Genomic DNA, 72,089 nt, shown 5'->3' on the forward strand with positions numbered 1-72,089 from the left:
CCTTTATACATCATATTTTCCATGCCTATGTGATAAAAATAATAATAATAATAAATTTCCAGTCTTTTCCTTTTCTATTCTTTGTTTTTCTATTCTTTTCTTCTTCTCTATTCTCAAATGATAAACAAACTATTTCTTATATTAGAAAATAGGGTTTTGTTAACATCATCCATCATTTTCAATTTGTTCATATTTCAAGTATGATCAATAATTATATTTATTAAAGGGTAATTTACACATACCACCCCTGAGGTTTGACGAAAGGATAATTTTACCCTTTAGTTTTGAAAAATTTTGCATACCACCTGAGGTCTGCAAACGGTAACAAATACACCCATTCCGTCAGTTCATGACTAAAAGCGTTAAAAATATGCTATGAACTGACGAAATTGCCCTTACAAAAAGAAAAAAAAAATAAAAAAACAAACCTGCAACTCGTCCCCAAAATCGATTAGGGAAGAAGAGTTGCAGGTATGGAACACCATGGGAACCAAGACTGTGGCACGACGAGTGAAGGATCCGGAGCGATTTGGAGCAGAGTCTACCTAGTCTTCTCGTTTTTTTATCTATTATGGTTCAGGATCAAAGCAACCAGAAACAATAATAATAGAGAAGAAGAAGAAGAAGAACAAGTGAGAGGACGAATTACAGTGTGTTTCATGGTATCGGTGGTCACTAAATCTGAGTTATCACCTCGGAAATACACAGGTAAACAATCGGAGAAGAGGCTTCTGTTCACATTCCGTTCAACAATCAAATCACGACCATCTACCTTCCTCCAAACCCTAGAAACCCTGACTCTAGGGTTGCACACTAACTGCGCCGCTTCTGTTTCTTCTATTAATTCTCATCCCTATTCATTAATAGCATCTCTCACATGATCCTTGCCCAAATCATAAGGTGGATGACTCCTACCTTTGGCAAAGCTCATAACCTGATTAAAAATTATTTGGTTACTAGAAAAAAATCCTAATTCACTTCTCTTTGGCCTTTTTCAACTTTTGATTCTCTGTGTGTTTTTATTTTAATTGAATCCCATTACAGGTATATATGCAAAAGCAAAGGAATGTGCAGAGGTTACTTCGGATGAGAACTTTGCAATCGAACTTGGATACTTTACAATATCTGTGGATATGTCAATCAAAATCAGACCAAGCTTTATAGGATTAATCTTCCCTAAGATTGGATCCTTCGACCAGGATTTGAGCTTAAATCATCGATCCATTTCAAAAGTGTAAAGACAAAGGGTGAAATAGGGCTGCTTTGTGAAAGGCTCTTGGAACTTCTAGAAACAGCTGGGAGACATCCATAAAGGAAACATACATTCTTCAATCCAGCTCCTCAATTTGATCCTGGATTCTTCGGTTGCCATGCCACTGTCTTGGTTTCTAGGTGTTCCCCATACCTGCAACTCATCTTCCCCAAAACGATTTGGGGAAGATGAGTTGCAGGGTTTTTTTTTTTTTTTGTTTTTTGTTTTCTTACAAGGGCAATTTTGTCAGTTTACTTTAAATTTTTAACGTTGTTAGTCATGAACTGACGGAATGGGCTTATTTGTTATCGTTTGCAAACCTCAGGGGGGTACGCCGAATTTTCCAAAACTGGGGGGTAAAATTATTCTTTCGTCAAACCTCAGGGGTGGTATGTGTAAATTACCCTTTATTAAATTAATGATTATGTTATTAATTAATCCAATTGATGCATGGATTAGTAGTATTTGAGTGAAAGGTACTGGTTTCTATTTGATTGTTTCGATTTCTTATTCGGTTTAGAACCACGATTTTACGGTGTAAATCAAAATCGAACTGAGAAGAGAACCAATAAAACCAAAACAGAATTATTTTTCTACGATGCGATTCGATTCGATCATCAACAATCGGTTCCGGTTCCTGTCCCCTTCTGACACACTTAAGAATATGGCACAAGGAATATCATGATACGATCACGTATCAATTTCAAGTATCTTCCACGTGGGGGAGGGGGGAGGGGGGAGTCCTCGTATTAGGGAAATTCCAAGTATCTCTCCCACGTGGGGAGGGGGGAGGGGGAAGTCCTCGTATTAGGGAAATTCCAATGTGGATCACGTTTGTTATTCAAGAGTCGTCCTTTATTGGATTACAATCCAACTCGATAATTTACGATAGAATGTAAATAATAGAAGATAACTCTAACAATCGGACGCAAGTGATCAAAGATAACCCAAAGACAAGTACTTAATTACCCTACCCAACTAACTAAAAGACGAACTCAAATAACAAAAGATTACCATGATACGATATAACCATGATACCTGATTATGATTTGTAGGTAAAGTTTTAAAGATTCCTATTTTTATTACCTATTTTTTTCCGGTAATAATCTTAAAGTGAAAATAGATATCTATACTTGGTGGTGTTTCCTACGTCTTCTCATAAAGCACCTTGAGATGACGTCTCTACCCCTGTGTAGATAGTCAAATGTGAATAGGTACTCAATCACGTTTGGAAAAGGTCATTGGAGAGGATTTCTCTTCAATGTCATTGGAGTGGATCTTTGGATTCCATTTGAATGGCTGTGAACCATTCCCGAACGTAAGCCCAACTCCAATATGGATAATATGGATAGTAGAGATGAGAGAGACCCGACTGTGTTGGGACACTATCCTATCCTAGATAAGAATGTTACCAATCTTAATAATACAAGTTACAGATTAACTTAAACAAGTGCACAGCTTCACAGTTTTCGTTGATATCATATGTAAGGAGTTTGATATCACATGGATATCTGATGTGAGGATAACGATCCGGTTGATAAAGAGGGAGAGATGAAGTGATGTATCCTGAAACTAGACGTGTTTCTCTCTCTCTCTCTCTCCTCCCCCACCCGCTAATCCGCTATAAATAGTGTTCTTCCCCTCTCGTTTCTCTCACCACTCCTCTCTTTCTCTCCTGTTTACTTTTTTTTTATAGTCTTCCGGCGTTATGATGGCGAATCTCACAGCTTTAGTATCTTTTTTTGTTTTGTTCCTCTTCACTCTTACATCTGCTTTTGAAATTTCCAGCAGTAATGCTTCTTCTGCAACTAGGAATTACACTCACGTATGTGACCCTCAAAGGTTTGCAGATCAAGGGTTGGACATGTCAGCCTTCCTTTTCTGTGATAAATTGGTTCCATATGAAATCAGAGCCAAAGATTTGATCGATAGGATGACATTGGCAGAGAAAGTGAAGCAAATGGGAGATAATTCAACTGGGGTTTTCAGACTTGGACTTCCCCCTTACGAGTGGTGGTCTGAGATCCTTCATGGAGTTGCAACTACAGGGTTTGGTACTAAATTCACTAAAGAAGTTCCTGGTGCCACAAGTTTCCCTACAGTTATTCTCACTGCTGCCACCTTCAATGAATCTCTATGGAAGCTTATAGGCCAGGTAGCCGTCGTAACATATATATATATATAACTTAGAGAATTAATTAATTATTAATGTTGTTATAATTGAGTATCAATTAATTATTAATTACAGGTTTCATCGACGGAGGCCAGAGCTATGTATAATCTTGGAACTGCTGGATTGACCTTTTGGAGCCCAAACATTAATGTGGTTAGGGACCCTAGATGGGGAAGAACCTTGGAAACCCCTGGTGAAGATCCGTTCGTAATTGGAACTTATTCTATTAATTTCGTTCGAGGGTTGCAGGATATTGAGGGATTTGTTGATGTACCTAATCCAAACTCAAGGCCTCTTAAGATTGGTGGATGTTGCAAGCATTACACTGCTTATGATATTGATAAGTGGTATGAAGTTGATCGCCATTCTTATGATGCTAAGGTACGGTATAATTAATTAGTTAATTAATGCACAAAATTAATAATTAAGTTTTTAAGAATTTGATATAATAATTCATTTATTTATTAATTATATATGTTGGTTTTTTGAAGGTTGCTGAGAGAGATATGGTAGAGACATTTAATCGTCCCTTTGAGATGTGTATTCGAGAAGGAGATGTTGTTAGTGTTATGTGTTCTTTTAACAATGTCAATGGTATCCCAGCTTGCAGTGACCCAAAACTCTTGAGAGAGACTATTAGAGGAGAATGGGGTCTTAATGGGTAATAAATATATTGCTTTTTAATTATTACTACTCACATTAATTTTTTTCCCTTTTTTAATTGGGTCCCTTCTCCTTTCACATTTATTATTGCTAATTGCTCACATTGGGGTTTTTTTTTTTCTTTTTTTCTTCTTCTTTTAAACATTTGTGGCTTACAGCTACATTGTATCTGATTGCTATTCAATGGATGTAATAGTTCGTAACCAAACATGGCTAGGTGATTCAAATGAAGATGTTATTGCACAATCACTCAACGCAGGTATTGTTGGATGTGCATGTCTCTATCAAATTGATTAATAAAGTGTTTAATACTTATTGATTTATAAAATATTAATTAATGGGTTTACCACAAATGGTTGTCTTTTTTTTTGTTTATTTAATAATTTATTCAATCTTAATATTTAAGACTCATAGTTGGTGATTGGGGCCTGTCTTTAAGATTAGGTATTTTTACTTGAGTCAAGACAAACTCGACGAGTTTAGTCATTTTTAAAAAAATCATAAAGCCAATTCACTTAAAACTTGAGTTAAGTATAAAAGTAAATCCGTATTATAAAACAATAAGAAACCCTCAACTCTTCGACTCCCTTCTCTTGTTCAATGGTATAAATTCAAGACGAGTCGAGTCAAACGACCTTGTTTTCCAATTATGATTTCAGTTTGGTTTCAAAAAATGTCCACAACTAGTTGGCAAATGCTTACTTAATCCTTAATTTTCTGTTTATTTAATTATTAATTTGCCTGTAAATTCAGGTTTGGATTTGGAATGTGGATGGTACTTCCAAGATTATGGTGAGAATGCGACGATGATTGGGAGAATCAAAGAAGGAGACATTGATAGGGCTTTGAAGAACAACTATGTTGTGCTCATGAGACTTGGATTCTTTGATGGAATCCCTTCTCTGGAATCTCTTGGAAAGAAGGATATTTGCTCTGATGAACACATTGAGTTAGCTGCTGATGCTGCCAGGCAAGGAATTGTTATGCTTAAGAATGACAATCAAACTTTGCCTTTGAGTTCTTCCACAGTTAAGAACATTGCAGTGGTAGGACCTAATGGTAATGTCACTGTTACCATGATTGGAAACTATGCAGGTATTAGACTCTCTCTCTCTCTCTCTCTCTGATAGTTTCGAAATCAAATGCTGATATATAATAATTTGATTTTATCTTATTAATTAGGTATTCCATGCAAGTACACTTCTCCTAAAGATGGATTCTCTAAATATGGAAATGTGACTTTTGTAAAATCATGTGGAGATGGAACTGCATGTACAGAGACAGATGACTTTCGTGCAGCTGTGGAGGCAGCAAATAATGCAGATGCTACCATCATTGTTGCTGGCTTGGATTTAGGGTTTGAGAGAGAGGAATTTGATAGAGATGATCTCAAACTTCCAGGTCAACAAACTGATTTAATCAATCAGGTCTCCAATGCTGTTAAGGGTCGACCAGTCATTCTTGTTGTCATGTCTGGAGGTTGTATTGATATTTCTTTTGCTAAGAATAACCCTAAAATCCAAAGCATTCTTTGGGTTGGTTATCCTGGTGAGGAAGGTGGTCGTGCTATTGCTGATGTTGTCTTTGGAAACCACAATCCAGGTAATTATATTAACCCTTAATTATTGCCTTATTTTGATGGCTAATTGATGATTATTTCTATTTAATTCTTTTTTTTCCTTACGTGTTTGATAGGTGGAAAGTTGCCAGTTACATGGTACACTAATGACTACACAGACAAGTTGCCCATGAATTCCATGTCCCTAAGGCCAGTTCCTGAATTTGGGTACCCTGGAAGGACTTATAAGTTCTTCAAAGGTGAAACCCTTTATCCTTTTGGATATGGTCTTAGCTACACCCAATTTCAATACTCAATGGTATCTTCTGGTAAAGCACTTCACCTGAAACTTGGAAGACTCCAACATTGCCGTGATCTCGCTTACGAGGACGGTGCCGCTAGGCCTCCTTGCCCAGCAGTTGTGGTTGATGACATCAATTGTGGGAAAGAGTTGGAATTTGAGGTTGATGTTCAAGTTCAAAATGTGGGAAAGATGGATGGATCTGAAGTTGTCATCGTCTATTCAAAGCCTCCGGAAGGTATCATGGAAACTCATATCAAACAGGTTATTGGGTTCCAAAAGGTGTTCTTGAAAGCTGGGGAGAGCAAGACCTTGAAGTTTACATTTAATGGGTGCAAGAGCTTGATGCTGGTGGACAAGACAGCTTATAGGGTTTTGCCATCCGGTGAGCACATGATTGTGGTCGGAGATGAAGAGCTCTTTTTACCAGTTCAACTCAATATTGAATCTAATCAAAACTAGATGGCTACTTAGAAAGATTATTTAGGTTATTAGCATTATCTTTTGTCTGTGTTCTCTTTCCTTCTTTTTTTTTTTTTTTTTCCCTTAATTCTCTCTCAAACACCAGCAGTAGTTAGGGTTAGGGATACGGGGTCAGTTTGTTAAGATGCTTAATTAGTAAACATGTAGTAAACTTTTACTTTTTACAATTATATATAATTCAGGTTTCTATTTAAATTTGCATATTTTGTTGGTTAATTAATTTTAAATTGTATATGTTCTCCTTATCATGTTGTTATGTATATGCCAAAAGCTCCAGATCTAATGGAAAAGCAACAAGCCCGAATCTGGACTGACTGATTAGTAAATAGTCCAGTATTGGGCCTAGACCAATTATTATTAGGCATTTCAGGTGCTTGGTTCTAGTCTAATATATGGGCACCTAACCAGGACCGACTGTTTATTGCTTGATTAATTTGTTTATGAACTGTTTATAGTTTGTTTATAGCCAAATTAGCTCAATCAACTCATTTAATGACAGATTAGCCTGATCAACTTAACTCTGATTACACATCGATTAACCATCCGACTCAATATAAATGTCTCCCCATGCCTAGCCTATGAGACCTGATTAATTAAACGATTCGGTAATATGGTGTAGGGCCTTAAATTGGTGGGGACCGATAAGGCTTGACCAAGACCAACCGGCTAACATTCCTACCTGTTAGGTGGCAAAACAGAACCTTGAACATCCAAGGCTATATATACAGGAAGAGTACACAGTAGTGGTCAGAGTATTGTTGATATGGCATGCATGCATGCATGCATGCCAATACGTAAAATGATATTTGATTGAGTTAGACTAAACAATTTTCCACTTGGATATTCTAGACCATGATCTCTCCATTAAATTGTCATAATAGCCATATCATCTATCCTCGTGGCAAAAGAAATAGTTGGTGTGTAATGGATAGATCCTAGCTACTAAGGTGTGTTGAAACAGTATTAGGTATCAACAACTGTCGCAACGGTCCGAAAAGGGTCATGTGTTTCAATCACTTGAATTGGGTTCTTATTATAGAGGATTATAACTGTATCCACAGTTGATACGGATTCGGATACCATGCACTTAAAAATAAGGGAAGCAGTTTTCTATACGGGAGTGTGGCCTACACCAGCACTCCTATGTGTCTATCTCTTTCCTCCTTAAAATAAGGGGGTAGAGGTGTCTTTTCACGAAGGGAGGAGAGAGATAGACTCATGGGAGTGCTGGCGTAGGCCTCACTCCCGGACAGAGAACTTTTTCCCTAAAAATAATTACAAATTAATACTTTACCAAAAAAATAATAATAATAATAATTACAAATAATTTAAAGCGAGTTCAGATATAAGTTAAAAGGGTTATATTCTTGATCGTGAATCCTGATCTGATCAGAATGGGAGGTTTGACTTGTTGGCAAATCAATGATTGATAAAAGAGCATCTACTCGACTCGGCTTTACTGAGTTTGTTGTTTAAGAAAATGTGGCTTCAATCGGATGGATATTCTTCTGTCACATCTTCTTGGCAATTCAATCTATAGAGTCCAACTCCTATACTTAAAATAGCTCTTAAGAGTCATCTAATTTACCTATCTGTTTTATAATGTTATTACACTTGAAATAATTAAATTATAAGAAAAAGAAGTGCACGCTGTCAGAGCATGGAAGGAGGAATTGGAATCAGATCGGTATCAGCCGATTCTTGGCCGATCCTGGTCAGGAAATCTGTATCAGTATTTGGATCGGTTACCAATCTGGATCAGTCGATCCATTCCGATCCGATTTGGTTAATTTTTTTTCAAAAAAGTACACAAAGATCCGAACTTATACTGGCTGATAATAATTGATATGGGTACAATATAGGTTGATCTTGAATCTTAAAACCATGATAGCAGTTGATCCCAAAAAATAAGTACGTTTTCCCAACTCCAATCCAATCCAAGGCCAATACAAGCTGATCCAAGTCGGTATCAACCAGATCAGTACCGTGTCCAATACTGATCACTGTGTCGGAGTGTAGATTTGAGCGTATGCACTCTCATATTGAGAAGTGGGGGGGGGGATCCACACTTTCTAATATTCTGACACGTGTGGATCCCATGTGGATGATACCATTTTTGGCATGTAGTATACAGATAGTTCCTCACACTGATGTCGTGGGGAACCTTCTTGTTAATTTAAAAATGGGAGAGGGTTCTTTGAGCAAGTGGAGGAACAGATCTTACATGAAATGGTTTCATAAATAGCAGGGCAGCGAGGTTATTCATGTGACAAAGAGATGTAGAGAGAGATGGAAACATATATATCCATTGTTGTTCACCCCATAGTTGCAAAACTAGGTCGAGACTTGTTCTCTTAAAAACCTAGTTGCTCGAACGAGTTACACTTTGTCAAAGAGAGTCAAGTTCTAATTGAATTTGGAGAAAATTACTTGGACACCCCAACAATTTGATTGAAAGAACCTTTGGCCATGGCGAGACTTCTGCTACTGCACCTGCAATTTGCGAATTTCAAAAATTGAAAGAACATAACACACCGATCTATCAACCAAAAGAATTAAGGAGCAAAAGTAAAGAGAAAAAAAAAACAGAACAGTGGGGGAGGGAGCAAAATAACCCTAATAACCCTACCCGAGATGGAAATAAAAGATCGAAGCGCAACACTGGTTGCAGATCAACCGAGAGATTGTTGAAAATAAATATCAATTGTCAAAAGCAAAGTGAAGAAATTGAGTTAATTTAATAGAGGAAGATTGGAGCAGAAAACAAACAAACTAAGGTTTTTGAATTGCCAGCGAAACAAGGAAACCGTGTCGCTCCCAACTCTCTCCCTCCCTTCCTTCCCCAAATAACCCAAAATATAATAGAGAGCGAAGAACTAAACTAACAGACCGCCTGACGGATGGTCATCACCGGTGTCGGACAGCACTGCGGCTGACCACAGGAATGGCCAGCAGAAGTGCAACACTGAGGGCTGGGTTTTGTATTTTCAGTTTCAGGTTTTTCCTGCGTTTTTATGGTTTACGGTTAGGGGTGAGGGTAAAATGGATATTTTCATTTAAGCACTAACAACAGACTAACACTGTCAGGTTTCAAGGGGTGTCAAGTAATTGTTTGAAAAGCTGGGGATAGTAAGAAAACGGGAATAGTCTAAGGGGTGTCCAAGTAATTTTCTCTTAAATTTATTTTGGGAAAAAAAAACTCTGTCCTCGAGTGTGGCCTACGTCAACACTCCCATGAGTCTGTCTCTCTCCCTTTATATGAAAAGACACCTCTACCCCCCCCCCCCTCCTCCCCCTTCCCCTTTGTTTTGAGGAGGAAAGATAGACACTTGGAAACTAATTTTCTTTTCTTTTCAAACCACTGTTGTCTTAGAAAATCTCAAGTTTCTTTTGGCAACCCACTATGCTCTCCAATTGTCTAGACTGTAGAAAGTTTTTTATGCATTACTGCACAATCCCCAATGTGTTGGTGATTGAACACTACTCTATAGGATTATGACATATCATAACCCACACCCCAAATTTACTATCAAACTATTTACACCTTAATTTACAAATTTTACACCTACTTTCTGTCATTGATTGAAATACCATGCATGGTTTAAGGTCATGCATTGCACGTGCCATAAAAAAGATTCTTTTTGAATTTGAACAACAAAGTGGGAAGGTGATGTACAAGGTTGTGGACAATTACTTAACCACTTAGGGATTTTCATATTTAAAGTTCAAAAAAAGGAGTGGAAGTTGTTGAAACTACCCACAACCAAGGTACTAAAATTAGGAACTCGACCCTAGGAAAAATCGAGATCTCGATCGAGTTGGTGCATTTTATTTTTCAACTCGAAATCTGGTTTCGGTGGGTTTTAGACCTAGTTTGGATCTGAAACTTGGTACTCAAGTTATTTTAGGCCATTTAAACACATTAGTACTATTAGTTATGCAAAAACAAAATCCAAATGGGAGTTTCACTTTGTATTTGTATTTCAATTTACTTAAGATATTATTTATAAATAAGCAAATACCCCCTTATTTGAATCCAATAAAAATAGTTAAAAAAATCAAATTCCAAAAGAAAAAAAAGTCAGCCCCTTAGTTCTAGAACTAAAACTGGATTTTTGACGATAGGTACAATTTTCAACTTTCTAATGTTGGGGTTTTTCTCAAATCTAAAAATTTCATAAATCTTAATGTGGTAAAACAATGCTAAAAGCAAAAGTGTGGTACAATATTCATTTGTTTTGATGTCAAAAAAAAAATAAAAAATAAAAAAAATCATTCAGAGCGATTTTGACAACATTCGTGCACACCAAATTAAGTTTGACCGATACATAACTCTTTCAATATAATTCAGATTTAAGCAATCTTGGACTTGTTCATGCTAATTTGTATATTTAAGATTTCAATCTAATGAATCTTATGGGGCCTGACTAGTCAACACAAGGTGTGATCCTAAGGCTAATGTTTTAATCAGATTTCAGACCTAAGATTAATGTTTTAATCAAATTTCAGAGGCTGATCTAATGGCTCTCATTGAAGCAGTGTTCAAAATCTGTAGTACACCAGTGGGGCGTCAGAAGATGTCATAATAGATTCCTTTTTAAGCCTTTCTATAGATCGGAATTTATGACATAGGTTTTGGAGGCCTTAAAGCTCGATTTTAGAGTCCCCCTCCCCCTCCATAATTTTGCGAGATCTCGTGTTGTCAGAATCCCCATTATAGCTTTCTATGCACAAATATTAATTAAAGATTTCTTCAAATAGAAGGTAATTTGGTCAAAGGAATGATTGGGCTCCACAGGTCGGCTCAAGATTCCAAATGAACTCGGATCAGGTCCAAGGACGGTACATGTCATTAGACCTGATCCGGACTCATTTCAAGGGGGTGGGAGAGAGACAGATTGAGGCTGGGCACAACACCTTACCCAACACAATCTGATCCTTTAGTTAAAAAAAAGGGGTAAATTTCACGGACACCCCCTTTAAGTATTCAATATGTCACGGGCATATCATATTTGGTCAAAATATCAACCTTCCCCCCTGACGTTAAGTAGGGTTACCACTCAGAGTTGAATGTCCATTTTACCCCCTTAGTTATTTAAATAAAAAACCCTAATTCCATCTTAAATAAAAAGCCCTAATTCCATCATCTTCCCTATTCTGCCAAATACCACCGTCTTCTTTTTAGGAAAATGAAACCCAAAAATGTTCATTCTTTCTTTCGTTTTTCTAAAATAAAATTAAGGATCCTAAAAGTTTTTCTTATTTTTTGTACCGAGCTAGCTCATTGTACATCAAGATCGATGGCATAAACATCAAATAGCTGAAACGATAGAGCGATTATTTATCCAAAGAACGAATGCAATTATACACAACTTAAAGATTCTTTTGTAGCGAAAAAACTACAGGAACTTTGTAGATTAACAATACATACCATTGAAGCTAGAGTCCTCAGTTTAGATTTTATCTAGTAAAACAGCAACAAGAAGAAGTAGAAAGTGAGAGAGAGAGAGAGAGAGAGAGAGAGAGAGAGAGAGATTGTGATTGGAAATATACAGGGGAACTGTGAAGTGGAATCTGAATTTATCTATTACAAGTTACAATAAATGATTTGGGAATCAGCTTCAGAAAAGGAACTTTCAACCAAAAAGCTTCGAGTGGAAATGCAACAAATAGAATTATTGGAATACGCATAGATTTGTAGAAAATTTGTATACACTCTATTTGAGCAGCACTTTTTAAAGTTCAAGGAAGAACCAGAAAAAGAAGATCCAGACAGGATCAACCAAAAATCGTGGAAAAGCTTCGAAGATAAAAACAAATCAACTTGAAATTTTTGAGACTGCGAAAATAGAAGTAGAATGCTCGCAACTCTGAGAATCCTACTTCCTACCTTCAGCGACCGAAAAATCTACCAGAGTAAATTAAATATCGAGATCCTTGGTTACAAAACTCAGATCAAAACCATCCGAAGTGGCTAGAAAATGAACGGAACCATAGAAACCGAGCTTCGAATACTCTGAAAAATGACTTCTCTTCTCTCTGTGTCTCGTTTTCTCAGACACCCTTCCGCAAAATCGAAGCAAAAATGGTGCCTTGCAGAGCCCCTTCCCTGTTCTTGCTTCTTCCGCCTCCAGACCATGGAAGACGATGAAGAGAATGATTGGTCTTTGGGGTTTAACCCTTAAGGGTATTATGGGAAGTTCACCCTATGGTAAGGGTAATTTCATCATTATAAAATAATTAACAGGCATTTAACTGCACAGACCTAACCTAGTGAACTAAGTTGAAATATAATCATAAAATAAGGACAATCTTTGATATTTTTTCAAAGTTAAAGATGTCCATTACATATTGAATACTTACAGGGGGTGTCCATGAAATTTACCCCAAAAAAAAACCTCTCACTTGTTAATAAGTATGATTCCATAATCCCCTCCATCCACTTGGGAATTTTACCAAAAATAATGCTAACTTCCAATTCATGTTAGTCGTCAAATAAATGATCCCTATCCCTTAACTCTACTTAAGGCAATGCTCATGCCACCTCAGTCCAATGCATGTCATTTATGCCTTCATTTAGATTTTAGTTCAAATTATGATCCCAATCCCTCTTATAGGGTGGGGGATCGCTGCTAGGCTGCGTGACCCTTTTACCAATATGGGAGCCAATGAAAGCGTGCACGGAACATGAACAAGAGTAGGAATTTTACATTTCACAGGGGTGGAGCGATCATTTTACCACCTCCTATTTTTGGGCACAGGTGCCACATAGGCTTGGTAGGGATCTTTGTTCCATGTATATCATCATCATGATCAAGCCCCTAATATTTTAGCATATCAATAAGCAGTGATCACATGCATTGAATACCCTTTTTGTCCATTACGAAATTTTCAACTACCTAATCTCCCGTTCTATGTAGGAAAATTGAACTAGCCCCACCACCAGAAGGTGGGGTCCCCATAGAGGGAGGGGACAAGGGGGAATAATAGGTTGTCAAGCATCCGATGGGAAAGGGTCAAACAAGTGACCTCTCCCAGGACTTAGGCCAGCACTCAACTGCGATTCACAGCCACCAACACGACAAGAGGCGCTCTCTACTCAATGACACTTAGACTACCCACATCATGTTATACTTGTAGAGTGGCTATCTTCTAACCTTTATGTATTTGTGGGCTTTTCAAAAGCCCAATTTCTTGTAATCCATGCTATAAAGAGAAACCCACCATTCATATATCAGATTTGTTTGTGACAGATATAATTTTGGCTGGTTAATCCATGAAGGCACCAACCACTCAAAATTTTATGAAGATGTTATTACCTTGATAAGATGCATATGAAATATTAGTAGGTGGTTACTATGGACATGCATTTGGTATGAGCAAATTCTAACCCAAAATCATCATGCAGGCATGATATTTGTTTTTATAAAACTCATTGCCCTTAAATATTTACAAGACATTATTTTTTTCCAGTTTTTCTTTCTTCATCGGGAAGAGAATTAATTATGATGATGAAACTCCAAATGATAAGAGTAAGACATTGGAGCAAACCAATTATAGGAATTTATTTAGTAAGTGTATATTTTCAATAAGACCTTTTAGATTACTTATTTTCTAAAATCACTCAATGTCATCTTATTCTTTCTTTTTTTTTTTTTTTTTTTTTTCAGTGTAGCATTAAAAGTGGAAATTTCAAAAGAATCTGACGTAAGAGTGAAGAAGAACAAAACAAAAAAAGATACTAAAGCTGCTGTGAGATTCGCCATCATGAGGCCGGAAGACTTCAAAAAAGTAAACAAACAAGAGAGAAAGAGAGGAGAGTGGTGGGAAAGAAGAGGGGAAGGAACAGTATTTATAACGAACGGGTGGGGGAGGAGACCGGAGAGAAAGGGGTCCATTTCTCCCACTGTGATCTTATCCAGGAAAGTCCAGTTTCACTTCATCTCTTCTTTCTCTCAGTAGTGTCCCAACACAGTCGGGTTTCTCATCGATCTCTACTATCCATATTGATATGCATAAAAATGATGACTCACCTATAATATAATTGGTTGACACGTAGCGTGAGGTTGGGTCAAAGTAGAGTCCAGATATTTCTACTTAACTCCGTTTTCCCTATTTATTTTTTTCTTTTTTCTATTTTTCTTTTTCGGTCTCTCACCGTTTTTTAGGAATCCATGATACGTGATTGAGTTCAAAACTTCAAATAGGTAATTAAGATTATGGAAAAAGAAAAGATCTCGGTCTTGTAGCTAGGTAGTGTATATTCCACGCAGCCAATCTCATGGTCATCGGATTAGAATCATGCATGTATTAATGACCATTGATTTAATTTAAGTATTAAAAAAATACTTGATTGAATTTAATAAGATTCTTATTCTTATTTAAATATTAATTAGACAGGATCACGGTTTATATTTACCAAAATAAAACGATTAACAACCGATTAATGCTGGCTAACAATTCTATCCTTTAAAACAAGTGTGAAGAGAGAATTGTGGAAGGTAATTACAATCTACAAGGAAACTATACTAAACAATCAATCAATTAATGCTTTTGCCAACAATTCTATCTTTTAAAACAAGTGTGAAGAGAAAATTGTGGAAGGTAATTACAATCTACAAGGAAACTATATTATACAATCAACCGATTAATGCTTTTGCCAACAATTCTATCCTTTAAAACAAGTGTGAAGAGAGAATTGCATGTGGAAGGTAATTACAATCTACAAGGAAACTAACTATACAATCAATCGATTAATTACTTATGTCAATTAGGGGATTCTTTCTTGAGGCAATCTCCTTTGAGTCGATTTGCTCAATCTCCTAATTAGGTACCCCAACTGTAGGGAACGTGTGATGTTTATCTCTTATAGTCCGAAACAGCCAAACAGGGGAAGAGAGGGAAGAGGGCTGAAGGAAGAAACTTGTCCCTTCCAATGATGAAAAGAAGAGAGAAAGGGATTCAAATTCAGATTCGGATTCGGTGAGAGAATCTGACTTATCTTGACTACCTATTTCATAGCAAATCAGATTGAATGGATTCCTAAGGCTAAACAGGAGAAGTAGATGAAAGCATTACACCCCTGGTTACGTCTTGAAGAATTAAGGAGACGATGGAATGGAATGGTGAATAAGAGAAGTGCATGAGACAAACACTTGTGACATTGTAATTATTAAGGCCTAAGTGGTTGTTTCAGAGGATAATTGTGTGCAGAATCAATCGGTTCTCTTTGTGAGTAATTGAGGTCCAAGTGGTTGCAATTAATTGATTCAAAATAAGAGAGGGAGATAGGCACATAAATTAATCAGTATGTCATTACAGTTTTTGTCTCATTATGTTTTTTTTTTTTTTTTTTTCTTCTTTTCTTGGCTTTCAAACATAGCCTCAGTTCCCAACTATTGTTCAGATCATAATTAGTAAATTCGGGAACCGCATTAAAACGGTTACAGATACATACAGTAATTAAACAGACCAGAAGACAATAATACTTTTAAAAAATCCAGCGTAATAAAATGTGCATGGCAATGATATGGTACGTGTTTAATACATGTTTAATACGACTATTCTGTAAGCAAAAATACAGACATATATTCACTATATAATAGACATATACACCATTCTATAAATATATTAATAATGCATCATAAAGTTATCAAAAACAAGAATTTCATTGAACTAAACATATATATATATATATATATATATATATATATATATATATATATTTGATAAGGTCATTTATTAGATAACGTGAAAGCTCATGGTTGAAGATTACATAACTTCAGTAACCATGGATTGGAAGTAGGTCATGCTATCGTACACGTCACCGATAGGGCTCTCTTGCCAGATAGTCAACCAAGCTGTTAGTCTCTCTTGAAATAAAAAGAAAGCTACAGGTTTCAAAACAAAAGGAAAGATTCAAAACAAGAGGAAAGATAGATAATATCTTCCAAAACAGGTCTCAAGTTAAGTGGTGAAGATGTTAAACCACCATGAAGATAATTGATGACGCTTCTATTAACTGACTCCAAGTGAACTCGATCAAAACCCTCTAAAAGCTACCAATATTGATGTTCTTATTGCCATAGCTAGCCTCCCCAACTGCAAAATCATTGAAAATTGTAGGAATAGATACAGCATGAAGAGGTTTCCCCTGACAATCACAACATATAAAACCAAGTCCACCAGATGTTGAGTTTGATGGTAAACTAGCATCACAATTGATCTTCACCACACCTAAAGGAGGGGCGATCCAAGATAGCAGGTTGTTGGAAAAATCAGATATGGAACCCGATTGGATACTTGTAGTAGGTTGAGCATTATAAAACTCATTGTAAGCCGGTACATAGGCTTGAATAACCTCTTCAGGAGTTCAACTCCATCACCAAAACACTACATCATTCCTTGCTTGCAAATAAAAGTGCAGTGAAAAATCAACGATCTCCTTGTCATCTTATCATGTAGTGAGAAGGATCCCAATGTTGAATCCACCAGTGCAAAGAAGGGTCATCTCGAGGTGTTATAACAATACCAAGTGCACTTCCAATCCAAATCGCCCGATTAAATGAAGAAACCATCTACTGGTATATTTTGGCTTCGAAGTGCATCTAATGTTGCAACACCTGAGGCACAAGCTCTCCACAAAAATCTTTGAATCTTCTGGAAGGTCTTGGAATTTCAGATGTCTAAACAATCTCAAACCTCTTAATCAACTCCCTTCTTCTCTTATTGCAAAAGGATTTTCTACCACTTCATTATTACCCATTCCAAAAACAATCTCAAACTCTTTAAGAACTCGATTTCATTCTCACTTTATCCAATGCCTCTATATCTCCAAGTGTCGTAAGGAATCTCAAACTCTGAATGTTGGACTTTCATATATATTAGTCAACCTCTATCTGGTCTCATTACAATTTTCTCACTTTAAACAACTATCTTCTCTTCTCTAACCTAGAAATCCAGACTATAGCCAGGGCCGGCCCTCTAGATCTGAGGCCGGCTCAGGTTCAAGTAAGAGAACATTCTCGTATGCCCCTAAATCTACCTGGTGGAATCTACTTTATGGATTCCATCAGGTCGGCTCAAGGACATACAAGTGTTAGAAAAACAACGCCCCAAATGGCGATTTTACAAAAGAAAAACAAAGAGAAAGAGAAGAACAAACACACAAGACAAGATTTACGTGGTTCGTCCCCAAAATGAAAGGTTACATCAACGGCCAAGTGATAGAACGAGTCCACTATTTCTGTGAAGTAAATACAAACTTCCACTCTCACATCTCTCAAAGAGATAACAACATTATATAAGAAAACCCTAACCCAGAAAGTACAAAACTGTCCCTAAAAACCCACCCGATCCGGTTCAGAGCTGAACCAACATAGGGCGAATTCGGATTCCTTATGACAACCAGTATCATTACGCTTCCACCACCACCAATAACAGAATCGTTATCCTCTCCTGTTATAGCACGGTGCTGTTACACATCATGCGGCGCTGCAGAGGTCATGCGGTGCTGCAGAAGTCATGCGGCACAACGGACCCCACATGGTGCACATCGCCTCTGCAGCCGCCGCACGATGTGTTACAACACCGTGCTGTAATAGGAGAGGATAAAAATGCCAACTAACATGATGCACGGATTCAGATTCCTTATGACATAATTCACATCTTGACAACATCTGGATGCCTTTAAGGAAAAATAAGTCATCCACCGGAAGCTTCCCATACATCAAACGCCAACCGATAGATAAAAGTCTAGATAGAAGATTATTGTTCCAAATAATAGGAGCCCACAACACCTTAAGGTTCTTCACATAAAGCTCATCCCAAGCAGATTTGACAGTAAAAAGCCCTTTGGTAGATAAACTCCAAAAGTGAATTTCTTCAGAGTCCTGGGACGGGAGCTTAATCTTCCTTTCAGCCGAAAATGTATTACTTAGGAAAACTGAAGAAACCAAGGGGAAATGCCATTGACAGTCGAAATAAAATCAGCGACTTCAGTATTCCTCTGTCGAAAGAGGGACGAATCAAGGCTTGATGATTCAACAATAGATAGCTCACTCAGCCATTTATCATTCCAAAAATTGATCTTCTCTCCATTATCCACTACCTACCTCTCCTTCTTAACAATAAAGGACCAGACCTTTTCACACCTTGCCAGATTGAAGAAGACTTGTAACTCATTCTAAAAGACGCCAAAACTATTAAGAAATCTGGCACGGAAAAAATCTACTCATAGTATTGTCATTCTGCAAGGCTAACTTACACCGTAAGACTTTGTTCACATTAAGAAGGTGCCAAATGCCTAAACCTTTTGTAGATTTGGTCCTACACACCATCCCATTTAACAATCACCGATTTACCAAATTCCACAGTTCCAAACCAGATGAAATTTCTCACCTATTTCTTTGTAACCTTCACCAGAGATGCCGGCCATCAATACATAGAAAAGTGATGGATTCGAATCCTAGGGATTACAGATCTAACTGGCTCCACTCTGCCTGCAAGGGAAAGAAGCTTTCTTTTCCATTCCAACATTCGACTCTTGAATTTATCAATCAATACTCACATTTAAGAATTGGTACTATATACTCACTTTCTTTCTAAATAGCTAACTGTTGTTTATTTTCCTTTTATTTTTTTCCCTTTAAAGTGATTAGAAGCCTTCAGTTCAAAAGGGTTATGGTGGACCCTGTGGACAACGAAAAATAGAGCATGATTGCAATAGCTTCTTTAGTGGATCTTGATAAAGAACATTTTAAGCTTTGTTTGGACATTTAAATGCCAAATTGATTTTCAGAATCCTAGAGTTTGAAGGACTGTCATGGTTTGATTTCCTTTGTTTTCCGCCAATTGATGACCCAAAAATTGTAGAGTCAAAAATTTGTCCGGCCTCCTCTTAACTGAAAGAAAATCCGACGAAGGACTTTAAGAATCTGTTCTAGGCATCATAGAGGGGGAGGTTATAAGCATCTACATCTTAAAATTTTCGACCGAATAAAGAAAAAACAGAGTGGACTTGTGACCATAGAATACAAGCTCTAATCAAAATCAATAACATTATTTACATATAACTGAGACACAAAATACATGAACTGTGTTCATACATACTATGCTTCTTATCAACTGTTAATAAACTTACTTAGCCATTTAAGATCTTATCCAAATCAATTAAATTACAGGTTTGAGTAATTACATTATAAGAAAAGATGACATCAAGCAACATAGTTACGATCAATCCAAAAAATAAAACAGAAATCCAAGCTCCAACTTTTGAACCGTCTATTAATCACTATCTTCTGAAGTACTGCAATTTTTTAGCATGTAGTAAACCTCCACATCCTGCAAGAAAAATACCTCATTAGCATTTCTTGCAAGTGTTGCAACAACAGCAATACAGCCCCAGATAAAACCACAGTCAATATTGATTTTTATGAAGCTCTGTTGAAGATTAAATCTTGATTAAATAATCCACAATAAGAAAGAGAAAAATGACAATGTTAGGATTGTTTGTTCAAGCTTATTTATGTTCTTTAGCAATAGTTAAGTTACATCCATCAAAATATGGGTCTCTATACTTTTATAATTCATTGCGTGAAAAGTTACAGGTGCAATATATCTGGAGAAAGTTTTGAGGCTAGATCAAAGATATTACTTTAGATCCACAAACCAATGCTCATTAGACTCCATGGTTGAGTGACACAAAACTGTCAATGGCTAGTACAAATACTTAGCTTGACCCTTTACCTAAAGCCAAAAAAAATTACATTTTGGCCGGGAAAAAAAGAAGGGTAATTTCCACGGACCTCCCCTAAAGAATGGCCAAATACCAGGCACCTCCCCTGACGCTTGAATTTGGACTCCCGTGCCCCCTGCTGTTAACGGTGTCAAATAAAAAGTTGAAATGACCATATTACCCTTGTATATAAAATAAAAGAGAATACATTCTCTTCTGCTAACAAAGAGAACTTGTTAGCAGAGAGCTCGAGTGAAGAAGGGGGAGGGAGAAGGCAAAATCTAGAAATTCTTCACGCCATTGATGAAGATGAAGCTTCATATGCTGAAACCAAAGCTCGAAGAAGAAATCTGAAGCGCCAATGGACCTGCAACTCACTCTGTTTTGGACCTAGAAAAACCCTAGTGTGAAAACCTGATAATTCATTATCCTCGGACCTGCAAATCAGTCTATTTTTGACCTGCAACTCCAAGCAAGTATAATAGGTAACTCATTCATGATCATTCCCTATGCTTTATTACTGTAAACCCATAATCCAATTGTTTCCCTCTCGTCTCTCTTCTCTCTGATATCGATGCCCTATCTGATTAGGAATTTGGAACAAGCCCCCTATCCATTTCAGAGAGCAGTGCTTGCTCAACTCCAGTTCTCCAATGGCTACTCTTCTCTCCCTCTCGTTGCCTTCACCAACCAGAGTTTCTATCCTCCATCGCTTCTCTTCACTATTCAAGGTAAGAATACCATTTATTCCAAACTCTTCAAATTTCCAATCCCCATAACAATATTACGGTTGTTCTTCTTTACAGGGTAATCCAACTATCCAAGTAGCCTTAAAACAAGCTCATCTCAGATTCGAACACTCAAATTCCAAATAATAAAAGGAGAGAAGGAAGATCAGTAGTAGTTCTCACCTGGGCTTCTTCTTCTACATCTGCTGCTACTGAAGTAGCTTCTGATGTTCGATTTCGGCTGGACAATCTTGGGCCACAGCCTGGCTCAAGAAAGAAGGATAAGAGGAAAGGGAGGGGTCATCCTGCAGGTCAAGGGGGCAGTTGTGGGTTCGAGATGAGAGGTCAGAAATTGAGGTCTGGCTCTAGTATTCACAAAGGTTTCGAGGGTGGACAGATGCCCCTTTACCAGCGTATCCCAAAACTCAGAGGCATTGGTGGAGGTAATCTTGGTGGGCTTTGATTTTTGTTCTTTTTTATAAATTCTTTATCCAGTGAATGAGCTCGTCGGTCGTCAGGAAGTAGCTGCAGGTTTCTGCTTCAGTGATGGTGAATGAGCTCGAGTAACGAAGGAGCTTAAAACACTTTATTTAAGGGTAGTTTCATCCATTAAGTTGCTTATGTCACCATTTTAACATTTATACTAGAGAGTGGTATTAGAGGTCTGACACCGTTAACAGCAGGGGGTGCGGGAGTCCAAATTCAAGTGTCAGGGGAGGTGCCTGGTATTTGGCCATTCCTTCAGGGGAGGTCCATTGAAATTACCCAGAAAGGAATTTCTTCTAGGCAGCTGCTTTGTGATGCAAAGTGGGATATTGGTCCACCTAGAAGAACACTAATAAATACTTGGAGAAAAGTTCTCTGTGGGGAAGTGTACCGTCCATGTCTAGACATAGTGTGGGGCGAAATGTCTGCCCCGCCCCCTATGAAAGCCGGAAATTTTGCCCCTAAGATGCCTTTGCGCCCCCCTCTCATTGGCCCCCGCATGCACGCAGGGGCCATGCTCCCCCCACGAAGAACGGTCTCCCTAAATACATATACACAGACCAAAACTTTTTTCGTTGTTGTATTGGACAAATGCTATTTCCTTATGAATGGGAATTCAATCCCCACTTTTTAGACCAAAAATAAATAAATAAAAGGGACTTGTCATGACCACATTTGATTGCCTGCGTCATTAGATTTTGAGGAGGGTGAGTAAAGTTGGAAAAAATGATTTTCCATCTATGGACTTCACACGATAAAATAAATGTACAATCGTTTCATTTTTCATGACCCAATTGATAATTAAACTAAAGAAGAAGGCTTTATGGATAAACATACCCATCGATTCTCATCTAATTCATCATCATTGTCGTCGTCGTTGTCATCATTGTAGTCATCGTCATCATAAAATCTGACCTGTTGGATGGTTCCACTTAAGTATATGAATTCTTTTTTGTGTTAAGATAATTAAAAAAAAAAAACCAAAAACAGTTTATAAGACAATGATCTTACCTTCATAAAATGTGATCATGATGAGGAACAAGAAATAAAAGAAATTAAATGTCTTGTTTAGGGATGTACATGATTCTATATGTATAGTAGACAAGCAAGAAAAGGTGAAAGAATATATTAAGAATTCAATAATTACCTTGACTCTTTCTTGTAGGTGCAACTTTTCATCAGTATGGTCATCCCACTCCAAAGCATTGAACCATTTTTCTCCTACATGAATTTCCCTCAGTTCTGTTGCGGTCGTTTGTGGACACACAGGGGGCAGCCTTTTCAATTTGGGGCATTCCCCAACTGTCAATGTTTCCAACAAAGGCCAGTAAGAATAATAATCATGGTTGTGTAACACCCCTTTGCTCACCACTGTCGAGAGATTTGGCAGTGTGTATAACCATAGATTCCTTAGTCGAGGAAACAGTACTGCCTTGCACATGATGGCCTCCTTTTCTATATCATGATCATCGTTCACAATTATTATTTCCTCTAGATCAGAGCAATCAGCAATTGCCAATTCTTCTAGTTGTAGGAAACAACCTTGGGCCAAACTCATTGCTGGTAGGATGTGCTTCAAGCCATTACAAGATTTGATGAGTAGTTGCCTTAGGTTGCCAAAAATGGGAGGACTAGTTGGCCGTAATCTTGATGATGAGCTTTTTATTTGTGCAATATTAATCTCATTATCTTCTCCCTTCATTAATAATGAGATTATTTGCACCATTTTAGGACATTTCTCAATCTCAAGCAGCCTTAGTTGTTGAAGCCTCTGAGCCATGGCTAGTGAGAACATGAAATCCAATTCATCCAAGTGTTCTACGTGTATCTTCTCTAGGTTCGGGAGGCTTAAAGGAGAAACAACGCCCTCCCATATGGTCCTTAAAAGAGGAAGTCCTCGTAGATCCAATCGATTTAATTTTGACAATATTGGCGTAGCCTGCTCATGATGCCCTTCTTCTTCTTCGTCAAGTAGTAGTATTAGTCCCTTGGAGTTAAATACCTCAGTCGCCCCATTACAATCCAATACCTCAAGTTCTTCTAAATTTGGTAGCTTTGCCAGCAGATCAGAGGGTATTATACTTATTAGATCGGAACAATTTCTCAAATATAAGAATCTTAAGTTGCTGAAGAAGAAGCATTCTCCTCCTCTTGTTGGAACTGGAAGAGACCCATATTGGCAGATTGCCTTCAATCTTGGTAGGGACCACAAGTATAGCTCTTCCAAACTGCAAATCATTGCGATTTGCAGAACCTCTTGATGATGATGATGATCTTCTGCCTAATCAACAACATTAGTACTCAAAAGATATTCCACATAACCACAATCCTTAACAAAGAGAATCCGCAAGTTATTCAAAGCCCTTGCTCCTGCTCCTGAATCTGCACCAATTAGGCTGCTTAGACCGTACTTAAGACCACGACACTCTTGGAGCTGTAGCCCTTCTGTTCGTTCCAACAAAAAGATGATCCACCTCATCCAATCGGAAAGTGAATTAGGTATGATGGCTCCAGAAAAGACCACCCATCTGGCGCATGCCTTGACTTCATGTTGCACATACTTCCAATCCTTAATTCCAACAATTACTTCAAAGGATGTCAGGTTTTCCCAGTGAAATGGGATATTATTATTATTATTCTTTGCACACAAACATTTGATATTCGATGCCCTTATTTTTAGTTTAGTCAAAGCAGACAAAGATCCAACCTCGTATAAGCAACAATTCTTACTTCTTATTCTGTCGTCTTCTTCTATCTCCCACTCATGAAAGCTCTTCTTAAGATCAAGTTCTTCCAAGAGAGACAGCCTCATTAGAGTATTCGGGGCAATAATCAAGTTCTGATTATTTGACAAATCCAACAACTTCAGATTTGTGAGCTCTCCTATTTCTTCTGGCAGTAATTGTAATCCACTGCATCGAGGTAGGTGAAGTATTTCGAGGTTCTTCAACTTCCCAAGCAACGATACATCAAAAGTCCCCTGATTTCCACTAATACGCAACGCTCGAAGGTTCGTCAAGCAAGACAACGAAGATGGTATTGAAACATAAAATGTGTTGATCAGATCTAGAGTCTTCAATGATATCATCCCTTGAAAAAATCCATCAGGGATTTCCCACAACCACTTATTGTCTCTCAAGGATAAGGTCATCAGCTGAGAGCAATCAAGCCAATTGGGGAGTTTCTTAATTTCACATCGCATTAATGAAAGTCGCTTGCATTTCCTTAGGGTCTCCCCATCAGGCCAATTTGTCAATGGTCTACCGGATACTACAACAAAATCATGACCTTCACTGGATGCAATCCAAATCGACACATCCTGAATAACATCATGCATTCTTACACATCCTTCCTTTTTATGATCATCTAATAATAAGCATGATCGCTTAAGTCTTTCCATTTGCGTGTGCAACCTTTTCCTTGCTTCCGTAAGGGTGTGAATATTTCCAAACACCCTCTCCCCCACCACATAAGGAAGCAAATCCTCCTCAGAAATTATAGAGTCTTCAGGAAACAGACAACAAAGCAAGAAGCAAAATTTGGTGGCATCATTATCAAGAAAGTCATAACTCCATTTTATGGGGCAAAAAACTTTTTTATGCAGACCTTCAATATCCGGTGGTGATGAACTTGATTTCTTGAGTTCGCTAGCCGCATCTTCCCATGTACTTAGATCCTTATCTCTCAGTGTACTTCCAATTACAACGACTATTAGGGGCAAACCCCCACATTCTCTAACAACTTGATTTGCCACTGAACATAGCATATTGTCTTCCTCTATACGCTCCCCAACAACAGATTTGAATAGAACCCATGCATCTCCTTCTGATAGAACTTTTACTTCAACATTGGATTGGGTCTTCATTTGATTACACACTTCGAGCCGTCTTGTTGTGAGAACTACTTTGCAATTGTTTCCACAGGGAATTCCTAGCTCCTCTAGTAAATTTAGTTGTTCCCACAAATCATCTAAGACTAGGAGGATTCGTTTCTCCTTCAAGCTGTCTAATAAAAATCTTGCTCTAACAGATAGGGACGCTTGTGTAAGTGGTAGCCCCAAGTTCTCAGCAATTTCTCCTTGGAGCTTCGTCAAGACCGGGTCTTGAGACACAGTGACCATCATAACTTGATCAAACAACCCGTCTTTTTTCAAAATTTTAGCAACTTCTTTCATCAAGGTTGTCTTTCCAACCCCTGCCATCCCATATACACCAACCATGTTAATATCCTCATCCTTCAAAGCCTTCATGATTTGGTCCATGGCTGATTTGGTGGAACCAAACTCTTGAAAATCTAGCGTTTGCATGGATTCTATGCTGGGAGGAAGCGGAGAAGGATCTGACACAGCAGCAAATGTTCCGCCTTCATTTAGGAGCTCTTTGACTTCGTCAATCATATGTTTTGCATTTTTCCCTACTTGATAACGCCCTGAGCAACCCCCTTGGAGGCATCCCTTGCTCTCTTCCAATGCATTCTGCAATTCCATCTCCTTAGACTGCATTTGATTCACTTTTATCAACCAACCTTCCACCACCACTCTGATCACTTCTCCTCTCATGTGAGCTGCATTTACAAAGCTTTGTACATCCTCTTTCACTTTTCCGAGTCTTGCTATTTGGTTTCTAAGGTCATTAGCATTTCTCTTGTGATGAACAAGATAACTGATGCGACGCGTGAAAGGAGAAACAAAATACTTAACCACTTCAGTGATGGCTCCAATGGCAACTCCAACAACAATGTCCATTGTTGCAGCTTTAAATAAACAGAGAGGTTACAAACCCTGAAAATAAGCTCTAGAAAGTAAGAATAGGAAACAGCTGGAAATGTCACATTTATTTATTGCATCTTGGAATTATTGAGACTTCCAATTTAGCGAAAAATATCTATATGGTCCTACAAATTTTAACATGCTTTGTTACTTTTGCTTATTTATTTATTTTGGTCTGAAACATGATTCAGTTAGAATTTCGGATGGGCACAAACTGCTTTTGATTTGGGCATTTCATTGTACACTTTTTGATTTAGGGGCAACCCCACCTCTTCCTACCTTAGTTGGCACTTATGACACATTCTATGGGGTGCCAAAAATAGGTAAAATAAGAAAACTATTTTCTTCAAGAGACAACTATATGCAACCAATCCTATTATATGATAGATATGCTCACAAATTAATATTAAAATGTTTTCCTACAAAAGTATAAAATTCACTAAACAACTATTTTATATTTTTCTTTCCCCAATGCATATATGAGATGAATTATAAAGTAACTATAAGACAATAAAAAATAAAAAATCCTAAAGAATTTTTAAAAAGGGGTCTCTGGTCCATCTAATTTGGTACTTCTCTTTGTTCCCTCTATCAGGAATATAGACCAGCAATATAATCTCTTTAACAAGCATTAAAGTGATACCTTTTTCTCCATAGTTTTTCTTGTTTGAATGGAGTTTCAAATTGGTTGATCTCTCAAATGTAACTGATTTTAAGAATAATTTTTTTGTGCCCAAAGGCAATGCTTTCTAATTTATAAGCATTTCCCTCTTTGCACACCTCCTAAATAATGAAACAAGGCAGCAAGACTTTAATCTAAGTAGCTTATGTTTATGTTGGTTGTTAAAATAACTCTGGACCTCATTAGCTACTTTTCTCTCAGAGAAAGTGACGCCCCAGAAAATATGAATCACATTTTTTGAAACTCATAGTGAAAACTACTTGAAATGTCTTATACTTTTAACTAGGAATTGTTGAGATTTCCTATTGATGACAAATGCCAAGCTGGTCTCAAATTTTTATTATTTTTCTTTATCGTTGGAACATGCATTATTTAGATTCTTGTGGACTAGTTTTAACTAAACTCAAGTTATCCTTTTTCCTTTTAAGGGATAATTTGGGCATTTTTTTTTAAATAGCTTCTTAATGCCATGGTTCTCATTCTCATTAATATCTAGGTTTTAATTTTAAACTACAAGTAACATGAAATAGGTGATGTTTCAATTTTGATGAATCAAATTATGGTTTAAAAATTAACTGAAAGAACGAAGAAAGTAATGCCACATGGAGAGATGAGATAACCAATAGGACCATCCAGATCACTTGGGACCTGATGCAAGCCTCAAGATAGGCTGTCGGACTCAGATGGGAGAGTGATAGAAATAAGCTCCAATAAACTTGAACTTGGATTCAAGATTTTTTAAAACTGCTCCAGTTTGAGAAAATAAACATAACTCTCTGTATATGACTCGGAATGAGTTGATTCCAAAGTTAAATGAAAGAAGACTCATGGGGCTACAAAGTTAGTGAAATACAGTTTTCTCAGATTCTGATTGTAGGATGGTGAAAACTGGCCGTGAAGATAGGGATTGTGTGAGGATGAATTTAGCAAATGAAAAAAACAACAAAGTAATTTTGGATTTTTATAAAGGGATAAGTACGGGACTGAAACACCTCTCTTCCAGGATGTGTTGCAGATTCAAGAGTGTTGTTGCAACTATTCTAAGAAGCAAGTATTAAGTTGTGATACCCTTATACCCAGTTAGACTTATAAAATACTTATTGGTATTGTCGGGTGTTGGCGGGTTCGGGTTTTGGCAGAACCTAGAGATAGGTGTCTACCTGAAGGTGAGATTTTAGAAATTCAAATTGTCTTATTTATGGCATAGTATTTGAGTGGTTAAAATTTTCTTGGGGAAATCATGATTAAATTGAAATGGTGCACTTCATTTAAATTAATTAGAGTTAAATTATTTATTTATTGTTAATTATATATAATGGGTTCTTTTAGTATTTGAGTAAGTTGGTTCGGTTCAAGGGTACCAATCGGTTCAAAATGAAAGCGTAACCACTTAACGATTACAAGATCTCAAGATCACTCACACAAGGAGTCCTCAAGCGAGAAATCCTCTCAACAGCTATCTTCTAAGTTGTAGCTAACAGCTGCTGTGTTTATCTTTTATCCTGTGTAACAACCAAGTTACGTGTAACATCTTGTAAAGATTTATTATAAATCCAAAACCTCAGAAACACCAAAACGGTGAAGAAGAGAGAATTCAAAATTCAACAAATCTCAGACTCTATCATGGTATCAGTCGCCAGCTAATCTACTAGCAGTTACTCTATCCTATCTTTTCTTCTGGTTCTCAGAATTCAATCCAGCCATGTCTATGTCATCTTCGTCCTCACTAACCACTACACCTGTTGCTGTTTCTGCTTCAACCCCATTTGGTTTTGGAGGCAACATCTCTCATTTACTCCAAATCAAACTCGATAAGAATAATTATCTCTTGTGGAGAGCACAATTTTTGCCACTATTTCATCTTCATGGTTACTTGAAATATGTGGATAGCTCTTTTCCCTGCCCATCCCAGATTCTACCTGTTGTTCCCATTGACGCTAACCCTGCTGCAACTCCGCAATCGACAATCAATCCTGAGTATGTCACCTGGCAACAACAAGATCAAATGCTGCTCTGTTGTCTCCTTTCTACACTCACAGAGTCCGTATTTTCCGTTGTCATTGGTCTCAATACTTCTCATGAAGTATGGACAGCTCTTGCAAAGTACTTTGCTTCCCATTCTCAAGTTCGTGTTATGCAACTCAAGTTTCAGCTTCGGTCATTGAAGAAAGGGAGTCTCTCTATTGCTGAATATGTTCAGAAAGCAAAGACCTTAGCTACTCATTTTGCCGCTACTGCACAACCAGTTACTGATAGTCAGCTGTTTCTCAGTCTCTTGCATGGACTTGGTCCTGAGTATGATGGGTTTGTCACTTCTATTACCTCACGTCTTGAACCTATTGCTTTGGATGACTTCCTTGGCATTCTTAATAATCAGGAAGTCATTCTGCAAAGCCGAGCTACTGAGGTTGTTCCTACTCCTCCAAGTGCTAATGTTGTTGTCAAAGAAAATAACACTGCATCTCATTATTCATTGTTGTAATATGGGTTCAGGGGTAGAATAGTCATAAGGGTATTTCTGTCCTTGTACTCATTCCAGAATGTTCTTCTCTTTATTATAAATAAAGATGTTTGTAGTCACTCTGACTCAAGCCAGTATTCACGGAATTCCACATGGTATCAGAGCCAAAAATATTCCGGGAATATGGGAATTAAAATTTTTTCCTTTTTTTTCTTTTCTTCTCTCTCTCTTCTCCTTCACGATTCTGACCTAAGACCAGCCACCACAGCCAGCCTCCTCCACCTTCTGCTAGCCCTCCGCCGCCACCCCCAGCTCTCCTCTTCCTTCCACCAAACCCCTCAGGGTCTCTCGACCTCTTCTGCCACCACCGCCAGCACCCATAGGGTCTCCCACCCTCTTCCGCAACCACCGCCAGCTCCGCAGGGCCTCCCACCACCCTTTTCCGCCACCGCCGGGCCTCCCACCCTTTTCCGCCACCGCCGCCAGCCCCCGCAGCCTCTCGCCCTTCCTTTTTTCTCGCGGGAGGCTCTCTCTTCCCTTGCCGTTACTTTTTCCCCACCCTTGGTGGTGAGTTGACTGCTACTGAGGGTCCTTTTTTTCCCTCCTTATGATCTAAATTTTTTTTGGAGACCTTGTCTTTGGATTCTGCAATTTTTTTTCCCAGCCAACATGCCTGACGTTTCAGAGATCACTTTTGCCTCTTCTGGTTCTGATGGTTCGTCGCACCGTGACTTTATTCCATTTCCGGTGAACACCATCAAGTTAAATGACAGCAATTATCTTATGTGATCTCGATCATGTTTGTTTGCTATTGGTTCTACTGAGACTGGTTCTGCACAAGAGTGCGGGATGAATTTTAATTTTTTGGTCATGTCATATCTGGTTAATTCCATGGGCCAAGAAATTGCTGGGCGATACCTTCTTCTTGATTTGGCTGTGAAAATATGGAAGACAGCCAAAAATACTTATTCCCAGGTTGGGAACGCTGCCCAGTGCTATGAACTACGTCAAAAAATCCACTCTAAAAAACAGCTGGAGTTGACACTTTCTCAATATTACAATACCATGTGTACGATGTGGCAGCATTTGGATTTTCTGGGCACCTTCACTGCAACCACTGCTGTTGACGCCACGGCCTATAGGAAGTGGGAGGATGGTTTACGCGTCTTTGATTTCTTGGTCGGCTTGAATATTGAGTTTGATCATATCCGGTCGAATATTTTAAATCGCGAACCTCTCCCAACTCTTGAACAGCAGGCCTATGCGATTCTTTCTGCTGAGGACAGTCGACGTACCGCCATGGTTCACCCTGCTACTCAAGAGCGCTTGGCTCTTATTTCTAGTTCACAGTCTTCCCATGGGGGCTCTTCTCAATCTGCCAGTACTGATCGGACATCTGGTGATCGCCCTCCCATCAAATGTGATCACTGTGGGAGGAATGGCATACGAAGGACCGTTGTTGGAAGCTTCATGGTCACCCAGTAGATACTCACGGGCGTGGGAGGGGTGGTTCCAATCGGTCCAATAGCACCCGTGTTCATCAGGCCACTACTGAGGACCAGCCTGATCGGATTTGCAAAATCTACGAGATATGGTGACTCGTTTGGACACATCTTCTTCGGCATCCGTATCTCCTTCCATGGCTGCCTCGGCTTTGTCTCTGCCTACTACTCACAATACACCTTCATCCACAGGTATTTCATTTGGTGGGAATTGCACCTCAATCATGCCCGATTCTTAGGAAATTGACTTAGAGGCAACAGACCATATGACCGGCTCCTCTTTTTATTCCACATATTTTCCTTTATCTGGTTAGAGTAAGGTTCGTGTTGTTGATGGATCTCTTTCTCCTATATCGGGAAAGGGATCTGTACAGTGTTCTTCCTGTCTTACCCTTTCATCTGTGTTACATGTTCCGCAGTTCACTACTAATTTGGTTTCCATTAGTAGCATAACTAGGGATTTAAACTACAAGGTAACATTTTTCCAACCAATTGTTTATTTCAGGACTAGGCAACGGACAGTACGATTGCATCTAGTAAGGTGGTTGGTAGTCTGTATGTGCTTGACGGTTCACGGGCAGCTTTGACATCTCAGCTTGCATCTTCTGATTTTGATTCTGCACTTTTTAAATTGAATAATTGGCATCATCATTTGGGCCATCCTCCGATTGGTGTTTTGTTGACTTTATTTCCTAGTCTAGTGAAAAGATGTAATAAACATAATTTTTCTTGTGATGCTTGCACTTTGGCAAAGCAAACTAGAAGCATTTTTTCAATTTCTGATAATAGAAGCTTGCATCCTTTTGGTTTGATACATTCTGATGTGTGGGGCCCTGCTCGTTGTGTCTCTAGCTCTGGGTTTCGATGGTTTGTCACTTTTATTGACTATTTCAGCCGGACGACTTGGGTATATTTGATGCATAGTAAAAGTGATGTTTTCACATGTTTTACTTTGTTTCATAGGATGGTTGAGACATAGTTTGATGCCAAGGTGAAGATTCTCCGATCAGATAATGGGAAGGAGTATATGGATGGTGCTTGTCGGTCATATTTGGACAGCCATGGGATCATTCATCAAACCTTTTGTGTTGACACTCTTGCTCAAAACGGGGTGGCTGAACGCAAGAACCGACATCTTTTGGAGGTTGCTCGTTCTCTTATGTTCACTATGGCTGTTCCCCCTCGTTTTTGGGGTGATGTTGTCCTTACAGCCACATATCTTATCAATTGCCTTCCATCCCGTGTTTTGGATGGCTGCTGCCCATTGGATGTGCTCTGTGGGAAATCGACTTTTGGTTGTGTCCCCCAAAGTATTTGGTTGTGTTGTGTTTGCCAGGAATCACCATGTACACGGCTGCTACCCAGAAGGGGTATAAGTACTATCATCCTCCTACCCGAAAAGTATTTGTCACTATGGATGTAGTGTTCCGGGAGTCTGAGGCTTACTTTAAACAACAGGAACCTCTGCAGGGGGAGATTATAAGTGGTGCAGAGGTTCCGCTGATTGCGCCTCTAGACATTGAGATACCTACTATAGAGGATGTTTCTGTTGAATTTGAAGATGGAGTTACAAGTCACGAACAAGAAGTGGGACAGCAACAACAGACAAAGGAAAATGTGTACATTCGGGGAACTGATTTTCCTCTGGACGGCCCTCTGTACAAAGAGACCACCACCACTAATCCTACTCAATTGACATCTGTTCCTACTCCAAGTCTTGCACCTAGTCAGATTTCTGGTAAGCCTTCTCTTGATCCCAATCTCGATTTACCCATTGTTGTTCAAAAATTAAAGAGTTGTACATTGCACCCTATTTCTAACTTTATGCCATACAACTCTCTAACTCCTACTTTCCATGCCTTCGTATCTTCTTTATCCTCTGTTTCCATCCCTAACAATTGGCAGGAGGCAATAGCCGAACAGAAATGGAAGGATGCAATGAATGAAGAAATGCATGCCCTTGAAAAAAACCAGATCTGGGATTTGGTGAGTCCTCCACTAGGAAAAATGTAAATGGGTCTTTGTTATGAAGCACAAGGCTGATAGCTCAGTAGAAAGGTACAAAGCAAGACTTGCTGCCAAAGGGTTTACTCAAACCCAAGGAATTGACTATCCAGAGACCTTTGCTCCTGTAGCAAAGATGAATACTGTACAGGTCATTATCTCTTGTGTTGTGAATCAAGGATGGGAACTCCAGTAACTTGATGTGAAGAATGTTTTCTTGCATGGAGATTTGGAAGAAGATGTCTACATGGAGATACCTCCTGGTTTTACTTCTTCAGAAACTCAGGGAAAGGTATGTAAGCTGAAAAAGGCCCTATATGGTCTGAAACAGTCACCAAGGGCATGGTTTGGCCGGTTCCATAAGGCTATGATTGCTTATGGGTATAAGCAGAGCAATGTTGATCACACATTGTTTGTTAAGAAGATAGGACAGCAAGTGACAATGTTGATTGTCTATGTTGATGACATAATGATCACAGGCAGTAATGCACAGAAAATCAAGAAGTTGAAGACTTATTTGGGCACCGAATTTGAAGTCAAAGATTTGGGTAGATTAAGGTACTTCCTAGGGATTGAGGTTGCCTACTCAGCTAAGGGCATATCTCTCTCTCAAAGGAAATATACCTTGGATTTATTGAAAGAAACAGGGATGCTTGGATGTAAACCAGCAGATACCCCTCTGGAGCCCAACACACATTTGAAGAGTAAGGAAGGTGACCCGGTGGACAAAGGCAGTTATCAGAGGTTAGTTGGTCGATTGATCTACCTCTCACATACCTGGCCAGATATCACATTTGCTATAAGCCTTGTCAGCCAATACATGCATGATCCTCACTCTTCTCACTTGGAAGCAGCATACAGAATTCTCCGTTACCTCAAGTCATCTCCAGGGAAAGGAGTCTTGTTCTCTCCACATAGCCATCTCCGGATAGAAGCAGACACTGATGCAGATTGGGCTGGCAGTCCTGATGATAGGAAGTTGGGTATTGCACATTTGTTGGAGGAAACCTAGCTACTTGGAGAAGCAAAAAGCAAGCTGTTCTAGCTCGATCTAGTGCTGAAGCTGAGTTCCGAGCTATGGCGTAGGATATTTGTGAGCTTCTTTGACTCAAGAGGCTTCTTCAAGATTTGGGGATGAATGTTGATCTTCCTATGCGGCTCTACTATGACAGCAAGTCCGTAATCAGCATTGCTCACAACCCGGTTCAACATGATCGTACCAAACATGTTGAGGTTGACCGGCACTTCATCAAAGAGAAGCTAGAACAAGGACTAATTTGTATCTCATTTATTCAGTCTAGTGAACAACTGGCTAATGTCCTTACCAAAGGAATCAGTACTAAGTTATTCTTTCCTATAATTAGCAAGTTGGGCATGTTTGATATGTATGCACCAACTTGAGGGGGAAGTGTTGTAATATGGCTTCAGGAGTCGAATAGTCATAAGGATATTTCTATCCTTGAACTCATTCCAGAATGTTCTTCTCTTTATTATAAATAAAGATGGTTGTAGTCACTCTCACTCAAGCCAGTATTCACGGAATTCCACATATTGCGGTCGAGGCCGTGGACGATCCAATAATGAGAACAATGATCATCGTCCCTAGGTTGTTTGTCAAGTATTTTCTACACCAGGGAATTCGGCACTTCAATGTTATCAACGGTTCAATCCTAATATCACAAAGCAAAAGAATACTCCAACTGCTATGTATGTTGCACCATCCAACACTGCTCCAGATGATGCCTGGTACCCGGTTTCTAGAGCAACCCATCACCTCATGGTTGATATGGCCAATCTCTCAATTCCCTCCACCTATAATGGCACTAATCAGGTTCGGGTAGCCAATGGATCAAGTTTGAAAATCTCCCATATTGGTTCATCTATTTTGAGTACACCTGTGTCTTCCTTTTCACTCAAAAATATTTTTTATGTTCCACATATACATAAAAAATCTTCTCTCTGTTTCTAAGTTTACAAGAGATAACAATTGTGTGTTTAAATTTCATCCTGATTTTTTGTTGTGTTAAGGATCCATACTCGGGGAACATCCTTCTGTGCAGCCAGAGTAAGCATGGTTTCTATGTCCTTGATGGTGCTTCTGCTTCAAATAAATCGTTGTCTTCTAATGTCTGCTCCATTGTTTCCAGCAAATCCGGCTCTCCCACTGCGTATGTTGGTGAACGAGTTCCTGCTATGGTATGGCATGATAGATTTGGCCATCCTGCTCATCATGTGGTGACCTCAATTATTAAAAACAATGCCTTACCCATAGCACCTTCTTCTTCTTCGTCGTCTAATTTTTGTGAACCTTGCATTTTAAGCAAATCCCATCGTTTGCCTTCTAATTCTTCTTTTACTCGTTGTACTGCACCATTGGAATTAATTCATTCTGATTTATAAGGTCCATCTCCGTTGCCTACTGTTCATGGTTTTAAATATTAGACCATTGTGGGTGATTATAGCCGGTATACATGGTTGTTTCCACTAACTGCCAAATCTGAAGCCTTCTCAACCTTTGTTTCCTTCAAAGCATAGGTGGAAAAATATTTTTGTACCACTATAAAGAGTTTTCAATCTGATGGTGGCGGAGAATTCTAAAAGTTTAAAGCATACTTACTTGCAAATGGAATTCTCCATCGTTACTCTTGTCCTCATACACAAGAACAAAATGAAATTATGGAACGGAAGCATAGGCACATCGTTGACTCTAGACTTGCACTACTAAATCGAGCTAGTGTACCAAATCGTACTGGGATCATGCCTTTCATACAACAATATTTTTACTAAATTAGATGCCAATACCGGTGCTACACAATAAAAACCCATATGAGACAGTATTTAAGAAGGCACCGAACTATTCTGTGATGTTTTCAGGTATGCCTACTACCCATGGTTAAGACCTTATCAAAATCACAAAATGGATGATCGATCACTTCAATGTGTGTTTTTGGGTTATTTTGTTCAACACAAAGGGTACCCATGTCTACATCTTCCAACTGGTCGAATGTATATTTCACGCCATGTTGTGTTTAATGAGAAGCATTTTCCGTTTGTGGGTTCATCACCGTCACCTTCACCACGGGTAAAATCCTTCTCACCTGTTACTTTTTAATTACATTTAACAAATACAAGCCAAGGGTTGCACCAACATGTTACTCCAACAATTTGTCAACCACCATCAGCCCAAATTAATATACCTTCTTTGGTTCCACTTTCTCCAGCAGATTCCATTCAACCTACCCCATCCGTTATTCCTTCACCACAGAATGTACCACTACCCACTACAAAACAAAATTCTCAAACCACCCATCCAATGCAAACTCGGTCAAAGAGTAACATTAGAAAACCAAAGGCCTACTCAACCGAATTGCATCCTACTTTACCCTCCTCTATTCCTACTGAACCCACATGCTACACATCAGCCAATAAAAATTCTCAATGGTACAAAGCCATGGCAGTTGAACTTAATGCTTTGGTCAGGAATGGAACATAGGAGTTGGTTCCGTACAAACCTTCTATGAATGTGGTTGGGTGCAAATGGGTATACAGAATTAAAACCAAGTCTGATGGCACTATTGATCAGTGTAAGCCATGTCTAGTTGCTAAGGGGTTTACAAAAGAACCTGGATTTGATTATGATGAGACATTCAGTCCAATGGTTAAGCCTACCACTATACGCATGGTGTTATCCCGACTTGGTTGGACCATCTGCCAGTTAGATGTTCAAAATACGTATTAAATGGCAATCTTACTGAAGATGTATATATGGTTCAACCACAGGGATTTGTTGATCGGTGACATCCAAATCATGTTTGTTATCTGTGTAAGGCATTATATGGCCTAAAACCAAGGTTCTAAAACTCGGATTTCGACTAGGTTTTGACCAACCAGAAATCGAGTTCGTCTCGGTTTCGACCATATCTCAGTCGAATCCTAGAACTTTCTCCAGGTTAACTCGAACCTTGGTTTTGAGGCCCAGAAGTTGTTTTTTTTCCCTGATTCTTGTTGTGCTGCCTATTTTTTACGTTTTAAATCCAATCCATGCATTAGTTTCACATAAAGAAGACTAAAGATAATACTTGTGGTTTTGATCCAAATTTGATATTGCATATTGTTCTTGGACATGGTATCGAATAAGGTTTGACCGGAACATAACACCTTCAATATAAATCAAATTTAAGCAATCTTGGATTTGTTAGAAAGCTTTGTTTTGACAGCTTTCCAACAAGTCCAAGATTGCTTAAATTTGGTTTATCTTGAAGGAGTTATGTACCGGTCAAACTTAATTAGGTGTGCGCAAATATTGTCAAAATCGCTCTGAATGAAAATATTTTTTTTTACCGCACTTTTGGGTATTAGCAATGTTTTACCATATTAAGATTTATGGAATTTTTAGATTTGAAAAAAACCCCAACATTAGAAAGTTGAAAATTGCACCTACCGCCGAAAATCCAATTTTTGTTCTTGAACTGGGGGGTTGACTTTTTTTCCTTTTGGAATTTGATTTTTTAACTATTTTTATTGGATTCGAATAAGGGGGTATTTGCTTATTTATGAATAATATCTTAAGTCAATGAAAACATTTACTTAATTATATTAAGCATAAACAAGTGTTTGTCCTGGGTTTTGGCTGGATTACTGGCATACTTAAGCATCTATACTGGTTTCGAGCCAGGTTGCCCCAAGTTTCGATGAGCATAAGTGTCGAAACTTGCAAAATTACCAACATCTCGGTCAAAACTGGTCGAAACCATCGAATTTCGATCGAAACCCTAGATTTTTTAAAATCACCCCTCAACTCGTCTCGGAAACTTGTGAAACCGAGTTAACTCGGTGGTTTAGATAGGTTTCGGTCGAGTTCTTCTTCCATGCCTAAAACAAGCACCACGATCCTAGTATCATCGTCTCAGCTCCAATTTTTTGTCTATTTGATTCAAAACGTCCCTATCTGATTCTTCATTATTTGTTCAAAGAGTTGCTAATACAGTCCTACTGGTACTCATCTATGTTGACGATATCATAATAACTGGTAGTGCAGCTGATGCAATTTCTTCCCTAATTTCAAAGTTGGGCATTGAATTTGCTATAACAGATTTGGGCCACTTAAACTATTTCATTGGCATAGAGGTTCATCACTCATCGGATGGTATTTTACACACACAATCCAAGGATGCCATGGATTTACTGAACCAGACTGATATGGTAAACTCAAAACCGTGTACAACATCAATGGCTTCGTCTGGGTCCAAATTTACAAAGGACACATGACCTACATTTACAGATGCTACATTATATCGGAGCACAGTGGGTGCCCTTCAGTATCTTACATTGACTCGACCTGATCTCTCCTATAGAGGCTCATCACTCATCAGATGGTATTTTACTCACACAGTAATGTAATCCTAGATGGGGATAAAGCCAACTAGAACCAGAACTAGGATCTGCTAGGGTTTTATGGGATTGGCAAGGGTAGAATTAGCTAAATAGTGAAATTAGGGTTAGGGTTTCGGATTTTGAAAAGGAGAATAATGTAGGAATCTAGGGTTTATAATGGGAATTGTGGGCAAGGGCTTGGATTGAGTTTCCCAAACAGTGAGAGGGAGCTTTGGTCCAAGTTTGGGCTGTTTCTGATGGTGGGTTCAGGCTGGGCAGGTTTTAGGTTATGGAAGTGATGCTTAGAGAAGGAGGGATGGAGGGATGTTAGGGTTTGGTTTAGAGGATTAGGAGAAGAAGGGTTTGGGATTTGGGATGTTTACTTACTTGCTGAATGAAGGATCCTGGGACTTGCAATAAATTCCAGCAACTGTACTTGAAGGCTTCAATGCTCGGCTGTAGCAGAATTTAAACAAGCTTGAGTATTCAAAGGAGAGAGACAGTGAAGGCTAACTCAGCCTCACCTTCACAGCCTATCTCAGGACAATGGATGCATAAAAGCAAATTTTCTTATTCATAAATCGTGGGGGGGCTCAATTGAGCTCTTACATTATATAGCCTTCAAGGCTGGACAGAAAGTAGATTCTAACTATGACTCATAACATGACTAGGACTCAAAATAGAAATAGGAATGCTAACTAGTACTTCTAATTAGGATTCAAACTTGCACTAGGAATCCTAATTTAGAATTACAACCAAATAAATAATAATGAAAACAAAGACTAATTTAAATCCTAATAACCCCACGACTGCTGCTGGTGTAGGGAATTCCCCTACACCTACCAGATGGCTACTTATGCTGGTGTATGGAAGAATCTCTACACCTGCGGCTGGTTTTAGAAAGCCAGTTTACATCAACTCCCCCTCTCTTAAAAACATTCGTCTCTGACTAATGGATGAAAGACATGAAGAGCTCGTATAGATCCGGATCAAGGCTCTTGAAGTCGTCGGCGTGAATCCATGTACTGTCACTAGGGGTGTCAATACCTAAACCGAACCGGTTAAACCGGACCGATCCAACCCGAATGAGACCGAACCACACCAGACCAATCTCTTATTGGATCGGCTTCGGTTTGTGGGTCTAGTGCTCATTTGGTTTCGGTTCGGTTGGGGCCAAACCGACGGTGCACCGTTGAATCCGACCGATAGGCCCGAACCCGAACCGAACCAACCCAACCCGTCACAAACCCTAACAGGCAACCGTTCTTCTTTCACTCAACTCTCGACTCTTGACTCTCAGCCTCTTAGGCAACCGTTCTTCCTTCGGATTTTCTTCTTCCCCAAGACTCCAAGAGGCAGCAACTCCACTCAGACCTATGTTCTCTCTCTCTCTCACACCTGAAACCCCAAACCCTCTCTCTCGGTCTATCTCCTCTTTTTGTTTGAAGGTTCTCTAGTCTCAGAGCTATTCCAGGAAAACAGCAAGTCTTCCTCTGCAACGATGTGGTCATGACTTAATTAACACAACAAGCATTGTTGAATTCGTTTTTCAATCTTCACTTCACTCTCTCTCTTTCTTTTGATCCAATCCAGGTCAGTCCAATCAAAATTTTCTATGGATTTTCAACCTTTTCTCTGGGCACTCAAAATATGTCCCTTTTTTCAGATTTTTTTTTGGTTAGAATTATTCTATCTATTTGTTCCCCTTAATTTTTTCAGTTAGAATCGTTGATGGGTATCTTTAATTTCACATAAATCTCTCTCTGTAGCTGTTTTATTTTATGTATTTTTTTAATTTTTTTTCTGAAGATTTAGTAGTATTCTAATTTTGATAATCGATCATGGATTTTTTCCAGAATGAGCTACAAGCTCCGTAAGTAATCTTTTATTGCGCAGTCTCATGCTTTTTGAATTTTTTAGTTTCACTTTCTAGCTCTTTTTTTTTTTTTTAATAAATGGAATTGATATGTGGGTTACTCTAAATCTGATGTAGAATCTTGTGAGTAGTTTTGGTTCATGGCTCTGAATTTGCAGGTTTGCTGTGTTTGAGATTGTTTTTGTTTTTCTCTTATCTTTCAATTTGAATTTGGTAACTTCTTTAGGTTTGTTCGTCTCGTTTGTGCTTTGGTTTATCCAATCATATGGGGAAATTTGCACCAAACCCTATTTGTTCTAAGCCCTTTTCAATAGAGTAGTTTCTACAATTGTAATTGGTGAAGAGGAAAGATCAGAGTTTTTAGTAAGCGCTAATGGTTTCAAAAATTTCTGTGGCATTACTGGCCTTAGATAGTTAGATAGAATCCTTGTATTGGGCCATGAACTTCAACTTTTAATTCTGTGTAAATAGTTGAATGGATTAAATTATGACATGGTTGTTCTTTTTCTTTGATTTGCACTGGCTTAAACAGGGTTAAGGTTAAAGGTATTTAGAGTCATGAAGTTCAGGGAAGGGAATACAGTGGAGCTGTTGAGAACAAAACTGGACCCATGTGGCTCTTGGTTTACTGGCAAAATAGTTGAAGTAAGTAGTTAAAAAACTGGTACCGAACCGAATCCAAACCGATATCAAACCGTTATCATAAACCGAAACCGACACGAAACCAAACCGCATCGAAACCGAAACCGAGCCGAAACTGAAAAGTTATTATTGGATTGGTTTCGGTTTCTCTAAAAGCCACACCAAAACCGAAAAACCCGAACCGAAACCGGACCGAACCGACCCATTGACACCCCTAGCTGTCAGTGGTAGGACGATCCTTCCATTTAACAAGGAAAGAGTAATAGCCACGACCACCCCGCATAGTAGTAAACCTGTTGTCAAGCACATTCTCAATAACATCAGCAATAGGGGTGGCAAATTGGGGGAGGCGGAGAGCATGTTCAGTATCACCTTCGTCCGAATGGTGGCCGACATAGAGGGTGAGATCAGCCAAGTTGAAAACATTGTTAATCTTCGTGGTAGGGGGGAGCTCGAGCATATAGGCATTTGTCCCAATGCGTTGTTGCACCTTGAGAGGACCCATCTTGCAAGGATGGAGCTTATGATTGGCTCCAGGAGGAAGCCGCTCAAGAGAAATACGAACCATCACCAAATCACCAGGTTAGAATTCCACATATCGGCGATGACGATCAGCTGCTGCCTTGTATCCTTCATTGTTAATAGCAATGCGTCGGCGAATGTCGGTATGGACCTCGGTGATGTGGTGGAGGAACTCATCCACACTAACACGAACATGAAGAGGAAGAGGGAGCAAGTCCACGGGGCGCTTGGGTAGCATACCCAAAACAATCTCAAATGGAGTACGGCCAGTGGTTCGATTGACATAATTATTGTATGCGAACTCGGCAATATCAAGGATAGAAGGCCAATCTTTCTCATGATCACGAACAAGACATCTGAGGAGATTGCCTAAACTACGATTAACCACTTCAGTCTGCCCATCTGTCTGAGGATGAAAGGCGGTGGAGAACTTCAGCTTGGTATTGGTCTTCATCCACAGGGTCTCCCAAAAATAGCTAGTGAATTTCACATCACAATCAGAAACAATGGACTCGAGTAGCCCATGAATACGTACCACCTCTTTGAAGAAGAGTTTGGCTATGTGACTTGCATCAAATGTCTTCCGACAGGGAAGGAAATGAGCCATCTTCGAAAACCTGTCCACCACCATAAATATAGAATCATGACGCTCCCGTGTAGATGGTAAACCCAAAACAAAGTCCATACTGATATGTAACCAGGGTGCATGAGCCACTGGAAGATGTGTGTAGAGGCCCGTGTTTTGCTTATCACCTTTGGCAAGCTGACAAGCACGACAACGCTGTATCACTTATTGGACATCGCGCTGAAGATGTGGCCAATAATACAAATCAGCAACTGCAGCATATGTCTTGCTAATGCCAAAATGCCCTCCCATGCCACCGCCATGCAGCTCCCTAATGAGGTGCTGTCGAAGGGACGTGCTAGGGATACATAGGCGTGTCCCTAAGAAGAGATATTCATCACGTAGGGAGTATTTGGCATCAGTTCTGCCTTGCTGTAATGTAGTATGAATGGGAGAAAAATCAGCATCAACCGTGTACTCATCTCTAATATGTTCGATGCCTGTACTGTGAGTAGAAGAGGTGGACATGGTGAGTACTTTCCTACTTAGTGCATCAGCTACCTGGTTCTCTTTGCCTGCTTTGTACTTCAAAGCGAAATTAAACTCTTGGAGATGGGCGATCCATTTAGCATGGCGGTTGCTTATGGATCGCTGAGAATGGAGATACTTAAGGGCTTCATGGTCAGAGTATAGAATAAATTCTTTGCCCACAAGGTAGTGTCTCCAATGCTTTAGAATCTGGATCACTGCATAAAGCTCTAAATCATAGGTAGAATAACGCTGCTTAGCATCGTTGAGTTTCTCACTATAGAAGGCAATGGGATGATTTGATTGTATGAGAACTCCTCCAATCCCAACATGGGATGCATCTATAGCCACCTCAAATATGACATCAAAGTTTGGGAGCCGTAGAACAGGTGCCTCGGTCATCTTTTGCTTGATCAAGGAAAACGCTTTGGTAGTAGCCGGTGTCCACTGGAATTTGCCCTTACTTTCCCTCATGCATTCAGTAATGGGTGCCATGATGGCACTGAAGTTCCGAATAAAACGCCAATAAAAAGATGCTAGGCCGTGGAAACTCCTAACCTCTGCCAAGGTGTGTGGTACTGGCCAATCAACTATGCTTTGCACTTTCTCCGGATCAGCTTCAACCCCTTCTGAAGATATAATAAACCCAAGGAAGATAACCTTAGGCAACATAAAAGAACACTTTTTGAGGTTGATGAAGAGTTTCTCTATGCGTAACACTCTCATCACTTGCTTCAGATGATCGAGATGCTCCTCAGTGGTGTGGTTGTAGATAAGAATATCATCAAAGTAAACCACAAGAAACTTACTGATGAATGGACGAAGTACCTATGTCATTACACGCATGAAGGTGCTTGGAGCGTTTGTGAGACCAAAAGGCATCACTTTCCATTCATATAGACCATCCTTTGTCTTGAAAGCAGTCTTCCACTCATCCCCTGAGCGGACCCGAATCTGATGACATCCGCTCTTCAAATCAATCTTTGAAAAGATGGAAGCACCCGTAAGCATGTCTAACATGTCGTCAAGTCTTGGAATAGGAAATTTGTACTTGACGGTGATCTTGTTTATTGCCCTGCTATCAATACACATCCTCCATGTGCCATCTGTCTTTGGAGTAAGTAATGCTAGGACAGCGCATGGGCTCATGCTCTCAACAATAAACCCCTTGCGAATCAGGTCATCCACTTGTCTCTTGAGCTCGGCATGCTCAATAAGTGGGCAGATTTGGTAGCACCGAACCTGGTACTGGATCAATGGCATGCTGAATATCCCTCATAGGAGATAGCTCATCCGAAAGATCGTTTGGTATTAGATCTGAGAAGTCATCAAGTAGATCTTTTATGGGCTTGGGATGAATAGTAGTAGCGGCTGGTGACACTGCTCTCATGACCAAGGCTAATATCAACCCTGTCTCTTCACTGGTAGTAAGGAATTCTCAGTGGGGTAGGGACAGAAGTCGTTGCTCCATGGGTTGTGCTTTAATAGTACTTGTACTAGCATGTGGTACCTTGCTGCTTGATCCTCCTTTCATTGGCTGTTTATTGTCAATAGTCTTCAAAACCTGTTGTTGCTTCAACTGGGCAGCTCTAAGCCTTGGCTTCATCAATGGTACATTGAGTGGGTTGAGAACCAGTGGTTTCCCCTTCAAGTCAAAGAAACACTGATTTTTTGTACCTTCCGTCAATATATTGTTATCATACAACCATGGTCTCCCAAGTAAGACATCAGTCAGAATCATAGGAATTATATCACATCAAACATTCTCCTCGTAACCAGAAATTTTAAGTGGCACTGAGCATTGTTGATTAACCTCTAAAGTATCATTATTAAGTAAAGATACCTTGTATGGTTGTGGGTGAAGTTCAGCTTTAAGCTTCTCTTCAATGACAAAAGCTTTAGAAACCACGTTGACACAACTACCGCTGTCCATAATCACTTGTGTTGTTGCTAACCCACTATCCATCAGTGTATAAAAAATTCAATGTCGACGCCAATCCTCTCCTTTAGATTCAGCAACCAGAATGCGGGTTACTACATTTACCTCATAAGTTTCGTCTTCCAAAGTGTCATCATAGTCTCCCTCAAGGGCAGCATTAACGGCCCAATTGTTATTAAACTGTGGGTCACACACTTGGACATCTGGACTAGTTTCCATGGCTGCAATCATTGAATTGGACTTCCCTCTTTGTGGACAGTACCTTGCATAATGATCATCTTGTTGGCAATGGAAACACTTGTTAGGTGTTTGACTACCCATGGGTGCCTTACTCTTTTCCTCTGTAGTTGGCGGAGCTCGGGTAGGGCCACTAGATCTGTTAGGAGTAAAGGTCCTCCTAATATCACCGGACTGCGGTGGGAACCTTCGTGGGGCAGCTTTGATTAAATCTTCAGCATCCATGGCCTTTTCAAAATAGTGATTCAGATTATATATTTCAACCACGCCCATCTTGTCTTTAATGTCAATCCTCAATACCAACTTGAAACGGGATATAAGCTGGACATCATTCTCATCTACACCCGTACGTGAGAGCAAGTCATTAAATTTATCAATATACTCCTCAACTGTTAAGGTACCTTGTCGTATAGTGTTCAGTTGATCATGCAAACGCCTCTGATAAGGAGGTAAGTACTTCTCTTTGAGAATCTCTTTCATAGCTGCCCAAAAGTAACGGGTTCCATGTGACGACAGATCAACCTGTCTTCATGTGTATGCCACCAATCTCTAGCTCCTCCAGTTAACTTAGTAGTGGCCAGCTGCATTTTTCGGTCTTCAGACAACCGAAACCACTTGAAGTAGTCATCTAGAGTACTTAACCAGTCATGGAAAGCAATAGGGTCATGTTTCCCATTATATCCTAGATCCAGTTTTACCTTATGCTTATCATCACGGTAATACTGATTTCCATCGTGATCTTCATCGTCTTTATAGGCAGAATTGTTGTTGATCCTGTGTGTCTATTGTGTGGGAACCCTCTGTGGTAACCTACGTGGCTGTCGGTTGTTAATGTATGAAGCAGCAGCTTCAATTTGTGGTATTTGTTGTGGAGGTGCAGTAGGACCTTGTTGTGATAGTATATCAACCTGGTGCTTGATGGTCTTCACATCTTCAGATAAAACCTTGACTATCTCAGCCAGTTGCTGTAGAGTGGTTGGGTCACTTGATTTTGGAGAATCCATAGCTTTGCTCTGATACCAAATAATGTAATCCTAGATGGGGATATAAAGCCAACTAGAACCAGAACCAGGACCTGCTAGGGTTTAATGGGATTGGCTAGGGTAGAATTAGGTAAATAGTGAAATTAGGGTTAGGGTTTCGGGTTTTGAAAAGGAGAATAATGTAGGAATCTAGGGTCTATAATGGGTATTGTGGGCAGGGGCTTGGATCGAGTTTCCCAAACAGTGAGAGGGAGCTTCGGTCCAAGTTTGGGCTGTTTCTGATGGTGGGTTCAGGCTAGGCAGGTTTTAGGTTATGGAAGTGATGCTTAGAGATGGAGGGATGAAGGGATGTTAGGGTTTGGTTTAGAGGATTAGGAGAAGAAGGGTTTGGGATTTGGGATGTTTACTTACTTGCTGAATGAAGGATCCTGGGACTTGCAATAAATTCCAGCAACTGTACTTGAAGGCTTCAATGCTCGGCTGTAGCAAAATTTAAACAAGCTTGAGAGTATTCAAAGGAGAGACTGTAGCAGAATTTAAACAAGCTTGAGAGTATTCAAAGGAGAGAGACAGTGAAGGCTATCTCAGCCTCACCTTCACAGCCTATCTCAGGACAGTAGATGCATAAAAGCAAATTTTCTTATTCATAAATCATGGGGGGCTCAATTGAGCTCTTACATTATATAGCCTTCAAGGCTGGACAGAAAGTAGATTCTAACTATGACTCATAACGTGACTAGGACTCAAAATAGAAATAGGAATGCTAACTAGTACTTCTAATTAGGATTCAAACTTGCACTAAGAATCCTAATTTGGAATTACAGCCAAATAAATAATAATGAAAATAAAGACTAATTTAAATCCTAATAACCCCACAACTGCTGCTGGTGTAGGGAATTCCCCTACACCTACCCGATGGCTACTTATGCTGGTGTAGGGAAGAATCCCTACACCTGCGTCTGGTTTTAGACAGCCAGTTTACATCACACAGTCCAAGGATGCCATGGATTTACTGAACCGGACTGATATGGTAAACTCAAAACCGTGTTCAACATCAGTGGCTCCGTCTGGGTCCAAACTTACAAAGGAGACAGGACCTACATTTCTAAATGCTATCTAAATGCTACATTATATCGGAGCACAGTGGGTGCCCTTCAGTATCTTACATTGACTCGACCCATTGGATCAATGTTATGGTAAACTCAAAACCGTGTTCAACATCAGTGGCTCCGTCTGGGTCCAAACTTACAAAGGAGACAGGACCTACATTTCTAAATGCTATCTAAATGCTACATTATATCGGAGCACAGTGGGTGCCCTTCAGTATCTTACATTGACTCGACCTGATCTCTCCTTCTGTGTGAATAAGGTATGTCAGTTTATGCAGAGTCCAACATTGAATCATTGGATGGCTGTCAAATGCATACTTCGGTATATCAAGCGCACAACATATTATGGAATCTCAATTAAACCTATTGAGAAATTTGAACTCACTGCGTTCACTGATGCTGACTGGGTTGGGTGCCCTGATGACCTAATCAACCAGTGGCTTTTGTGTTTATTTTGGTCCAAATAGTATTTCATGGAGTTCGAAAAAGCAACCAACAGTTGCAAGGTCAAGCACAAAGTCAGAGTACAAGGGGATTGCAAATACGGTGTCAAAATTAATTTGGCTCCAATTTCTACTCCGAGATTTGGGTTGTAAGCTGGCGAATCCACCATTGATTTGGTGCGATAATATTGGTGCAACATACTTGGCCGCCAATCCCGTACTTCATGCCAGGACCAAACATGTCGAAATGGACTATCATTTCGTTCGTGATCAAGTCTCAAAGAAGGTTCTTGATGTTCAGTTTCTATGCACTCAAGATCAAACGGCAGATGTAATGACTAAGCTATTGTCACACTCCATATTTAAACTACTTCAGGACAAGCTCACAGTTCAAGAACTCCCGTTTTGCTTGAGGGGGTGTGAAAGCGTAACCACTCAACGGTTACAAGATCACTCATACGAGGAGTCCTCAACCAACGTAACAACTCAATGGTTACACGATCACTCACACAAGGAGTCCTCAACCCAGAAATCCTCTCGATAGCTATCTTCTAAGCTGTAGCTAACAGCTCCTGTGTTTATCTTTTATCCTGTGTACCAACCAAATTATGTGTAACATCTTGTAAAGATTTACTATAAATACAACACCTCAAAAACACCAAAACGATGAAGAAGAGAGACTTCAAAATTCAACAAATCTTAAACTCTATCACAAAGACCATAGGATTTATAAGGAAATAAAAGGACTTGGCTCAACTAAGAATATAAGGGGATACTTTGAGTTTACTTGGATTGACCAGGTTACATGGATTCAATCTAGAACCATGGATCGATTTTATTGAGAATAAGGGTTACACAGGGCTATAATGGGAATTTCATGGGATGAGGCAAGGGGAAAAAAACAAGAAAAAAAAAAATAGGAGGGAATAGCATTCATAGAATTCATTCACACTAATGTTCTTATTTTACAAGACTGGGGGAGGAAGTATTTATAGACTTTCTCCGTACTTAACACACAATGAAATCCTCACAACCAACAAAAACAGTAAATTCACAATAATGACCTAAATACAATGGCCGACAAAAAGCAATAATTATTTAAAGCAAAGCGAAAATCTCGAGCGGAGATGGCGGAGGATAGCGACAGAGATCCTAGTCGGTGTCATTGCCAGAAGAGGTATCTAGAGCAAAAAGCAAATAGTTATCTACTTCATGCTCAGCGTGGGCCATCATGATGCGATGTATCAAAGGGTGATGGAGGGTCGAGTGATTGATGTCCCAAGCAGAGTAGGTGGAATTGATGAGTGCGTCCGGTATAGTGGAGGGGTCCACAACATTTTCTTGGCACATGGTTCGCATGAATGCAAGCCAGTTGTTACGTGACTCATCATCATAATCTCGGTGATCCCAGATGTTGACAGATCCAGTACACATAATGGAGAAGGAGGGGTCATAGATGATGAGATGGTGATTTAAGAAGGGAGGTTCAACCAGAGCAGGGTGGATGTGTGCTACAGGTCGGTGGAAGAGGATAGTGACATAGTATTGGTCTCTGGGTAAGGCTGAGAGGGTAGTGATCCAATGGTGGATGGGTGCAAAAAGCTGGAGGAATCGAGCAAAATGGGATGGGACAGCTGGTCGGAGAAATCTGTGGGATTGGGATCTGGAAGGAAGTCTGTAGGTAACGGTGGTCTGTCTTAGGTAATGAAGAAGGGCATGGGTAGAAAAACACATAGCAATCATGTGGACAACGAGGAGATGCCAAAGGAAGACTACATATTCCTTGGTGAAATTGAAGTAATAGGTCATGGTAAAAAGAGTAAGGGATGGTCTGGATGGCAAGTTTGCCAATCATACAGAAGTCCATGGCGAGACACAAGGACTTTGAGCATGTCTTGGTAGGTTTGGGTGCTGTAACTGACCATGGTTCGTCCAGAGATGTCACAGTAAATTTCAGGGGGTAAGGTAGGTAGTAAGGATGTAAGGTCATCCGGGGGTGGAGGAGTTGGTGGTTGGGAAGGTCCGGGGTCTGGACGAGGCTGAGAAGGTCCTGGGTCTGTAGGCCAGAGAGGCATGCAGAGGATGGGAATGGTGGATGAGATTGGTATCTTGGACCTAGATAAGAAATCTGCCAACACATTGTCTTTGCCCTTTATATGCTTGACTGTGAAAGACCATTGAGAGAACCAACGAGCCCATCTGAGAAGTTGTGGTTCAAGGAGAATCTTTTGTTTGAACTGCAACATCCGTGGGAAAGAGAACATATCCATTTCGACCTGGAAAGTGCGTTCGATGAGATAGAACTGGAATTTTTCAATTCCTCGTTTAACTGCAAGGATTTCTTTGAAGGTAGAATGATAGTGTTGCTCAGATGGTCTGAACTGTGCATTGCGGTAGCCACAAATCTGTCTTTTACCATTGATGTGTTCAAGAAGTATTGCCGCCCATTGGTCATCACTGGCATCTGTTTGAAGAATGTGTAGGCCATTAGTGGGAATATGAAGAGGTGGTAGCATAACTGCAATCTGTTTAAGAGTTTGAATTGCCTTTGTATGCTCTGCAGTCCATGGGGGAGGATTCTTCTTGAGGAGCTTGTATACTGGTCCAGTATAAGTGGTCTGGTGAGGAATGAACTCTGTCATGTAATTGATGATGCCAAGAAATTGTTGGAGCTGGGTAACAGTGAGAGGTCCATCTGAGAACTGAAGCAGGGATTTTCCAATATGAGGTTGAAGTTGATACTATCCTTTATGAATGGTGACACCTAGAAAATCCACTGTGGAGAAAGTCTATAAATACTTCCTCCCCCAGTCTTATAAAATCAGAACATTAGTGTGAATGAATTCTATGAATGCTATTCCCTCCTATTCTGGTATCAAAGCCATGAGTTTCTAAGTTCTTCTCTTCATCTGCCCAACGGGGGTCCTTGCCTATTTTTTATGATGGGTCTATGGTTACTTATCATCTTAGATTTTCTGGTTAGGGTACATGGTTATGTCAGCAATAGTCCTTGAGCGCGTGGGATCGTGGCAGAAGGCCCCTTTTATCCCTATAAGGCTCGGAAAAGCTCTGGCATGAACATTAGCTCTTTCTAGGTACCTTGTGCTTATACTCACAAACCTCAGCCCATCATACACAGATAGTCATCCCTCTTCTGGCAGGTGAAATCTCTTTCCTCAATATGATGCAATCGGCTCCCGGTACTTCATCCATAACATTTCCGCAAACCCATGCTTCTAGAGTTGATTATCTTTACGAGTTAAATTATACTCCCTCTGATCAACAAGTTCACCCTACGAATTTTCCGGTTATCAACCCTTATGATGTTTTTCCCAGACACACCTCGACTCTCTCAAAGACTATACGGACTCTTCTTGCTCCTAAGAAGTCCCCAGGTCTTAAAGAGTATGTGCAAGCCTCTCCTTTTGCCCAAAATCAAGTTACAGCCTCAGGATCTGAGCAATATTTTCCCATTAAGATCCCTCCAGACCTGATCAGACAATGGTTCACTTTGGGATACACCCATCTTCATCTTGGTGCAGTCAAGATGACACTTACCTTGCATGGACGGAAAGGTCTTCCAGTCGTTATGCATACGGATCTGTTGGATACCCGATTCAAACTGTATCAACATGCTGTTCTAACCAATGTTCAGTCCACTTTGAACAACGGCACAGTGTTCTATACCCTGTATCCCAACTACAAATTTCTGATCCAAATCACAGGAGCTCCCCAGTTGGAATCAGCAATAGTCGCAACCTTGCACTATCAGATATGTTACCGCCTACAGAATCATGCTTTTGACCTTAACACCGGTCATACCTCAAATGATTCAGCTCTATTCCTCCATATTGGTTCAGATCAGACCCCCACGGTCACTCATGTTCCACGGCAACTTAGTCGGATGGACCTCTTCAAGTTGGTCCCAGATTCTTGGGTTTCAGCCTACGAATCAACACGTGAAGTTCAACCCACACCTCCTTTGGTATCAACTGATCCAACTTATAAGCGGCTCGGCAACGGAAAAACAAAGCTTACTTTCTCGAAACCCGTCACCATGGGTCCAGTTCTTCCGGCTTCAACCCCACAGCTTGATCCGAGATTGGACGTTCCTATAGCATCTTTCGATGCTCGAGGCAACCCGGTCTACAGCTTCCACGGCCCGACTGGCCATAAATATTTTGATGTCTGCGACTACCCCGACTGCCTCTCTTCTGATTCTGATGAAGCTCCTCCTGTTTCCAACAGGAAACCCCGGCAAAAGAAACGACAGAAGGATCCATTATGGATTCGTTATCAGCAAGGCTGTCCTAACGTCGGCCCCCTTGGCGACTACCCGGGCAAATACCAGTTCATAGTGGAATATGGAAGCAGCAAACCTTGTACTTTAGGTTGTTGTTCCCCAGCTTCAACTCCGCCTCCTCCTCCACCTTGTTATCCTTTAAGTGGTAGTGGAAGCAGTTCTGGCATCAGAAAGAATTTCCCAGGCGCAACTGACTATGAAGATCATGATAGACGCCTGCATAAATGGAAAGTCACACCTTCCAATTCAGTCCAACTAGATGGACATCTCCCTGGCAACACTACAGTTGAAGCACAGCTCAATTGGCAAGCCGAGAATGCTATTATGCAAAATCAGTACCTTCAGAAGATTGTATCCTATCAGGAACACACTACTCTTCATTTAAGTCAACAAGAGATCGATGTTCGTTATCTCAAAGAACGAATTGAAGCCTTACACAAGGAACTCATGCACATAGCCACTACAGTTAAAGTTGTTGCTTATGCCTCTTCTCTCATCTCTACCCGAGAACGAGAAAAGCAGAGACTTGAAGATCAGCTCAGCTGGATCCAAGCCCCGATACAACCTCCTCCCTCGCCATCTCTCCCTCGGTTTTACCCAGATTTCCCTCCAGCAGTTGAATATGATGTGTCCCCTACACACCACAGCTTTCCAATAGGCCTATTCAAAGAACTGCAGGATTTAGGCCAAAGCCAGAGTAGACTTGGCCGTAGGAAGTCCCTAAAACCACCATCCAGCATTAGAACCATTCCACCCATATCCCAGAATATAGAACCCCCATTGTACCAGCCCAATCCTTCTCGATATACTCAACCCACTTTTCAACCAATTCACTCTTCCCATTTGAGATCACCTGCCTTTGTCCCATATGTGCCTCCACAAAGACCACAAAGACCTCCATCCACACAGCCAGCCTGTTCCCCGTTGATCCCGGCTGCAAACCCTAATTCCCTTTCAAACTTCCTCAAACAACTTTATATGGACTCCTTCCCTCCCAAACCCGCTCCAGTCCCTGAGTCCTTTGTAGCCTCTGATACTGATTCATGGTTCACGGAACCCCCTTTGGTTTTCATGGTACATCAACCACCAAATCCACCACCTGCAACTGAGCCTACTAGAGTTACAGAAGTTCTTTCTGAAGAAGAAGAACATGTTGGAGAAAACCAGCCACCTGTACCACCAATGCAGGATTTCCAGCCATTCAGCAATCAAGATCCTAAGCAGCTCTTTACCCTTGATGGTATTCCATTTCATAAATGGCCCAACAAGATCTCAGAATTTCATGCCTGGCTCACAGCTGAATTACTTTAGGAAGGCATGACACCCAGAGCAGCTATTACCAAGTTTCTAGCACGTACTCATGGTACTCTTAGAGAATGGTACATGGCTTTAGGACCATACAGGCAAATGCAATGGGTCCAATTGAGTATTGATGACTTCGTACTCCAAATATACAACGAGTTCATTGGTCCTCTTTAGAATAATCGTCTCAAAGCCAGTGAAGAGTATTTCCAGATGAAATGTTGTTCTTTCCAGAAATCTGATCTTGAAAAACATTTTCATCGCATGGATCGTTTCTACATCCTTGGCGGTATGGATGATGTGAACATGAAACAAGTTTTTCTCAACTCATTCCCGGAACCCTTGGGCAATGATGCTGTCAAACATTTGTCTACTCAAGGTCTTCAACTTGAACAGGTGACTCTCGGTCGCCTTTACCAAAAAGTCCAAACAACACTTCAGTGTCTTTGCAATCAACAGCAATTCTTCAAGACATAGAAAAAGACTACTGGCCGTTTACAGGACGTTTGCAACACTTCCCATCTTAAAATCAAGTGTAAAGATCAAAATTGTTATTGTCCTACCAAAAAGAAACATCATCACTCCCGTCTCTCCGATACCAGATCACATCCGCACAGGCAGCACAAGCATAAGGCTTCTTCCAGACCCCATCGCACAGCCAACCCCAAAAGATACAGGTACTTCAAGAGAAAGAAGTTTCGTGGAAAAACTTCTGATACATGCTACTCTTGTGGAAAGAAAGGTCACTTTGCAAAGAATTGTCCCGACAAGCAAAAACGGACCAAGCTCATACATATGCTTACTCCTCATGACACTTCGGATGATCCGGATGCCGACATTGAGTCTTTGTACTCCATCGACAACTAATTCTCTGCTGATCTTCTGTTTGCAATAGAAGCTCTTGACTCAGACTCTAAGTCAGACCCATTTACTGAGTCCGACGGATTTGAACCCGTCTACTATTCACCACCTCCACCGCTGTATCCCTCATCCTCAAAGCTTACCCTTCCATTAGCCCCACTTTCAATCTACCCCACTGTTTGGGACCCCCAGTCAAAGTTATTGGTTATTTTGACACTGGTACAACTATGACCATACTTGCTCCTCATGTTTTACCCCCTGCTATTGGAAGCCTCATAAGCAGTACTTTACTGCTACAGATGGAAAAACCTTTTCCGTCGATTTGATATCCAAGGATCCAATCAAATTCAAGATTTTCCCCTTGTTAACAATCAGCCATAGAGTTCTAGGATCCTCCTTACCCAGCCGAGATGCCCTTATTGGATTTGATCTTTTAACCAAGTTCCCCGGCCTCCAATGGAGTTCCCATGGTCTCACTTACAAAAAGCAAACCTTACCATGGACCACTACTCCTACCCTCCTCTCCCTTACTTCTCCAATGGATGATATTAAGCAAAAGCTAATCTCTCAATGTTGTGCAGACTCTCACACCGATTTTTTCACAAAGTGTGATCATCTCCTCTGGACAAATTCCCAGCTCTTCATCAGGCTACCTTTCGAGAAGAATGAAGATGCCAATCCAACTAAAGCTAGCCATTCTGGTCTAAACCCGGCCCAACTGGATTTGGCCCAAGATGAAGTTGCTCTTTTACAAACCCAAGGTCTTATTGAGCCCACTTCATCTGTATGGGCATGTAAAGCTTTTAATGTCAACAAGCGTGCAGAACAGACACGCGGCAAGCTCCGATTGGTCATTAACTATCAGCCTCTCAATGTATTTCTGGCAGACGACAACTTCTCTTTGCCTACTCGACCAGCTTTAATGCTCCAACTTTCATATGCAACCATCTTCAGCAAATTTGATCTCAAAGCAGGTTTTTGGCAACTTGGGATCCATCTCGATGATAGCCCTAAAACAGGTTTCTGCATCCCTGGTTCACACTTCCAATGGACAGTTATGCCATTTGGACTTAAGGTGGCTCCCTCCTTATTTCAGAAAGCAATGATACGCATTTATGCTCCAATCCAACGGCAAGCTCTCATTTACATTGATGACATCTTACTGTTCTCAAAAAATATTGCTGATCATGAGAAGCTCTAATCCCAGTTCTATGATCTTACCCTTCAGCATGGTATAATGCTCTCCTCCAAGAAGATGGAAATTGGCATTACCACAGTGGATTTTCTAGGTGTCACCATTCATAAAGGACAGTATCAACTTCAACCTCATATTGGAAAATCCCTGCTTCAGTTCTCAGATGGACCTCTCACTGTTACCCAGCTCCAACAATTTCTTGGCATCATCAATTACATGACCGAGTTCATTCCTCACCAGACTACTTATAACGGACCACGATACAAGCTCCTCAAGAAGAATCCTCCCCCATGGACTGCAGAGCATACCAAGGCAATTCAAACTCTTAAACAGATTGCAGTTAAACTACCACCCCTTCATATTCCCACTAGTGGCCTACGCATTCTTCAAACAGATGCCAGTGATGACCAATGGGCGGCAATACTTCTAGAACACACCAATGGTAAAAGACAGATTTGTGGCTACCGCAGTGCACAGTTCAGACCATCTAAGCAACACTATCATTCTACCTTCAAAGAAATCCTTGCAGTTAAACGAGGAATGGAAAAATTCCAGTTCTATCTCATCGGACACACTTTCCAGGTCGAAATGGATATGTCCTCTTTCCCACGGATGTTGCAGTTCAAACAAAAGATTCTCCCTGAACCACAACTTCTCAGATGGGCTCGTTGGTTCTCTCAATGGTCTTTCACAGTCAAGCATATAAAGGGCAAAGACAATGTGTTGGCAGATTTCTTATCCAGGTCCAAGATACCAATCTCATCCACCATTCCCATCCTCTGCATGCCTCTCTGGCCTACAGACCCAGGACCTTCTCAGCCTCCTTCAGACCCTGGACCTTCCCAACCACCAACTCCTCCACCCCCGGATGACCTTGCATCCTTGCTACCTACCTTACCCCCTGAAATTTACTGTGACATCTCTGGACGAACCATGGTCAGTTACAGCACCCAAACCTACCAAGACATGCTTAAAGTCCTTGTCTCTCGCCATGAACTTCTATATGATTAGCAAACTTGCCATCCAGACCATCCCTTCCTTACTCTTTTTAACATGACCTATTACTTCAATTTCACCAAGGAATATGTAGTCTTCTTTTGGCATCTCCTCATTGTCCACAAGATTGCTATGTGTTTTTCTACCCATGCCCTTCTTCATTACCTAAGACAGACCACCGTTACCTACAGACTTCCTTCCAGATCCCAATCCCACAGATTTCTCCAACCAGCTGTCCCATCCCATTTTGCTCGATTCCTCCAGCTTTTTGCACCCATCCACCATTGGATCACCACCCTCTCAGCTTACCCAGAGACCAATACTATGTCACTATCCTCTTCCACCGACCTGCAGCACACATCCACCCTGCTCTAGTTGAACCTCCCTTCTTAAATCACCATCTCATCATCTATGACCCCTCCTCCATTATGTGTATTGGATCTGTCAACATCTGGGATCACCGAGATTATGATGATGAGTCACGTAACAGCTGGCTTGCACTGCTTGGTACATCAATCACTCGACCCTCCATCACCCTTTGATACATCGCATCATGATGGCCCACGCTGAGCATGAAGTAGATAACTATTTGCTTTTTGCTCCAAATACCTCTTCTGGTAATGACACCGACTAGGATCTCTGTCACTATCCTCCGCCATCTCCGCTCGAGATTTCTGCTCTGCTTTAAATAATTATTGCTTTTGTCGGCCATTGTATTTAGGCCATTTTTGTGAATTTACTGTTTTTGTTGGTTGTGAGGATTTCATTGTGTGTTAAGTCCGGAGAAAGTCCATAAATACTTCCTCCCCCAGTCTTGTAAAATCAGAACATTAGTGTGAATGAATTCTATGAATGCTATTCCCTCCTATTCTGGTATCAGAGCCATGAGTTTCTAAGTTCTTCTCTTCATCTGCCCGGCGGGGGTCCTTGCCTATTTTTTATGATGGGTCTATGGTTACTTATCATCTTAGGTTTTCTGGTTAGGGTGCATAGTTATGTCAGTAATAGTCCTTGAGCGCGTGGGATCGTGGCAGAAGGCCCCTTTTATCCCTATAAGGCTCGGAAAACCTCTGGCATGAACATTAGCTCTTTCCAGGTACCTTGTGCTTATACTCACAAACCTCAGCCCATCATACACAGATAGTCATCCCTCTTCTGGCAGGTGAAATCTCTTTTCTCAATATGATGCAATCGGCTCCCGGTACTTCATCCGTAACATTTCCGCAAACCCATGCTTCTAAAGTTGATACTGTCCTTTAAGAATGGTGACACCTAGAAAATCCACTGTGGTAATACCAATTTCCATCTTCTTGGAGGAGAGCTTTATACCATGCTGAAGGGTAAGATCATAGAACTGGGATAAGAGCTTCTCATGATCAGGAATATTTTTTGAGAACAGTAAGATGTCATCAATGTAAATGAGAGCTTGCCGTTGGATTGGAGCATAAATGCGCATCATAGCCTTCTGAAATAAGGAGGGAGCCACCTTAAGTCCAAATGGCATAACTGTCCATTGGAAGTGTGAACCAGGGATGCAGAAACCTGTTTTAGGCCTGTCATCGGGATGGATCCCGAGTTGCCAAAAACCTGCTTTGAGATCAAATTTGCTGAAGATGGTTGCATCTGAAAGTTGGAGCATTAAAGCTGGTCGAGTAGGCAAAGGAAACTTGTCGTCTACCAGAAATACATTGAGACGGGAGTAATGATGTTTCTTTTTGGTAGGACAATAACAATTTTGATCTTTGCACTTGATTTTAAGATGGGAAGTGTTGCAGACGTCCTGTAAACATTTAGTAGTCTTTTCCCATGTCTTGAAGAATTGCTGTTGATTGCAAAGACGCTGAAGTGCTGTTTGGACTTCTTGGTGAAGGCGATCGAGAGTCACCTGTCTGAGCTGAAGACCTTGAGTAGTCAAATGTTTGACAGCATCATACCAATTATCTTCATTTTTCTTGAAAGGAAGACGAATGAAGAATTGTGGGTTCTGCCATAATGGATGGTCACACTTTGTGAGAAACTCAGTATGAGAATCTACACTGCACTGGGAGAGCAACTGCTGCTTAATATCTGCAAGAGGAGCAGTCAGTAAAAGATTGCTAACATTTGTCCAGGGGAGAAAGTGTTGCTTATGGCTAAGACCATGGATACTCCATCCTAGATGGGGGAGACGATAAAGAAGGTCGAATCCAATAAGAGCATCACGACCAGGGAGGGAAGAGCCTCACACTGTATGACTGAGGGTAAGAGTTGGGAAAATCTTGAAACGGACGGGGCCTTTGGAGATAAGGTCAACTGAGAAGGTTTTGCCATCACCAGCAATGAAATACTGCTTATGGGGTTTCCAATAGTAAGAGGGGAGAACATGGGGAGCAAGGATGGTCATTGAACAACCAGTGTCAAAATAACCTATCACCTTGACTGGGCGATCCCAAGTAGTGGCTGAAATGTACGAAGGAGCCTGAGAAAGTGGGGTTTTGGTAACTGCTAATATAGGTGTCGAAAAGGGGTGAGAATGGGGAAGAGCTGAGGGATCTCTAGGGATGATTGGGTAGATGGGGTCAAATCCATCAGACTAAGTATCAGAAGGGGAGTCGGAATCATCATCATAGTTTTCTACAGCGAATAATAGATCCGGAGAGAACTCATCATCAATAGAATACAGTGATTCTATGTCCGCATCTTTGTCATCCTGTATAGAGAACTGAGTCAGCATGTGCATGAGCTTGGCCTTCTTCTGATCAGGACAGTCCTTAGCAAAATGTCCAGTTTTCCCACAAGCATAGCATTTGGTAGAAGTTTTGCCACGGAAATGCTTTCTCTTAAAATACTTGTACTTATGAGCAGAAGGACGGTGCTGGCGTTTCTTGGAAAATCTATGCCGCTTGCGAGCATCATGAGGTTGAGTGCTGTACTTGGAGAAATGAGATTTCTTCTTTGGGGAACATGTGCAGTTATTCTCCTTGCACTTGATCTTGAGATAAGACGTGTCACAAGCATCGGTGATCTTATGGGTAGTTTTCTCCCATTGTTTGAAGAATTGTTGCTGATCACATAATTTCTGGAGAGCACTCAATATTTCTTGATAAAGTCGGCCAATAGGAGCTTGGTCAAGTCGGAGTCCTAGATGCTGCAAAGATTTCAAAGCATCCTTTCCTAATGGTTGAGGGAAAGAGTTAAGAAACACCTGCTTCATATTAGGATCATCAAGGCCGCCAAGGATGTAGAATCTGTCAAGCATCCTGGTATAGTGTTTGGCAAGATCCGCCTTTTGGAAGGAGCAACACTTCATCTGGAAGTATTCCTCTCGGGCTTTGATTCTACTGTTTTTAATTGGACCAATCATTTCATTGTAGAGCTGGGCTATGAAAACATCAATCGAGACTTGAGACCATTGAAGTTGCCTGTATCCTCCAAGGGCCATAAACCATTCACGAAGAGTGCCATGAGTTCGAGCAAGGAACTTGGTAATGACACTTGCATCTGTAGTCCCTTCTTGAAGCAGTTCTGCCATCAACCAAGCATGAAATTCAGAGATCTTATCAGGCCATTTGTGAAAAGGGATGCCATCGAAAGTGAATAGCTGCTTTGGATCTTGGTTTGCAAAAGGGTGAGTTGCCGCAGGAGGCCAGTTCGGTGGTGTTCGATGCTGATTATCAGCATGAACCGATCCACGCTCACTGTCACTGTCAACGAGAGGCTCAGTGACTCCTGGATTTGCACCAGTATTCGTTTCCTGAGGGCTGGTCCTGGTTTGAAAGACTGGTGGGGGAGGTTCATCATAGGATTCACAAATGCTTGAAGTAGCAGAGGAGTTATCCTTGGTGAGAGTAAGGACAGGGATGGGATCTTGCATGGTAAGCTGGGTAAGGTAAGTGCTCAAGGTATTTGGGTTTTGAGCTGAAGGAAGAATGGCTAAGGCTGTTTTGGGGGTAGAAGATTTATCGGGAGGAGGCAGGGTCAAAGGAGGAACACATGGAATAACCAACGGGGGTCCGGGTAGGATGTGACCAGAGATGGTCTGGAAAGTTGGCCGTGAGGTCGGTATGAGCGGGGGGGTGAGATACGGTGGCATGGAGACAATAGATGGCCGGGATGGCTGGAACCTCTTTGGTTTTGGGTTCTTGGTTTTGTGAGAAGCAAGGTTTCTCTGTTGTTCCTGGAGTTCTTTGAACATGGTAATGGGAAAAGTGTGAGGAACATCTGGGGAAGGATGAGGAGGTGCAAAAGCTTCAGAGAAAAAGGGGTAGCTGTATGCGGGTGGACTTGGTGGTTGTGAGGGTATTGGTGCTTGGGCATACCTCAACTGATCTTCAAGCTGCCTTTTCTCTATTTCTCGCACAAAGATAAGAGCAGACGCGTAAGCGACGTCCTTTACTCTTGTAGCAATGTGCAGCAATTCTTGATGAAGAGTTTCAATCCTTGTTTTGAGGTATCTCACGTCACTTTCATTTGTTGAAGTGCAAGGGTATGGTGCTCTTGGTAGGAGACTAACTTTTGCAAGTATTGGTTTTGAACCAAGGCATTTTCTGCTTGCCAATTAAGCTGAGCTTCAACAAAAGAATTGATTGGCATCTGGCCAAGGTCGTCAACAACATTCGGCGGAGCTGTTTTCCACCGGTGGCGACGTCGGTCAGAATCTTCATAATCTGCCGTAGTAGGGAAGTTCCTACTAATGCCTTCTGAACCAGTGGCCATGAAACAAGGGATTGGCTGCTGTTGGACCTGTTGCTGCCAAAGCATAAGTGGCGGTGATACTGGAGGAGGCGGTGGTGCCAGAGGTGGAGCTGGCTTACAGGCAGGCGGAGCCGGTGCTTGAAAAGGAGGCTCTGGAGGAGCTGGGGAGCAACACCCTAAAGAACAGGGTTTGCTGGAGCCATATTCAACAATAAACTAGTAACGGCCTCTATCTTCACCCAGAGGTCCGACATTAGGACAACCAGCCTGATATCTTTGCCAGAGAGGGTCAGTGCCTTTTTTCTTCTTCTTGGCCTTCGGTGATCGGGGAAGTTCAAGTTCATCGTCTGAGTGGGTGCAGTCAGGGCAACTACAGACATCGAACCAAGTGTGGCCAGCTGGTCCGGAGAACTGGTAGATTGGTGCACCAGAGCTGTCAAAAGCCCCAATAGGGACATGAGGCAACCTCTCAGGGAGATCTTGAGGGTAGATGGGAACAGCCGTGCAGAAATCAGCTGGCCGGGGGTAAGTCACCATGGTTCTGCCATCATCTAAATTCTTGTAGAGTGGGTTTGTGGCAGTGATTGGAGGAGTAGCAGCAGGAGTATTATGAGTAAACTCATAAGCAGTGATCCAGGACTCCGGCATCAGCTTGATCAGCTCAGCACGACTAATCTGATAGGGTACATGAGTAACTGTAGGTATCCTATCTTCTCCGATCTGGACAAACAACGCCGAATCGTTGTTGGAAAAACCAGTGTTAAGGTTCATGGCGTGATTCTGGAGTCGGTAGCAGATCTGATAATGGAGAGTCGCTGCTATGGCTGATTCTTTCTGAGGGGCACCAGTGAGTTGAACGAGAAATTGCCAGGCATCTGGAAGATTGGGATCTTGGAGGGAAACATTATAGTTGGGATACACGGTGTAGAAGACAGCGCCATCGTTCAAGGTGGTCTGGACATCAGTGATCGTAGCATGTGGAAAATTTCTAAACCGGGTGTCAAGGAGGTTGAGTCGCATGGCTACGGGTAGTCCTTTCCGTCCATGAAAAGTGGCAGTAATCTTTACAGCGCCAAGATGGAGGTGGGTGTATCCAAAGGCGATCCATTGGCGAATGAGATCTGGGCTGATCTCAACAGGGAAATATTGTTCTTTGCCGCTGGCAGTGATCTGGTTCTGTGAAAATGGAGGTGCCTGGACATATTCCTTCAGACCTGGGGTCTTCTTAGGGGAAAGGATAGTCTGAAAACGTTTAGAGACGGAGGTTAAGGCCTTAGGAAAAACATCATAAGGGTTGATAATTGGGAAATTCGTCGGATGAATTTGCTGCTCAGCAGGAGTGTAGCTGAGTTCATAGAGGTAGTCGACCTTTGCTGCATGTGAGCTATGGAGAGAGACGCTCGACGACGGAGGTTGAAGAGCCATAAATCTGATTAGAAGGGGAGTATCTTATCCGCAAGAGATGCCCGTTATATAGATATTGATATAGGATAGCTGCCGGAACAGTAATTCGGTAGGCAAACAAGAATATTCCAATACTCAGGCTGAAGGTATTCCGAGCGTGCCAGGATTTAGAGCGGCAATGCCTGCAACCCACACCTTGCTCAAGGAGCTATTATCGGCCTGGGGACTGGAGTATTACTGACGACTAACCGCTATCAAGCCTTTCTGATGCAGACGATCCGCCAAGGCGGCAACTGCAGAGCATACTTGACTTGGAAGAGGAGCAGCTCACACCATATCAAAATAAATACAAAGAGTAGAGCTCAGGGGACAAGACACAATAGAAAGATTAGCTAAACATGGCTCTGATACCAATTATTTTCATTTTTCATCTTGAGGACTAACCGTCCTTACAAACAATATTTATAGGCTTACAAACTAACCACGGTTGTATACAAACCATACAAACTAACCGGGATTACAAACAAACCATAGTTACTTTAGACAAACTATAGTTACTTTAGACAAACCATAGTTACTTTACGACTTCTTCAATCGGTGTCGGGCCCACTGTCGCTAGAGTATGGAATGAAGTCGTCCAGCGCATGGTCAATTTCAAATTCGACATGGTGCCGCATGAGGTGATGTATGACAGGATGCTGGAGCTGATTATTGACCTCCCAAGCTGTACTGGTGGAATTTATGGAGGCTGGCAAAGTGGAGGGGTCCACTTCATTATGGAGGCACATGGTACGCATGAACTCAATCCAACTTGCTTTGGTGCTGTCATCGTCGTCACGGTGGGTAAATATGTCATTCTGGCTGGTTCCATAGAAGACATAGGTGGGATCATAGGAAACTGTACGGAGATAGTGTAGGAGACTGTGTTTACTGAAGGTAATAGCAATCTTGTGGACTACTAATAGGTGCCAGAAGAAAACCACACAATCTTTATCGAACATGGTTGGGACGCGAATAGTGAAAGGGGTATGGAACGGGTAGTCTGGGTGACAAACGACCCAATCAAACTAGAGACCATTTTTGTGGATAATGGCCGTAAGAGTTGACTGGTAAGTCTGGACACTATTGCCTTGCAAAGTACGGAGGGAAATTTCACATAACAGGGGTGGTGGAAGGGCTGGGAGCAAGGAGATTAATGGGTCTATGGGTGGTCCAGAGGAGGAAGATGCACCAGGGTAGAGAGGCATACACAGAATGGGGATGGAGGAAGAAACAGGGGGCTTGGTTCTGGATAGGAAATCAGCCAGGACATTTTCTTTACCTTTAATGTGCTTAACCTTGAAGGACCATTGAGAGAACCATCGTGCCCATCGGAGGAGCTGAGGCTCTGGGAAAATCTTTTGCTTGAATTGAAGCATTCGAGGAAATGAGGTCATGTCCATTTCAACCTGGAAGGTATAACCAATGAGGAAGAACTGGAATTTCTCAATACCACGCCTGACTGCCAAGATTTCCTTGAAGGTGGAGTGATAGTGTTGTTCTAAGACTTTGAATTGTCCACTGCGATATCCACAAACCTTTCTAATTTTGTCCGAGGCTTCTTCCATGAGGACTGTACCCCATTGGGTGTCATTTGCATCAGATTGGAGAACAAGGAGACCTGTGGATGGTATCTGCAAGGTAGGGAGTGATTGTGCCATAGTCTTAAGAGACTGAATGGCCTGGGTATGAGCCTGAGACCACGGTGGAGGATCCTTCTTGAGAAGACGATGGAGAGAGTTGGTGTACTGAATCTGTCTTGGTAGGAACTCAGTCATGTAGTTGACAATGCCAAGGAATTGCTGCAATTGTTGCTTTGTGAGAGGACCATCAGAAAATTGGAGGAGAGACTTCCCAATGTGGGGCTGGAGGTTGAACTTTCCTTTGTCAATGGTGACGCCTAAGAAATCAACCTTGGAGACTGCAATTTCCATTTTGCTGGGGAAAGCATGATACCATACTGGAGGGTGATGTCAAGGAACTGTTGAAGAAGCTTGTAGTGTGCTTCTTCTGTCTCAGAGAATAGAAGTATATCGTCAATATAGATGAGCGCCTGAGACTGGATGGGTTCATAGATCCTGAGCATGGCTTTCTGAAACAGAGAGGGTGCAACTTTGAGACCAAACGGCATGACTGTCCATTGGAAATGGTAGCCTGGAATGCAAAAACCTGTCTTTGCACGGTCATCTGGATGGATTCCGAGCTGCCAAAATCCTGCCTTGAGGTCAAACTTGCTGAAGATGGTTGCTTTGGATAGCTGGAGAAGAAGTGCTGGACGAGTGGGTAATGGAAACTTGTCATCAATCAAAAAGGCGTTGAGGTGCTGGTAATTGATAACAAGCCTGAGCTTTCCACGAGTCTGTTCAGCACGTTTGTTGACATAGAAAGCTTCACATGCCCAAGGGGAAGAGGTGTGCTCAATGAGATTCTGGGCTTGGAGAAGTGCAACTTCTTGGCGAGCTAATGTGAGATGATCAGGCTTCATTCCTGAATGACTTGCCTTAGTGGGATTGGCACCACCGAACCAGCCTCCTCCGGCAACTCACCCTTTTGCAAACCAAGATCCAAAGCAGCTATTCACTTTCGATGGCATCCCTTTTCACAAATGGCCTGATAAGATCTCTGAATTTCTTGCTTGGTTGACAGACGAACTGCTTCCAGAAGGGACTACAGATGCAAGTGCCATTACCAAGTTCCTTGCTCGAACTCATGGCACTCTTCGTGAATGGTTTTTGGCCTTTGGAGGATGCAGGCAACTTCAATGGTCTCAAGTCCCGATTGATGTTTTCATAGCCCAACTCTACAATAAAATGATAGGTCCAATTGAAAACAGTAGAATCAAAGCCCGAGAGGAATACTTCTAGATGAAGTGTTGCTCCTTCCAAAAGGCGGATCTTGCCAAACATTATACCAGGATGCTTGACAGATTCTACATCCTTGGCGGCCTTGATGATCCTAATATGAAGCAGGTGTTTCTTAACTCTTTCCCCGAACCATTAGGAAGGATGCTTTGAATTCTCTGCAGCATCTAGGACTCCGACTTGACCAAGCTCCGATTGGCCGACTTTATCAAGAAATATTGAGTGCTCTCCAGAAATTATGTGATCAGCAACAATTCTTCAAACAATGGGAGAAAACTACCCATAAGATCACCGATGCTTGTGACACGTCTTATCTCAAGATCAAGTGCAATGAGAACAACTGCACATGTTCCCCAAAGAAGAAATCTCATTTCTCCAAGTACAGCACTCAACATCATGATGCCCGCAAGCAGCATAGCAAGCGGCATAGATTTTCCAAGAAACGCCAACACCGTCCTCCTTCTGCTCATAAGTACAAGTATTTTAAGAGAAAGCATCTCCGTGGCAAAACTTCTACCAAATGCTATGCTTGTGGGAACACTGGACATTTTGCAAAGGACTGTACTGATCAGAAGAAGAAGGCCAAGCTCATGCATAGGCTGACTCAGTTCTCTATACAGGATGACAAAGATGCGGACATAGAATCACTGTATTCTATTGATGATGAGTTCTCTCCGGATCTGTTATTCGCTGTAGAAAACTAGGATGATGATTCTGACTCCCCTTCTGATACTGAGTCCGATGGATTTGACCCCATCTACCCAATCATCCCTAGCCCAGATCTTCCTCCGGCTCAACCTCTCTCCCAGCCCCTGCTAGCTGCTACTAAATCTCCTCTACCTCAGGCTCCATTGTACATTTCTGCCACTACATGGGACCGCCCAGTCAAAGTTATTGGTTATTTCGATACCGGGTGTTCAATGACCATCTTAGGCCCCCATGTTATCCCTTCTTGCTGTTGGAAACCCCATAAACAATATTTCACTGCAGCTGATGGAAAAACCTTCTCAGTAGACCTTATCTCCAAAGGTCCTGTCCGTTTTAAGATTTTTCCAACCCTTACCCTTAGCCATACTGTGTTAGGCTCCTCTCTCCCCGGTCGTGATGCCCGTATTGGATTTGACCTTCTCTGTCGTCTTCCTCATCTCCGATGGAGCATCCATGGTCTCAGCCATAAGAAACATTTTCTTCCTTGGACCAATGTCTCTAATTTGCTACTAACATCACCTCTTGCAGATATCAAGCAACGGCTCATCTTCCAATGCAGTGCAAATTTCCACACTGAATTTCTCACCAAGTGTGACCATCCTCTATGGCAAAATCCCAAATTCTTCATTCGTCTTCCGTTTAAGAAAAATGAAGATGTCAATCTCACAAAGGCAAGCCATTCAGGAATGAAGCTCGAGCATCTCACCAGTGCTCGGCACGAAGTTGCCCTTCTGCAGGCCCAAAATCTTATAAAGAAGACATCTTCCCCTTGGGTATGTGAAGCTTTCTACGTCAACAAACGTGCTGAGCAGACTCGTGGTAAACTTAGGTTGGTCATCAATTACCAACCTCTAAATGCTTTCCTGGCTGATGATAAGTTCCCTCTGCCCACTCGCCCAACACTCCTTCTTCAGCTCTCCAAGGCGACTATCTTCAGCAAGTTTGACCTAAAGGCAGGCTTCTGGCAACTTGGCATTCATCCCGACGATCGTGCTAAAACAGGGTTCTGCATTCCAGGTTATCATTTCCAATGGACTATCATGCCATTTGGTCTCAAGGTTGCACCTTCACTATTCCAAAAGGCAATGCTCCAAGTTTATGAACCCATTCAGTCTCAGGCACTCATCTACATTGATGACATTCTTCTCGTCTCTACAAATGAAGAAGATCATCACCAGCTCCTTCAACGTTTCCTTGGACTGACTGTCCAGCACGGTATCATGCTCTCCCCTACCAAGATGGAAATAGCGGTTTCAACAGTCAATTTCCTCGAAGTTACTATCACCAACGGCCAGTTCCATCTTTAGCCCCATATAGGACGTTCTCTCCTTGAGTTCTCTGATGGCCCCTTCACAAGACAACAATTACAACAGTTCCTTGGCATTGTCAACTACATGACAGAATTCCTCCCAAAGCAGATTCAGTTCACTAGCCATCTTCATCGTCTTCTCAAGAAGGACCCTCCTCCTTGGTCCCAGGTTCACACCCAAGCTATCTAGTCTCTCAAACAGCTTGCACAAACACTTCCCACCTTACAAATCCCTTCCACAGGTCTCCGGATTCTCCAGTCTGATGCCAGTGATACTCAATGGGGTGCAGTTCTATTGGAAGAAGCCCCGAATAGGTCCAGAAAAGTTTGTGGTTACCGCAATGGTGAGTTCAAGCCCTCCGAACAGCATTACCACTCCACGTTCACAGAAATTTTAGCAGTCAAGCGAGGTATTGAAAAGTTCCAGTTCTTCCTCATCGGTCACACATTTCAAGTCGAGATGGACATAACCTCATTCCCCAAGATGCTTCATTTCAAACAAAAGATCCTCCCAGAGTCCCAGCTCTTATGATGGGCTTATTGGTTCTCCCAATGATCATTTAAGGTCAAGCATATCACAGGAAAGGAAAATTCTTTGGCTGATTTCCTATCAAGAAACAAACCCCCTGTTTCCTCTTCCATCCCTATTTTGTGCATGCCCTTATACCCTGCAGCCTCTTCTTCCTCTGACCCGTCTTCCTCTTCTGGACCACCACCCATTGATCCACTAATCTCTTTACTCCCTGCTCTCCCCCTACCATTATTGTGTGAAATTTCCCTCCGTGCATTACAGGCCAATAGTATCAAAACCTATCAATCTGTCTTTACCGCCATAATTCACAAGAATGGCCTTCAGTTTGATTGGGCTATCTGTCATCCTGACTATCCCTTCCTTACTCCCTTTACCATTCGTGTCCCTACCATGTTTGACAAGGATTGTGTAGTCTTTTTCTGGCATCTCTTAGCTCTCCACCATATTGCTATTACTTTCAGCAAACCCAGTCTTCTACACTACCTCCGCACAGTCTCTGCTGTTTTCGCCAATCCTACTCATACCTATTTCTTTCGTCTCCAACGTCCCCAGTACCTGGCCCGTTTTCTCCGTCTCTTTGCCCCAGTTACCCAGTGGATTGCCATGCTCCAAGATCTCCCTAGTGACGACTTCTACGTCACGTACATATTCCATCGTCCCCCAGACTTTATTCATCATGACCTTGTCTCCCCACTTACCCTTGAACATCACCTTGTTGCTTATGACCCCATCTTCTTTCTCCATGGAACGAGCCAACAAGATATTTTCACCCACCGTGATGACTCAGAAAGCACCAAAGCAGGATGGATCACCTTCATGCACACCATGTGTGCCCACAATAATGTAGACCACAGTACTTTGCCAACCTGTCTCGTTCAGACCACCAACACCGCCTGGGAAGTCAACAATCAGCTACAGCACCCAGTCATCCACCACTTAATGCGGCACCATGTGGAGTTCGAGATCGACCATGCTTTAGACGACTTTATCCCCTATTCAAGTGATAGTGGGCCCGACACCGACTGAAAGTCTCAAAGTAACCACAGTTTGATGTAAAGTAATGTGTAAAGTAATCATAGTTTGTTTGTAATCCTGGTTTGTAAGTTTGGTTTAGTTTGTAAGCCTATAAATATGGCTCTTATCTTGTAATCGATCATGAATGAAATCACATCTCTGATAATTGGTATCAGAGCCATGTTTGGCTAAACTCCTCTTTGTGTATTTTGTCCCTCGGAGCTCTACTCTATGTCTTCATCTTGATATGGTGTGTTTTGCTTATTATCCATGCTAAAGTATGCTCTGCAGTTGAACATGGGGAGCTAAGATGGTCATTGAACACCCGGTATCAAAATAACCAATAACTTTGATTGGGCGGTCCCATGTAGTGGCAGAAATGTACAATGGACCCTGAGGTAGAGGAGTTTTAGTAGCAGCTAGCAGGGGCTGGGAGAGAGGTTGAGCCGGAGGAAGATGATCTTAGGAGATGATTGGGTAGATGGGGTCAAATCCATCAGACTCGGTGTCTGGAAAGCTATCAGAATCATCATCATCCCAATTTTCCAAAGCAAAGAGCAGATCCGGAGAGAAATCATCATCAATTGAGTATAATGATTTGATATCGGCATCGGGCTCATCCTGAATGGAAAACTGGGTAAGCATGTGCATGAGCTTGGCCTTCTTCGTTTTATCAGGGCAGTTTTTGGCAAAATGGCCTGGTTTGCCACAAGCATAGCACCGAGTAGAAGTCTTATTTCAGAACTTCTTTCTTTTAAAGAATTTGTACTTTTGGGAAGAAGGAGGATGCTGCCGGTGATGCTGCTGTTTCTTGAGACGGTGGTGCTTAGAACAGGCCTCTTTGGGCTGAGTGCGGAACTTGGAAAAATGGGATTTCTTCTTTGAAGGACAAGAGCAGTTGTTCTCTTTGCATTTAATCTTAAGATAAGATGTGTCGCATGCATCAGTGATCTTGTGGGTAGTCTTTTCCCACTGTTTGAAAAACAACTGCTGATCACATAATTTTTGGAGAGCAGTCAGAATTTCTTGATAGAGGCGACCAATAGGTGCTTGGTCAATGCGGAGACCAAGTTGTTGCAGGGCTTTCAAGGCATCTTTGCCTAAAGGTTCACGGAAGGAATTAAGGAAGACCTGCTTCATGTTGGGATCGTCCAGGCCACCGAGGATGTAGAATCGGTCAAGCATCCTGGTATAGTGCTTTGCAAGGTCAGCCTTCTGGAATGAGCAACATTTCTGGAAGTATTCCTCCCTGGCTTTAATTCGATTGTTTTCAATTGGGCCGATCATCTCATTATAGAGCTGGGCAATAAAAACATCAATTGGGACCTGTGTCCGCTGGAGTTGTCTGTAACCACCAAGAGCCATGAACCATTCTCGGAGAGTACCATGAGTCCGAGCCAAAAACTTGGTGATAACAGTACCATCTGTAGATCCTTCTTGTAAAAGTTCTGCAGTTAACCAGGCATGGAATTCAGAGATTCTTTCAGGCCATTTATGAAAGGGAAGACCATCAAAGGTGAACAGCTGCTTGGGATCCTGGTTGGCAAAAGGTTGGGTATGAGCCAGGGGAGGCTGCTGTCGCTGTTGTGGCTGCTGACCAGTAGATCCATGGTCACTGTCACTGTGGACAATGGGTTCAGTGACACCTCAATTGGGTCTGCCGTCCGAGCCTGGGTTTCAGACCTAGGATTTGTCTGAAAGACCGGGGGAGGCTCATCAGAGGAATCATCACCTGAGGTTGAGATATCTGAGGAGAGTTATTTGGAAAGGGATAGCACCGGTATAGGGTCTTGCATGGCCAACTGGGTGAGATAGGTACTTAGGGTGTTTGGATTTTGTGCCGAAGGGACGAGGGCAAGGGCCGTTTTAGGAATAGTAGGTTTAGGGGGAGGTACCCATGGGACAAAGGCAGGGGGTCCTAGTGGAGTGTGACCAGGAATAGGCTGGAAGGTAGGTTGAGAAGTTGGTGCAGGCGTAGGCATAAGATGCGAGGGGTACGAAGGAAGGGAAACAACGGGCGGATGAGATGGGTGAAACCGTTTTAGCTTTGAAGGTTTGGCCTTTTGAGCTGCAAGGTTTCTTTGTTGTTCTTGGAGTTCTTTGAACATGGCCGTGGTATGAGGGACATCTAGTGAGGGATGAGAAGGAGAAGAAAAGGAGTCAGAAAATAAAGGGTAATTGTAAGAGGGTGGACTTGTGGGTATTGGGGCTTGGGCATATCTCAGCTGGTCCTCAAGATGCTTCTTTTCTTTCTCCCGCACAGAAATAAGAACGGAGGCATAAGAAGAGTCTTTCACAGTAGTGGCTATATGCATGAGTTCTCGATGGAGAGTCTCGATCCTTGTTTTGAGATAGCGGATATCAATTTCGGTCTGCTGAAAGGCAAGAGTATGGTGTTCCAGGTAAGAAACCAATTTGTGCAGATATTGGTTTTGGACTAAGGCATTTTCTGCTTGCCAATTGAGCTGAGCTTCAACAGAAGAATTGACTGGCATTTGTCCCAAGTTATCAACAATACTAGGGGGAGTGACTTTCCACTTATGGCGTCGGCGATCCGAGTCTTCATAATCGACTGTGGGGGGGAAATTCTTGCTGATTCCTTCGGAGCCGGAGGCCATAAAGCAGGGGATGGCAACTTGCTGTTGCCAAAGCATCAGTAGTGGTGATGTTGGTGGTGGCGGTGGCGCTGGAGAGAGATCTGGTTTGCAAGTAGCAAGAGGTGGTTCCTGAAAGGGAGGCTCTGGAGCCGGAGAGATAGGGGAGCAACAACCTAGAAACCAGGGGTTGCTGGAGCCGTAGTCAACAATGAACTGATAACGGCCTCTATCTTCGCCAAGGGGCCCACGTTAGGGCAGCCAGCCTGATACCTGATCCAAAGAGGATCAGGGCCTTTCTTCTTTTTCTTCTTAGGCTTTGGAGGAGGTTCGGGCTCTTCATCTATGTGACCACAATCTGGGCATTCACAGACATCGAACCAAGTGTGGCCTGTTGAGCCAGAGAACTGATAGATTGGGGCACCGTAACTATCAAACGCCTCAATGGGAACATGAGGCAACCGTTCTGGTAGATCTTTGGGGTAGATCGGGATAGCTGTGCAGAAATCAGCTGGCCTGGGGTAGGTTACCATGGTTCTGCCGTCATCAAGGGGCTGGTAGACAGGGTTCATTGCCGTGAGAGGAGGAGTTGCAGCTGGGACGTTATGAGTGGACTCATAAGCAGTGATCCATGATTCAGGGATCAGTTTGATCAACTCAGCACGGCTGATCTGCCAGGGAACATGAGTGATCGTAGGGATCCGATCTTCACCGATCTGGACAAATAAGGCGGAATCATTGCTGGAGAAGCCAGTGTTAAGATTCATAGCATGATTCTGAAGCCGATAATAGATCTGATAGTGAAGGGTCGCTGCAATTGCTGATTCTTTCTGAGGAGCACCAGTGAGCTGGACAAGAAACTGCCAGGCATCCGGGAGGTTGGGATCCCGCAGGGAGACATTGTAGTTCGGGTACACTGTATAGAAGACTGCCGTCATTTAAAGTGGTCTGGACGTCAGTGATCGTAGCATGAGGGAAGTTGCGGAATCTTGTATCAAGAAGATTAAGACGCATAGCTACAGGAAGTCCTTTGCGACCATGAAAAGTGGTCGTAATCTTAACAGCTCCAAGATGGAGGTGAGTGTAACCAAGAGCGATCCACTGCCTGATGAGATCTGGGCTGATCTCCACCGGAAAATACTGTTCCTTGCCACTGGCGGTAATCTGGTTCTGGGAAAAAGGTGGGGCTTGGACATACTCCTTGAGACCAGGTGTCTTCTTAGGAGAGAGAATAGTCCGGAACTTCTTAGTAACTGAAGAAGATGCTTTAGGGAAAACATCGTA

The 72,089-nt window shown here is 41.4% G+C and overlaps 3 protein-coding genes across 3 annotated transcripts; 1 reads left to right on the forward strand and 2 right to left on the reverse strand.

The window, feature by feature from the left end:
• Positions 1–3,032: 3,032 nt before the first annotated feature.
• Positions 3,033–6,409, forward strand: LOC122643629 (beta-xylosidase/alpha-L-arabinofuranosidase 1-like). Its single transcript, XM_043837236.1, has 7 exons — positions 3,033–3,407; positions 3,501–3,806; positions 3,917–4,086; positions 4,247–4,347; positions 4,842–5,183; positions 5,271–5,690; positions 5,784–6,409. The coding sequence occupies exons 1-7, from the start codon at positions 3,117–3,119 to the stop codon at positions 6,407–6,409; spliced, it is 2,256 nt and encodes a 751-aa protein (XP_043693171.1). The 5' UTR covers positions 3,033–3,116.
• A 15,771-nt stretch (positions 6,410–22,180) lies between these two features.
• On the reverse strand, positions 22,181–23,630 carry LOC122643630 (probable disease resistance protein RF9). The gene is made up of 3 exons (XM_043837237.1): positions 23,069–23,630; positions 22,391–22,843; positions 22,181–22,326 (listed from the first exon to the last, which is right to left on the reverse strand). The coding sequence occupies exons 1-3, from the start codon at positions 23,616–23,618 to the stop codon at positions 22,181–22,183; spliced, it is 1,149 nt and encodes a 382-aa protein (XP_043693172.1). The 5' UTR covers positions 23,619–23,630.
• A 30-nt stretch (positions 23,631–23,660) lies between these two features.
• Positions 23,661–26,123, reverse strand: LOC122643631 (disease resistance protein At4g27190-like). Its single transcript, XM_043837238.1, has one exon. It carries the CDS (start codon positions 26,121–26,123, stop codon positions 23,661–23,663), a length of 2,463 nt encoding a protein of 820 aa, XP_043693173.1.
• Between the last annotated feature and the right edge of the window lie 45,966 nt (positions 26,124–72,089).

This window comes from Telopea speciosissima, chromosome 10, assembly GCF_018873765.1.
Source record: "Telopea speciosissima isolate NSW1024214 ecotype Mountain lineage chromosome 10, Tspe_v1, whole genome shotgun sequence".
In the NCBI taxonomy this organism is placed as follows: Eukaryota; Viridiplantae; Streptophyta; class Magnoliopsida; order Proteales; family Proteaceae; genus Telopea; species Telopea speciosissima.

Coding starts and splice junctions, on each gene's coding strand:
- LOC122643629 (XM_043837236.1), top strand. CDS start 3,117: ATGTCAGCCTTCCTTTTCTGTGATAAATTGGTTCCATATGAAATCAGA. Junction 3,807..3,916: donor GCCATTCTTATGATGCTAAG/GTACGGTATAAT, acceptor GGTTTTTTGAAG/GTTGCTGAGAGAGATATGGT. Junction 4,087..4,246: donor GGAGAATGGGGTCTTAATGG/GTAATAAATATA, acceptor TGTGGCTTACAG/CTACATTGTATCTGATTGCT.
- LOC122643631 (XM_043837238.1), bottom strand. CDS start 26,123: ATGGACATTGTTGTTGGAGTTGCCATTGGAGCCATCACTGAAGTGGTT.
- LOC122643630 (XM_043837237.1), bottom strand. CDS start 23,618: ATGATTTGCAGTTTGGAAGAGCTATACTTGTGGTCCCTACCAAGATTG. Junction 22,844..23,068: donor ATTATTAATGAAGGGAGAAG/ATAATGAGATTA, acceptor TGAACGATGATC/ATGATATAGAAAAGGAGGCC. Junction 22,327..22,390: donor CATGATCACATTTTATGAAG/GTAAGATCATTG, acceptor AACACAAAAAAG/AATTCATATACTTAAGTGGA.